The sequence below is a fragment of the Pteropus medius genome, unplaced genomic scaffold (genome assembly GCF_902729225.1).
Source record: "Pteropus medius unplaced genomic scaffold, Ma_sr-lr_union100, whole genome shotgun sequence".
NCBI classification, from domain to species: Eukaryota; Metazoa; Chordata; class Mammalia; order Chiroptera; family Pteropodidae; genus Pteropus; species Pteropus medius.
The window spans coordinates 361,420-433,508 of record NW_024354360.1 but is presented as its reverse complement, the minus strand read 5'-3'; the positions used below and the strand labels follow the sequence as shown (position 1 = coordinate 433,508).

Here is a 72,089-nt window from a genome sequence, read left to right as displayed (position 1 = left end):
TGTTTGTTTTCTGGATTACAGTCATGCTGGTGGGTGGAAAGTCCAATCTCAGTTGTAGTTTGCATTCCTCTGATAACTAAGGATGTTGAGCACCTTTTTGTGTGTTTATTGGCCATTTTGTGTATCTTCTTTAGAGAAATGTTTACTGAAATTCTTTGCTCTTGGACTATCTTCTTGTTAGAGTTCTTTATATATTCTGAATACCAATCCTTTATCGATATGATTTGCAAATATCTTCACTCATTCTGTGTCTCGTTTACTCATTTTCTTAACAGTGGCTTAACAAAAGATTTTAATTTTGATGAAGTCTAATTTATCAATTTTATCTTTTATGGATTGTAGTTTTGTGTCATACATAAGAAATCTAAATATTTGTCAAAACCAGGGTCATGAATATTCTCACCTATGATTTCTTCTAAGTTTGATAGTTTTAGGTCTAATATTTAGCTTTAAGATCCATTATGATGAAGGGTCTAAAGTCATCCTTTCGCAATTGGATATCCAGTTCTTCCAGCCTCATTTGTTGAAATGGCAATCTTTTTTCCATTGAATTACCGTGGCACCTCAAAGGAAAACCAGTTGACCATTAATGTAAGCGTTAATTTAGTGCTCTCAGATGTTTCGCTGAGACTGATCGATAGATCAATTGATAGATCTAGATATATCCTTATACCAATAACATGTTATCTTGATTATTGTAGATTTGTAGTTTTAAAATCAGAAACTATAAAGTTCTCCAAATTTGTTTTTACTTTTCAACATTCTTTTGACTATTCTGAGTTCTTTGCATTTCCATAAAAAATTTAGGATCAGCTTGTTCATTCTTCTAACAAAGCATGCTAGGATAGGGATGGTCATGTTAATGAGTCTTCTGATCCATAAATATGGAATATCACATCCTTTATTTAGATCTCCTTTAATTTGTAGATTTCAATGTGCAATCTCACTTTAGTATTAAATTGATTCCTAGTTTAACCATTTTGATGCTATGGATGGAACTTTATTTCACATAGTTCACTGCTATATTGCATATATAGAAATGCAACTGATTTTTTGCATATAGATCTTCTATCTTGCAACTTTGTTGAATTCAGTAGCTCTTATATTTTATGTGTGTATCCCTTAAGATTTTTGACATAGTCATGTCATCTGCAAATAAAGATAATTTCATTTCTTTCTCACCTGGATGCTATTTCCCCCCCTTGCTTGACTACAGGGCTAGAATCTACAGTACAATAGTGAATAGAGGAGTGAGAGTGGTTGCCTTTGACATTTCTGATCTTTGAAGGAAAATTGTTATTCTTTCACCATTAAGTATGACATTAGCTGTAGATTTTTTTTTATATAGGTGCCCTTAATCAGGCTGAGAAAATGCACTTCTATTCCTTTTCTCCATCCTTTAAGATGATTTGTGTCCTTTGAAATGTATTCACTGGTTTTCTAATATTAAATCTCTCTTGGTCATATACCTAAGACCTGTCTACATATCACTAGATTTGTATCTACATTCATGAATGACATTCGTCTGCGGCATTCTTGTGATGTTTTTGTCTGGCTTAGATATCAGGGTAATAAAAACCTCACAGTATACAGCTGGTAAGTATTCCTTCCCCTTCTATTTTCTGAATCTGTAAAAGATTGGTATTATTTCTTCTTTTAATGTCTGGTAGCCGCCTGTGAAGCTATCTGGCCCTGGGCTTTATTTTATGAAAAGATTCTATTTTCTAGTTAATTTCTTTACTTGTTATTGACCTACTGAAATTTCCCATTTCTTAAGTTTTGGTAATTTGTCCAAAACATCCTTCACTTGAGTTGTCCAATGTGTTAGCATAAAGTTGTTCAACGTATTTCTTTATAATTTCTTTAATTTTTGTAAGGTTGATAATAATGTCCCGTTTCATTTCTGATGGTGATTTGTGTCTTTCTTGGTCAGTGTAGCTATAAGTTTGCCAAACTTGTTGATCTTCTCAAAGACCCCACTATTGTTTTCATTTATTTTTCTCTATTGTTTTTGTCTTCTATTTCACTGATTTCCAAACTGATCTGTTAATTCTTTCCTTCTGTTTTCTTTGGATTAATTTGCCCTCTTTCTAGGTTTTTGTTTTGTTTTTTTTTTGAAAGTGGAAGCTTATACTATTGACTTGAGGTCTTTTTAATATATATTTAAAGCCGTAAATTTCCCTCTAAACACTGTTTAGCTGTGTCCATTAATTTTGATATACTGTGTTGTGTTCTGAATTTACTAAAAAGTGATGCTCTATTTTACTAACATGCATACTTATTACAGATTTTGTAAAAGTCAAACTCCCTTCAAGGAAGGTAACAAGGAATTTAATATAAAACCAATTCAAGCTCTCAGATTCTTAAAAGTAATATTAAGCTATTAGGATGACTCTTTCTCTCCCTATGCAGAGTTCAGTAATCAGACTAATGTGAGCTATCTAAAAAAGTGAACATGGATGCATTCAGTATTAAGCCACTGTACATACACGCCCATGTCATAATTCAGATGGTTTGTAGACCGAGTTCCAGCCTCACAACAAATATGAATTGTCAAACACACAGCTAAGGTGGTTATTCAGATACTCCAAGTGTACATGACAAATGAACTATGACAAAATATTATTATTTTGTTCCTATAATATAGTTGTTTCTTATAATAAATAACAATATTCCAAAGTTATAAGAAAGTATCAATCCACTTTCCAAAGTTAATGTGTGGGAAAAGAAAGCATCCTGCAAGAGAATATCATTCTGGTAACAAGGCATTTCATCTATAAGTTTTTTAAAATTTGTTTTGTTTTAAAACTATTACTGGGTATCCTTTCAGGAACAGAACGAAGGCAACCTAAAAATGACCTGAGTTTCATTTCTGATAGAGCTCCCAACATCATTTGAATGCTGAAGCCTGAGAGTTGTTTTCTACCAGGAAGTCATTCTCAATGGCCAACAGCAGACAAGGGCCACCTAGAACATAGCCTGGCTGTGAATGGGGAGAACACAGGAATGCCATGTGCTGTTAATCTAAACAACCCGGGAAATACATTCACAGAATTCCAAACAAAGCAACTTTAATCATTTCCAGTTTCAAAGTCTTTTAAGAATATGATTCTTATATTGATATGTTTTAAACCTGGAGGTTTAAAACAGAAGATTTAGGTCAAAGATATTACAAACATAAAAGCACATCCTTATCATCCCCCAGATATAGCCGTGCAAATATTAAAAACTCCAGGGCTTTTAACTACCCCTAAAATCCAAGACAGGATGTCTCAAACTTGAGTGTGCATACAATTACTTAGGGGTAGGGGAGGAGTGCTTCTTAGATTGCAGTTTCCTTGGTCCCAATTTCAGTTTGTGTGAAGGCTAGGAATCTGTGTTTTAATAACCTTCACCCAGACAGTCAGGCAGCTGAGTCTCACATTGTACTACTCAGAGACACTAGCCTAAGAATTTCTCATTCTTACAGATCATTCTTAAAAATCTATTTCTGATGATTAAGAAAATTAATGTACAATAAATTCTTATTTCTTGGACCTTTAACCCTGTTCTGTCCCAGAGAAGTAAATAACTTAATGGTGAGTTACTAGCACAATGTCAGACACTGAGGGAAAAGCACACAAAAAAATATACCTTTTAAAGATAACAGAGCAACTGAAAATTTTGGAAGGGCCTCTCTGGGCTCATGACAAACCATTAAGAGCATGTGAACTATCGATAGGGCAAGGGAAATAAAGGTATGAAAAGACAGGGACAAATTTTTGTAAAAGAGAATGGTCACATCAGCCAACATTTCATTACATTATACAGTGCCTGCTTAGCCACTGATGCCAATCGATAGGCCACCTGGGCTGTTCGGCTGCTCTTCCCTGCAATGCCATGTCACTAAAGTGTGCTGAAAGGTAGAAGGGGGCAATTAGACCCTCACTGACCTGTCCAGGCACCACTCAGAGAAGGGATTCTCATGCTGAATAAGGAAAGTGCTCCTGACCACTAAAGCAAAACCCCCAAACATGTGCTCTTTGGATAATGACATAAGACCTACTCCCCAAGCTGCAAATATAGCATGGCCACGTGGGATTCAGATGTGGCTCTTCTATGAAGCCACTTTCTTCATGAGCCTCCTGACCATCCACAATAGGAGCATAACTGAGATAGTAGTTACTGCAAAGAAAGCAGTTCTCTCACTGTTTCCTCTTCCAGGAAGCAGCCTAAGAGGAAGCTGGGCAGCAAGGTCCTCGGAGGCAGGTAGACATCATGACTTCTGAGGTGTGTCATCTCAGCATCCAGCTGACAGGATACAATCATCCTCACCACTGGCCATCAGGCCTGGGCTGTTCCCTGAACTTTACGGAGGTGGCGACAGGTGACAGCACCAACTCATGTGGCCTATGGCACCAATCATGATGCTTTAGAAATGCTGTGCAGGCTGTCAGAGAGCCTTGGTGGAAGTGTGTCCTGACTCCACCTGGGTGCCCACCCAAACACTCTGCTTCACACTTTGCAGGCAACAGAAGATGGCGGGTAACTGACATGGAGAGCTATTTAAAGATGGACTCTCAAGTAAATTTGAGATGAATTGGCTCAGATTGTTTTTTCTAATGCTTAAAAGTACCCTGGTGGTCTACAGCCATGCTACCCTAAACAAGCCCAATCCCGTCTGATCTCGGAAGCTAAGCAGGGTCGGGCCTGGTTAGTACTTGGATGGGAGACCACCTAGGAAGACCAGGTGTTATAGGCGTAAAGAAATAAAAATTTAAAAAAATATAAGAGATTGTAAGATGACAAGGTCCTTGCAATCTGTGGTCAACCAAGGGTTGCCTCACCTTAAAAAAAAAGTACCTTGGGCACTGTTATGAACTGACTTGTTCTTTTTCTCAATGATGTACTTTCACATATTTCCCTTTTGGGGGATAGTCTTCCCAAAGTCACTCAAATCCAGGACTTTCTCAAAAGGATATTCTAGGTAGTATCAGCAAACTAGGACTTAATCATCTAAAAAAATAACATAATACAAGATTCTTAAAATCTTGCCTTTAAAAGTCATTAAATCAAACACAAAATTATATTAATATGATCCTTAAAAAGGGTCCTTAATAAAGGTGTGGCAATTTTACCTGAATTTCTAGACATTATGACTTCACAAAGTGCAAAGGACTTTTGGTAATACGGTTATAAAAGGGACTTTGTTTTCTTAGAAAAATTAATAATTAGCCTCATGATAAATCAGTTGTTTATAAAGGCCTCTCAAATCAATTTTGAAAATTTTCTAATTTACCTTTAGTTCAGTGCTCAATCAGCATATATACTATCTAGTCAAACCTAGAATTCTTTCCACTGTATAAGGAAAACATTAAAATACCTTGATTTACAGAAGTCCTATTTTAATAGTTTCTTTCCTCAAAATACTTAAAATTTTCTGAAATTCACTTAATCCTAAACTATCCCCATCAGAGAAGTAAAGCTGATCTTTTCCCCAAAGGAGGTAGAGATAGGAATACAGAGCCTTGTTTAATTGGGTAATTCACCTAATTACTGTTAGCATGGGTGTCTACTCAAAACCACATCTAGCATTTTGCACTGTTCCAGCTTGACACTGTTAACTAGAAAGAACTGCTGTTAAACAGGAAAATGTGACAAATAATTTTAGGATATTTTAAATTATGAAGACATAGAAACTAAGAAAAGGGTTTTGGATTTTTTTCTAATAGTAATGGGAAATGACTTAAAACTTCACCTTGCAATTCATGATAAACTAGCATGCACATAAAACTCGAGAAGCAGAAGGTATAATTTCCAACTAGGCAAGGCCCTGACCACAGCCAAGTGGAAGTGGTCTCGACCGCCGCTCCCCACCACAAAAAGCACATGTGCTGCTGCCTTACTGGAGGAGGCTGGGCAGAACCAAGCCCTGGTGGATCCTGAGTACTAACATTCCGTCTGTTAATGGTCAGCTGGGAGAATCAGGGCTGTAAATTGAGAATATGCTGCAACTTATATTTTACTTTGTGTTCTCTTTCTAAAAGCCACACCACATCACTCTAGTTTCAGATCATTAAAATGCCTAAGTGGCAGCTGTGAGATGTGAGCTTTCCTTCCACGGAGCACAGCGCAGCAGGGAAAACAATGGTTTGTCATGAACGCCTTCATCAGCTCTGTGCTCTTCGGCCAAGGCCCAGACATAATTGTTGGTACCAGACACCTCACTGAGTCAGTGAGGTGTCTGGTACCAAGAACACACATGAGCTTGTTGACTATCTAAATTACCTTGCTAGTTTTATATGCAATATGGACTGTCAATATTGAGGCATTTTTGTAAAAATGAGTTAACTTTTCCTAAATGCTTTAAAGAGATAGGAAATCATATTATTCTGGATAAACAAATTAGAACTTCAGAGATGTTAAAAAAAATTATGTAAGGAAATAAACTGAGGCACAGAGACACTTTTAAATAAGAGAACAGACCCCAGATCCCCAAATCCCTGTCCAGGGCTAATTCTATCAGGCCTGGTGAATTTATCCTGCAAAAAGTACAGCTGCCACACAGCACAGTACCTCCTAAGCCCTGCAACTCATAACCACCATATAACTTCATGTACTGGCAAATTTTAATCATGTAACAGTGACAAGTTTTAGGAGCTTATTCAGTTAACTGACTCTGAGGTTACAGCCCTCTGAAGAGGAGATACATAATACTGTTTTATATTCATCTGGGAAGAAAGAGCAATCTTCCACAGGACAGCTTAAAAATTCACAATTAAAGATGGAGAACTTTCAAGAACAAAATACCTATTTGTGCCCACTTTGCTTCATAAAAGATTGTAGATAGCTTATCAAATTATTTGTATTTATCTACATTTACAAAATAATGTACATTTTTGCTATCTGAATAGCATTAAAGCTGAAATAAGTTAGAACTGATTTGTTTACAGATTACAACAAAGGTTTGGAAGATATCAACATTTGAAATTGCACTCTCTTAATTTAAACGCTCACCTTCCATTAAAATTTCTAAACTGGAAGTCTAGGATGTCACCTAACCTGTTATCTTTCTAGAGTAAGGCAGCCTGATATCTTTGCTTTCTTAGGACAAAAACATGCTCTTGGTGCCCATGCCCTTCACACTTTCCCAGGAGCCCTGTAGAAGAACATGGGCAGTTCAGATATGCACTTTTCCAGTCACCATCATCTGGCAATCTTGATGGTTATTTCTTTTGAGCACACATTAAAATAGAATGAGATTCGTCTGCAATTTAAATAAGCAATTGGCTTTACTTAGAAGAGCATGGGGATCAATGTTAACTATCCATACCAGAAATTTAATGATGGGATGTCCAAACACTAAGGAGAATTTTAACGCCTGCAAACTTTTTCCCCCTAGAGACACTCAGTAAGACAGAAGAGAAGGCAGTGATTAAAAACAGAGTACCAAGGTCCAACTGGGAGTGGAATGTGGATAGTGATCACTACTCTCCCACTGCACACAAAGCTACATCTCCTTGGGCATTAATTGTCCTTTTTTAAAGAAGATACCTTCCCCCTTCGGAAGCAACACGTTCTGATAGTAACCCTTCTATTTAAAATTACTGCCGATTGGGCTACCAGCTGACACTGCAAGGTCTTAGCACCACGTTTCACAAACGCATAAGGAGGCGGTTTAGTGCTCATGACCACTGTGACAATGTGAAAATTTAAATGAAACATAAAACCTTTATTCATAAAGGTTAGATTTCAACAGTGTTTATCATTACAATTTTTATGTATATGAAAGATGCTAGTGTTCTGAAAAAAATGGAAATCTTCCCATTTTATAATAAATGAAGCTATATCAAACTAAAAATAAAATCTGAAAAATCAAAAAATCAAAGCAAAACATGGCAAAGACTTAAATAACAAAGCTGGCATCTGTGTAAGGCACTGACTCCTAATCAAATGCCAGCATGAAGGGGACATGTCCCCTCTGTGCAGGTCCAGCTTTGCATCACCCATGTTTCCAGCATCTCATTGGAAAGTCATAGGCAGGAGGCTCCCTATTTATAAAGAAAACAAGTTAGAAAAGCTAAATCATTTGCCTGAGAGCATACAGATTAGAAGTGGATGACCAGATCTAGAACTCAGCATTCTTTCAATGTTCTACTTAATACAGTTTATCCATCCCTTTTATATCAAAATAGAGCATCAGTATTGTTTCTAAAATAGTTTGTCAAAAATAATGCCCTGCTGATAAAGATTTTTTTTCATTATAAAGTTAACGATAAGAAAACCCAACTAAATTTTAATACAACGCTATTTGTGTTCCCCCAAATCTATCTGTTGGAGTCCCAACCCCCTGGTACACCTCAGAGTGTGACTGTATTGGGAGATAAGGCCTTCAAAGAGATGATTAAATTAAAATGAGGTCATAAGTGTGGGCCCTAATCCAATACGACTGGTGTCCTACTGGATTAGAGGAGGAGACACCCATACACAGAGGGAAGGACATGTAAGGACACAGGAGAAAACAGTTATCTGTAAGCCCAGGACAAAGGTCTCAGGAGAAACCGACCCTTATGTGACACCTGGACCTTGGATTTTTAGCCTCTAGAACTGAAAATAAATGTCCGTTGTTTAAAATGCGTTGCCTGTGGTGTCTGTTACAGCAGCCAGAGCTGACTGATACGTGGTATGCCTATTATTACAAAGCACTCTTTCAGTGGTCTGCCTCACACGTTTGATTAAACAGAACAAGACCCTTTTTACAACTACCAAACAAAAAAGGGCCAGTGGCAATGACTGAGACATTTCCGTATTTTTTAAGAATGTGTATGAATTAAACAAATGGACACCTGGTAACAGGTGTTAAGTTTCCTGTGCACTAATATGATCTCTCCCCTTTTGAACTGCTCAAAAGCAGTTATTCCATTTGTTAGATGAGGCAGACTGTAAACTCCATTTGCTCAGACATGTTTTTCAGACTTAAACATACTGCTTTCCCCTGCAAGACTGTTCTGAAAAAGACCACAATCTTGTTCCTCCTAGCATGACAAATCAGATTTGTGATAGTAAGACAAACCCAGTGGTTATAAGAACTACTTAACCATAGTATTACAGGACAACTCAAAGCAACCTTTTAGTAAAGTAACATTCCTAGTAAATGACAGACATACACACAGTAAACAGTACACAATAAAGAACAATTTTCAGGAAAAAAAAAGCCGTAGTCACCAGGGACCACTCTCCTTTTTCTAGTGGGAATGCCCACAGCCTATCACACATATTCGTGGCACTGAGCATGGATAGTAACTACCAGATTTCTTGTAAATCCTTTGAGACAAATTCAAGGCAAAAGCTTTAAAGCTATTTTTGCGATCTATATTTGAAGATAATTCAGAATGCTGAATTTCACCTCGAGTTGTTTATAACTCTTCATGTTAACATCAAGGTTTTAAAGACCTTCCTTCTTCCTTTTCACATCATAACCTGCTTCAGTGGTCCCAACATGAAGACAGAATTATAAAGTTGTATATTATGTACCAATCCTATAAAGGACTTTAGGTAGTTCACATGGTACTTCAAGCTTACATTCCCCCAGAGCATGAATTTTCAAGCATAAACTAAAGAAATGGAGAATGAAGATAAAAGTGGAGGCAGGAACATGCCTACAATGCAGCTGGCAGCCTACTCACTGTTAATGGCCAATGTAAAGAAATGCATGGAAAGGGCTCGCCCGTACTTCAGTGTCACCACTGCCACCTGGTCCAGTGCCCTCACATAAAAATTAAGCAGAAAGAATGCAATGTCATATTTAGGCAAAATGAGGTATCAAGGCAATACCCCCAAACCATTTCCCATTGAGTTACCAAAACTTAAGAGTTTTAAGGCCAACATAAGGATAAACAGGGACTATCTCAGAAAGTCTGGATAAATAAAGATTCACCGAATTCCCTGAAAATCAGCAGCCTAAAAACTTACAAATACATGACAAACTGATTACTGGAAATATTGTGCATAAGACTGTGGTTTTATAAGAATATTAATTTAATGACATGTTTAAAGTATCTTTGAAATAGAAAATAGTATCTGCATTTTTATAATGAAAATTATTTAAATTTCTTCAGCATAATTTCTCTCCAAAATAAGAGACTTATTTTTTCCAGGAAAAAAATAACTTTGGGTTCTAATTCTTATGATAGAGAGACACAAATTCCTATATTCTAGTGACTAATGTAACTTTTTAAAGGAAATTTGGAAATAACACTTTCTGCTATCAACTCATAATTAAGGTTACAAAAAATTATCAAATCATTCCAGTAGGTAATTTAATTCTGAAGCATTAACAGCAGCTTGGAGGCTGCGCACAGTGTTGAATATCCAAGTCCTGATGACCTCTGTAATCCTGGACAAGATACTCAAGCCCCACCCCACCTTCCTTAAATGTACGACATGGAGAAAAATCATGCCTTCCTCATAGGATAAAGAATTAAATGAATTAATGGGTGGAAGGTGCTTGGCACGGTACTTACTAATCATTTGCAAGTGCTTTTATTACCACAGAGCTGTGACTGTACTGACAAGAAACAATGGAAAGGTAGGCCCATCCCTACAGTTCTCCAATAGTGGTAACTACTTTAAATAGACCAATTCATCAGTTTTCAAACAGCAGTCAGCAACCGCCAACTTTTAGACTAAATTTGCTTTGTTATTTCTTTGGGGAAATATTTCCTGAGTTGTACCTTCAATACCATAAGATGACTGTAAGATCTAGCCCAGTGGAAGCACCTGTGCTTCCAGGGTTATCTCCTCCTGGCACCTGTCTGGAGCTCCTCCCACCCCAGCCTGAAAGGCAGCCCTGAATCCCCTTGGCCAATGCAGGGGATGTACAAGATAAACCTCCTTCAGCCACTCCTGCAAGAACGAAAGGCGACCTATCCTGGCCTTACACAGAATCCTTCAGCAAAACTCAAAAAGGGAACATAAAAAAAAAAATCTAATTAAAGGCACATTACAAACTCTACTTTTTACTTGATGAAAATTACCCAGGAAGATAAAATATAGAGTATACACAGGTCACAGTATTACCTACATTTCTTTGTCCTTACCACTGAGAAATGGAGATTTTTTTATTACAGAATCTCATGGATTGGTGTTTAAGAATTAATAAAGCATCATAGGCAGTATACAAAGCAAGAATAGATGTGAAAGTATAAAATACACATTTAATTCTATTTAAAACAATTCATTAAGTTAAAAATTTTATGATAAATTAAAATTTCTCATTAATGGCAAGTCACAAACTTTAATATTTTGAACTATATAATATATTTGGGATATTGATTATTGCCTCCTCTCCTTTCAGGTATTATTAAATATTATCATCCAAATAAAAATTCTATTTGTTTCTATGTATCTCTGACATTTACATGTGGTGACAAGGGGTAAAAAGGTTACTTAAAATCTTAAAGTAAAACTTTAAAAACTTTTCAGAAGCAGGTTTAACACATCACATTTTGCTCATGAGCACAAAATTTACAGTCAAAAGTTGCACATAAAGGGTTTATTTTAAATGTTTTAAGGATAGGATAGAGTTACATCATAATTATAAAAATTACTTACAGAATTAACAGATTTATATTGTTTATACTTCTAAATGCAGAGAACAGGGAACTGTCTACACATTGTATAAAATAAAATTAAAATTAAAAATGAATTCAAGCTTGAAAGATGAGGTCATTTACCTAATTTTAAGATGCGAACACAAAGACCTCTGAACTATACACATTCGTTCAAACTGCACTACAATGATGGAAAATACAAAAAGCGCAGCATTTCCAAGGAACCACAAACATTTCGACCATAATTATTTTGTTATTAATAATTGTTCCTATTTTGTCTTTGGAGAACTTTTTTTTTTTTATTTTAAGACAATCAGCTTAATGTTTTCAGGCACTACAATTTGTGACAATCAAAACAGTCTTCTAATGGGTCTACGACGTTCAGAGATTCAAGCCCAATGCACTTCGGGGTTTGGCACATAAAACAATAGAAATAAAATCCGGTTTAGAAGTAACTGTGATTGTTTTAAGATGCACAGTCCCTTCAAATGCTGCATGACACGTACGACTGGAAAATCACCTTCTGTTGGCACTACATTTGCTTCACCAGTGCATTTTATCCTACAACCACTACAACAGCACAGTAAGCAAATATACAGAAAACTGAAAACAAATAAAAACAAAGAGAAAACAAAAAACCTAAATATCTACAACATGCATTTTTTGTTAGTTACATTGAACATTCTACTTAGAATAGAGCATGCAAAAAAGGATGGTCTGCTTTTAAGGTTTTCCTTTGAAGCTTTACGTGGCAGCCAGACATCACCCACACGCACACACGACACAATAATACTATAGCAGGTCAATGAGGAAGGCCAATACATTTTATACAGAGATTCATGTCTTGTGTTGTCACAAGTCCCATGATAATTTTGGAAATTAATGTTGGATTCCTAAAACAAGGAACCAACATTCAGATACCAGGAAAACGCAAGCAGTGCATGCAGATCTGAAACATGAGCCTAAAACGAAGCCTGAAATACTTGGCTAGGGAGAATTAGTCACAGCATCAGTAAGTGTGGTTTAAGCCACTGAAAGGAAAAATATTAGAAAAAAAATTGGAAAACAAAACACCCCTTTCCCCTTCCTCCAGCCTTAAAGGCAACAAATAGAATAATTAAAATAATGATAATCACTTGTCACATTCATCTAGAGTGGCAGATTATGTGGTACTGAAGTTGCTATCAAGATACTTGCAGAAAAACCACAATGCAAGTCATTAAGTAATGCTAGAAATGTTTCAACTGATCCAACCCTCAGGATACTTTCAAAGGGCTTTGTTTTTCAGCCCAAAGTCACTGTGCTTGTTTGCCCAGTGCGCACACTGGACACAGTCTGGGCCACACAGGTCCACCCGGGATTGGAGGCCTGGGCTTGGCCTTGAGATTCACATGCAGGGGCTCTGACAAGAGCCACCAGGAAAACGGATGATAGACAGCTTGACACTTGTTCAAGCACGGGAGGAGCATCTAAAACCTGGGTATTCACTGCATGGAGAAGCTTGCCCTTGCCTGCCTACTATGAGGCATTGGGCATGCTACAGAGAAATGGGGTGTGTTATGTACACGGTACGTGGGGTTACCATCCAACAGCACAAGGCACGGCCTTCCTGGAGGCGAAAATGGGCATCAATCATGTGGACCATGCGTAGCAAGACCTTGAAACTACAGAATCTCTAACATCAAAGATGTCCACAATGGAGGTGGCAAGGAAGCTCTGGTGTTTCAATGACAGCACAAGTGGTTAGCCTTCTGCCCGAATCTCAGGTAAGATTTCCAATCTCCACAAAAGACTGGTTTCACATATGGCATTTCTCCTGGCTTTCAAATCGCCAGGACTTATCCAAACCAAGTGACAGAGAAGCATTTTGCTGCTAAACCAACCACTTTTTTGGTTAAAACCACCTTGCAAGAATAAGCCACGAAGGGATTCTGTGGCTAAGGGCAGCTATCAGTCACATCTACGAGATAGCGCAGGCGACTGACCCTGGTGTGGCAGGGTCCAACTGCATGAAATGAATCCATGTCAGCAGCACACTGTGAGCAAGAACATACAGCACCTCAAAAGGTGTCATATTTCAGCTGGTATTTGTCTAGACGTTCTTTGTGAGGAAAAGCTGGGAAGGGGTGGGGGAGCCTTTGGACCATAATCATTTATCAGTAATAACAGTAATAAAAATAAAAATGTCCCAGAGAACTTGTTAGAGGACAATACTGCTATTCTTAAACCTACATTCTAATATAAAAGCACTATGTTCTTCCAGGAACTTACCAAATACACTTACTCAAATGACTGATGTACTATTGCCCTTTAAATCCATGTACTAAAATCCAGATTACTGATTTGTACGAATAATGGACCGAATGTGCTGTCCAAAATTCACCGGCATTATACTGTGTGGAAAAAGTACCTGGGCTTTGCTAAAAAAAAAAAAAAAAAGTATTTATGATAAAAAATATAAACAAAAAATTTTATAAAGCTTAGACTTAAAGGCAGCCTTTACAGATTTCTAACTATTCTATAAAATTCTATTGTGGGTCATTAACTGTTGAGAAGTGATTCATATTTGGACTTATGGTTTAAAGCCTCCAGACTGAAAAGGTGCTCTGAACTTCTGACATTCAAAAGAAGCTGAACATCCCCTCTGTGCTTCCTGTGCCCAAATTTAATTTTAAATAAACAGCAATAATATATTAGATATAAGTGACTTGGGTCATGCACTCCTGTTAAACTGGAGAAAATTATTTAACCCCCATCCCAATCCACAAAGAAAGGACTGCCAATGAAGTGTGTGTGTATATGTGTATGTGTGTACATAGATCTATGTGTGTATATATATATTATATATGTATACACACAGACATAGATAGGTAGATATAAGATACATATATATCTCAAAAAAAGCAGTAACAAAAATACCAAACTATGCTTGCATTGTGGCAGAATAAGAGAATGTTAAGAGTGAAGGGGAAATGGATAAGATCTATTACAGTTTCAACTATGATACTAGCTTAACTTTCACCAAACTTGCCTGTAACTCCCCTCCAAACAGACTTCTTTTTAAGAGGAAGGAGTTCCTTACACAAAATGCTTTGTGTTCACATAAATCTGTACTATTCAGAACAAAACCAGTTCTGCTGGCAGAGATTGTGGGTTCGCAGGGACATTTAAGCTTTCATTAAACTGGAAAGCAATCAAGTCTTTTATGTCTACAAATTATACATTTAATAGTTCCACAAATTTGGCAAAGTTCATGATGACATCTAGGATGTTTTCACCAAATCGTAGACATAAATATGGAAATCATCATCAAACTTGATGAAATAGACAGATGGTTTGGCTTCTACTTGATGAATGACCATGCCAGTCCTTTTAGAGCCATCTTCTTTGGCATATTCCACTTGTTTGCCTACCAGGCTGTCCACAACCTCTCCTGGTTCCCTTTCTGCTGGAGGTGAATCATCTATATGTAAAGAGGGGGGGAAAAAAAATTAAAGTCAAATTTTAGTTACATACCAACTTATATATCTATTTCAATAATAATTAAAAAATTTTTTAAATATTCTGAAGTCATCTTATCTAGACCATGAGCAGCAAACTTTTTCTTCGAAGGCCAGACAATACGTTAGGCTTGAGGCTACATGGTCTCTGTATCAACTACTAGGCCTTTGTGGTGTGAGAGCAGCCATAGATGACATTATAAACGAACGGGGTGGCCGTGTGCCAGTAAAACTTCATTTACAAAAACAGCATGCCAACCCGAGATCTAGACATGTAAACAATTTTGAAAATCATAACCAAATTCCTTTGGCTCATGTTTAACTATGGCTATAACTACCTGAGGAGATAAGGACTAAAAGAAGGGCCAAGAAAAAAATCTAAATAAGGATATATCTTCTTAAAAACAAGTTTGAGTTACTCTAAAATAGGATTTTAAAGCAGATAATACCTACTGGGATTACTGAGAATATGCCACGTACTTAAAATATCCAAGTATTTCTTGTCTTATCCTGTGAACAAGGCTTCTTTCTCCTCAACTTCATTTCATTACACATCTTCCTAAAGCCAATTTCAAAATAGAGATTTCCCATGCTTTAAAAATATGTGCTAAGTGAACTCCACCCCCAGACAACTTAAAACTGAATCTCTGAGAATGGCTGAAGCACCTGTATTTTTTAAAAGGTCCCCAGGGAAATATGTGTTGGAAAAAGCCGCTTTATGACCTAACAGGAATTCTGTTCTAGGAATATACATGAAATGAGAGCAAACTATCACTACCAATAACAACAAAGAAAAGTAAAAGAGAAAAAAAAGGGGGATGGAGCTAGGCAGTTAACAATTCTATTTTAAGAAACCCCATGTAGGCCCTGTTGTAGCAGAAGGCCTTCAGGTAGAGAGACCAGATATCCTGGTTTGCCCAGGACAGTCCAGGCTTATGCCACTTGTCCCAGCACAATGATTAGCAGTGTACCATTAATTCTCACAGGTATCCTGGTTTGAATCATCATCATTTATTTATGTTAATGGTAGTTTGCCTCTATATGATTACAATAAATTCTCACTGAATGACACAATCCAAACCCTATTCTTATCTCTGATTCTAAGAGTCACACACAATACAACTAAAATGCTGAGGATGATGTTACCAGCAATTCTTTTAAACAGCGAAGTGATGAGGAAACCTAAGCTGAAATCTCTTCAAAGATGCCCTTCCCGCAAGCAGCAGCAGCAGCAGCAGCAGAATTCCACACGGCATAATCCCTTCATGTTCACAAAGGAATACCGAAAGCATGATCCCCATACATTTTGCAGTAACATGAGCAAAGAAGAGGCCACTGTAGAGCTCTTGGATTGAGTCACTAGTATAACTAATGATAAATAAGCTTCCATACTACTATCCATAAAAATATTTAGCAGTTTCATGAAAGATAGGGGAGAGGATAAAGACATGGTTGGGAGAGGAGAGGAAGCATGTGCAAATGACCTCACACTTTCTATTACCAAGTTCACAGTATTTACTTTGACTGGATATAGCTCTACCAAAAAAAAAATAAAAAACCAACTTTATGTAGGTTGGAAAAATGCTTTTAAGGAACATTCTCATGATAATTCCTGTCTATATGAACACTTTCCATTTTGCATTTATAATAAATGTACACAAATGTAATGGAAAAAATTTCAGAAGGTAGAACAGTCAGGGCCTAATGAAGACCTGAGTAGGTAGGGCACTACTTGACTAGTTTAAAACCAAGAGGAAGAATACATACATAAAAAAAAAAAAAAAAAAGAGAGAGAGAGAGAGAGATTCTGTCACATTGCTGATATTACAATTGTCTGTTCCAGGGCTCCATGTGTTTGAGGAAAGGCTATGGAGTAGTTTAAAAAAGAATAGGCTTACTCAATAATTCCATTCACAATAGCATCAAAAAGAATAAAATACGTGCAAATGAATTTAACAACAGAAGTGCAAAGTGTGTACTATGAAAACAAGACACTGTTAATAAAAAATTTGTTTTAAATCTCAATAAACAAACAGAAAAACGTCCCATGCTCACGGGCCAGAGGCTTAACATTGTCAAGAGGGCAATACTTCCCAAACTGATCTAAAGATTCAATACAATCTCCATTAGAATCCCAGCTACTTCTTTGCAAAAACTGACAGGCTGATTCCAAAATTCACATGGAATTGCAAGAGACCCAGAAAAGCCAAAACAATTCAAGGGGTGAGGGAGGGTGGATAGGAACATTCGCACTTTCAGATTTCAAAACTTATTACAAAGCAATACAATCAAGTGTGGCACTGGCATAACCAGACATACGGATGAATGGGATAGAAAGTCCAGAAGTACACCCATACATCTACAGTCAACTGATTTTCAATAAGGGTGCCAAAACCATTCAATAGAGGAAAGAATAGTTTTTCCAAAAAATGGTGCTCATATGCAAAGGAATGAAGTTGGATCCTTAAGCCACATCATAAACAAAAATTAACACAAAACATAAAGATCTAAGAAGAGCTAAAGACCTATATGTAAGAGCTAAAACTTAAGACTTGTGGAAGAAAACAAAGGAGTAAAATCTTTATAGCCTTGGATTTGGCAAGGGATTATAAGATATAACACCAAAAGCATGAACAAAATAAAAATTAGATAAAATGGACTTTAGAATGCAATCAAGACAGTGAAGAGAAACCACAGAATTAAAGTATCTGCAAATCATACACCTGACAAGAGACTTATATCTAGAATATTGACTCTTACAACTCAATAATATAAACACAACCCAACTGAAAAAAAAGGGCAAAGGACATGAACAGACATTTCTCTAAAGATGACATACGAATGGCCAGTAACAATGAAAAAATACTTGACATCTTTAGTTATCAGGGAAATGCAAAGCAAATCACAATGAGATATCACTTCGCAACCACTAGAATCAAAAAGTCAGATAACAATAAGTGTTGAAAAGACATGGAGAAATACACTGTTGACAAGAATGTATAATGGTGCAACAGTGTTGAAATTAGTCTGGTAGTTCCCTAAACAATTCAACATAGAATGACCACTACGATCCATCAATTCCACTCCTAGGTATACACCCAAGAGAAGTGAAAACGTGTCCACTCAGGCACTTGCACAATGTTTATAGCAACAGTCTTTATAATAACCAAAGGGTAGAGAACAATCCAAATGTCTATCAACAGATGAACAAATACACAAAATACAGCATCCATACAATGGAGTTATTTCTGGCTATAAATAAAATGAAGTACCAACATATACTACGACACGGAGCCTTGAAAACATAATGCTGAGTGAAAGAAGCCAGTCACAAAGGACTCTGTATTATATACTCCATTCATAAGAAAGTCCAATGTCCGAACAGGTAAATCTATACAGAAAATAAATTGCTCTTGGCAAAGAAAAAAAAAAATCACATTTGGTGTATTACTGAATCATTTATTCTTAATAATTAAAATAAAAAATATATCTGCAAAATAATCAGATAACTTGTTCTAAAATTCAAATTACTTTTGAATCATCAAAAATAAAAGTTGTCAATCCATACTTACTAGAATCAGGCATAATGCGAAGGTCTCCTTCTTTATAATCATCTAATAGCTGATACATGTACAAGACGGGGTCTTTCTCATAGGTGATGTAAAACCATGTGTTCATTATAGGGGCACGTGCTAAGACCATTCCCCTCCACTCGTCTTTAGAGCCATCCTCGGTCTCAAACATGTGCTCTACTGCTTTGCCAATCATTGTGTCGGCTAGGTGCGCATCACTGATTCGAGATGTTGCTGGGGACAAAAAAAGCAAACAATGGTTTACAAAACGTTTTACTAAATATGTACTGTGAAAACTGAACATATGCAAGGAGACTATCTGGAATGTTGTCCACATGATACACTAGCCAACATCAGAGTCATCTGGCAGATTTTCAGGACAACAAAACTCATATTGCTGAGCCAACCCAGATTTGATTCCATAGGAACTATTCTACTGTCCCAGGTCAGTTACTTTGAGACTGTTTTTCCTTTTTATTTTTTTGAATTCATCTGCCCTTGGTATTTTATCTAAATTAGAACTTTTGATTGTTTCATCAAGGTATAAAACATTTTTTGTTCTTAATAGTTATTTTAAATTTTGAGATAAGACTTAAAGAAGTTATAAAACTACTAGTGTTACCCATATATCCTTTGACCCATCTTCCCTTTATATTAATATATAATCTTACATAAATAGCCACAGTTCATTTATTGAAACTAAGAAATTAACCTATACAAGGCACAGGTTTTTACTCTTGCTCCTACAATCTATTTCTACAGCAACCAGAGTGATATTTGTGGCAGATATACCAGATTGTGTTGTTTACTTGCTTAAAATGCTCCAGTGCTTTCTTTTCATAATTTGAAAAACAAACTGCTTCTCATGGGCCATCTTCCCCTGTTGGCCCTCTTCCCTCCTGTTCTGTCACCTTCTTCATGACTGACTACACCTTAGTGACACGGGCATCCTTCCTAGGACAACCTCTGTTTCTCCCCATCCCAGCCATGCACTACCTTCATACCTTCAGGAGCCTGCTCTCAAAGGCTCTTCAGAACCACCTGGTGGAAGCATCCCCACCAGTCACAGTCGCCTCATCCAGTTTTATTTCTTAATGGCATTTACTATTATCTGTAGTTATTTTGTTTTACATGTTTATTTGCTTTTAGCCTGAACACCATGAGGCAAGTAGAGGTCTTTGCTGTCCTATTTCCAATATGGAACTCACAGCGGTTCAAAATTTGGTGTACAAATTATTTCAGAGGGCAGTGGGCTGTTCTAGACAACCTGTGTGGTCAGGAGTGGGCCTCCATACTGGTTTATCAACAGCCCTCTGCAGGCCTGCTCTACATTCTTTTAAGAAGTAGGTAAAAATAACAAGCTCCATTTCTTTTATTTTAATACTAGGAAATTACATAGATTCCTACTGATTATAAGGTTTCTCCAGTCCTCATATTTTAAGACAAATGTCTTTTTTAAAAAATTAGCACTTCTACTTCACTCATGAGTGCTTCTGTTTCTGTTAAATAAAATTCAAAGGAACAAAAGAAATAACTATGTTAAAATTGTAAACATTTGGGGGAACAATTTTATACATTTATATCTCCCACAGTTCCTTGAATTATAGTTTTAAAGTATCTACTGATCAATTTGTGTGGTATTAAATGATTGATTTAAATATGGAGTGTTTGTGCTCCGATAAAAATTAAAATATCAATAATGCAAAAGAATAATCAGAAAGCATCCATTTCAACAATCATTTTTAAAGCATATAACGTGCAAATAGTAAAGAGAACTTACCAACTCTATCAGGGAGAACTTCAAGTGCAGAAACTCTTTCATCTTTATTAAGTTCTAGTCCATAAACACAGTCAAATCCATCGTATTTTATAAGATACAAAGAAGGGTTTACAGGCACCTGGTCCAGAACGGTTCCTTTCCACTGGGTGACAGGGCCACTCCCCTCCTTCCACCCATGCTGAATCCTGCAGCCTACGATGTTCCGCCGAGGCTGGGACACAGGCTTGCTCGGCCCCACACTGCTCCGGTGTTTTCTATATTCACACATATACACATGTAAGGTATCAGCTCAAAGGTATGCATTCCTAGATCTAACACAACTGCTGCTAGCTAGCATGCTCTCACTAGATGACCCCTGCTGTGCTGGCTAATATTGCCACTCGGGCAGGTGGCTCCAGGTGGCCACTGCCCAGTCCCACAGCCATGCAGTGTGGCTCACAGGTGGTGCCTTTTTCTACCACCATGTGTATACATAATATGTTGGCAGGAGGAGTTTCCTGTGCACCCTAACTTTGGATAGGAAGAAAAACTTGACTGGTCTGTGGCAACTTAAGCCCCAATAATAAGCATCAGTTTTTCAGCTGAGTTTCCTAATTCAATCAACTCACAATTAGCCATGCATACATATGGCTTTATACTATATAAATCCTTTTCTAGTCAGAAATTACAATTATTCAATTTCATCCATTTGAATGCTCACATAATTTTGCCCCCAGTGGCTTAAATGGTAAGAATAAGCTAGACATTTAACTTTTTTCTTAAACTGGAGTCCAGACTGGCTTATATCCATGTATTATACCATCATTACTTCTTTTGAAAACATATATTTAAACATTTAAATTTGTGACAAATAATATTAAAAATTATTGGACCAACACCAAACTACATTCCTTCTAAATTATTAACAACTGAAAAATCTATATGTTTACAGATAATACACCTGGTTCTTGTTATCAGGAAAAAAATAATTTTTACCTAGATATCCACTGATATCCAAAGGGGACAAGATTTGGCCTGAATACAAGCTGAATGCCTAAGCCATTATGGCAACCTGGATGCTATTATATGCCAAGAATGAGAAATTTTAAAGAACAAGAAAGGATTCCCTTCCCACACTTTATGAGCATAAAGCTCTCATTTGGTACACCATGAATAAAAGTGATAAACAGCTAGCATAAACACAAACTTAAAAAAAAAAAGTTTTATAGGCTGGAATATTTAGAATTACAATTATATACATTTTAAATAGACTCATTTGGTAAATTTATTGAGTTTGTGAAAGAGAACAAGCTGTAGCAAATCATTTGGGCTACCTTGATAAAGCCTGGAATTAGATGATCTGGGCCTTTACCTAAGCAAGATGGGGAACACCATTTGAAGAACACCCCAGAAAGAAAATTCTAGTTAGACTGGAAAAGGGTTCACGAGGTTCCGTGCAGGACTGTGAGAAGACCAGAAAAAGCTGAGGCTGCCCCAGCCTTTAAGGCTCTGCAAACACCCAACCGAGCCTGCACTGAGGATAGATACACTGCTGGGGACAACATCTTAAATGAACAGGCCAGGGCCACAACCCAAAGGAAAAAGGTTCAGAGGCTAAAAGGCAAGGTTCAAAGGAGGCAGACCGCAAAAGGTATGATCGAGGAGACCATATAGAGACTTTAAGTATGCCGTAAGAAAACAGAGAGCTGAGAGCTCTGCAGAGAGGACAGTTGACCTGGAATGGAATAGTCTTACCCTTCTCATTTACAAGAAAGGATAATAGTGGAACCAACATAGGACAATACTGTAACAATTAGAATGATGCACCAACTGGCAATGGAGGCAGACCCAAAACGCATGTCCATGAGGTAGAGTTAACTACCACTTAACGTTAGGCAAACAAGAGAGACCATGAAAAAGGACCTTATATCAGAAATGAGACTGCTATATAAGGCATGAGGAAAATTAGGCACAGTTTAGCAAACAAGTAATGCTTTGAACACTTTTCAGAAATGAACACTAAACAGAGGAACATGAGAAGAAACAGACACCATGGGGCACATAAGGGAAATAGATGATGAAAAGGAGACAGATGGGGCAAAAAATAAAGAATTAAAAGATGGTGACAGATATGAAATCCCAAGGTCTATCAGAATTACCCAAAAACTAAAATCAAAGAAATAAAAAATAATAAATTCAAGAAAAAATTCCTGAAATAAAAAAATTTAAATACACAAAATCACTCCTGTGAAAACTGACTCTGAACTAGTGACACTAAGACATTCTAGTAAAACAAATGGACTTTAAAATAAATAACATCTCTTGAGCATCCAGGACAAGAACTATATTATATATAAGGAAAACAGAATGTGACAACATTGTGTGCCACAAGACAACGGTGTGACAAAATTAAGGTTGTCAGGTAAGAAATCGTAAGCCAAAGGTTTTGTAATCAGCCAAGAATTCTGACCTCAAAGTAAAAGGTCACACACAAAACGGTGTCAATGTGTAAGAATTTGGGGAACACTGTTCTCACAGATGCTTCCTGCAGAAGTTACAGGACAAGAATTTCAGATAATCAAAGAACACTTAGAAAAGTTTCACAATAGGGCCAATAGTAAACCATGAATATATCTAACTGCAGAACAAACATGGAGACAAGAAATAAAATAGTATGTAAATATTATCTGCTCTAAAAGGGTTAAAATACTACTCTGAAAACGGAAGGAAAGAATATGTAAAGTAGAACATGTAAAGTAGCTTGTTGAACAAAAGAATATTACAAGAAACAAATTACCTTACATTCAATGGAGAGAGGAAAGGACAGAGCCAAGAGCTAAATTCAATACTGTTCTACGGAAGGAACCGATCTATATCACTGGAAAAAATGAACAGTAAAGAGAAAAAAGCTTAGAGAGGCACTATCAAGTCTGTAACTTGCAACTATACTACTACTCAAACCCTGAAAGATAGTGAAATTCAAGACCTTTTCATATTCCCTGAGAATGTGCCACCACATCCAATTGATCATCTGCGGGAAAGAGATGGTGACAGTAATTACATTTTCGCTTTAGAATACGGGAATCATTTTTAGCATATTTTTCTTCAGAGACAATCAAATCACCTATCTTCTTTTGATCTTTAAGCAAAAGTCCTAGTGATTCATGTTGTATACAGGATCAGGCTTTCTTCACAGCAAAGGCAGAGCTTGGTCCCTAAACCTCATCAAGGAAGAAATTCAGTCATATGCACCCTTTTTGTAATTCACAGACATTCTACTATCACAAGCAAATACGGCATCATCACCAGTGACAGTTAATTTTAATATGTTGACTTTTAATATGTTGGCTGAGCCACAGTACTCAGCTATTTGGTCATTACTCTAGATTTCCTGTAAAGAGCTTTTTTTTTTGGGTAGAAAAACATGTAAATCAGACCACCCTCCACAATGTACGTAGGCCTCTATCACTTAAAGGATTAAGAAAAAGTGTTGTCTACCCAAGGGAAGAGGCAATTCTACCTTTGGACTCCAGCTGCAACCCTGGCTCTTCCCTGGGTCTCTAATCTCTATATAAACACACACACACACACTTGCACATGCATGCACACCACTGGTTCAGTCTCTCTGGAGAAAACTGACTACAATCAAGAAAAGATCCCATCCTAGATTCAGAGACATGAAATTTCTACTACCGTGGTTTCTCAACAAGACCAATACAGACTTAGCCAGTGACAGCAGAAAAGGGTAACTGGCAGACTCAGAGCACCGATTTTCCAGTTCAGTCACTCATCCTTTCTTCATCCATTAGCTGCATTCTTCTGTACTGTTTGGCTCTGGAAGAGGGAGATGTTTGATGCTTCTCTAATCACATTTCAGAACAAGTAGTTTTCATCCCGGCTGCCTCCAATGGTGGTTACAAGGCTTGCCTCTCTCTCCTGAGCTTTACAAGGGACTCAAATATGGCCAGTGGGCAACTCCTTTCACGTGGCTCCCATATCCTTTAATTGTGAAGACACCCTACTTTTTCCTTTTGCATGAATTTTAATTCCTCACTTTACGGGAATTTTAATCAACTTTTGCTGTGATGATAATGCCTGGGTCTATTCTAACATTGTTTTGTTTGCAATACTTTCATTTCCTCACAGCTTTCTTCCTTTATCTGTATATTCAGAGTGAGGTTTTCTTTGCACCAAATAAAGCATCTAATGAAAGCTACAGCTCTTATTTCTAGTCTTCCAGCAATTATTCCTAACTTTTGAAATATCACATTTTAACTTACATTTTCCCTTCCCCAGACCAAGCAAGACTAAAACTAAACAAAAATTTCTTTGTAAAATAAAAATTTTAAAAGCAAACATGTTAGCGCATAAGTAAATCCACCTGGCCAATTTTTATCACTGCTGAAATTTAGGCTTCTGTTCTAAATCATTTTTCATTTCGCTATCTTAAGAATACAAACGATGCTTTATTTAGAAATAAACAAAGAAGGATTTTTGTTGCTTTCTCCCTAATGTTTTCATATATTTTGTTCTCATGTCTATTTTGTCTTTCTATATACATGCACTGTTCAGAGAGGGTTGATAAATGTAAACTCTAAAACTCTTGCAAGCATCAAAATATTATTTTGCCCTCATCCCCGAATAACCTAGGTATTACAAATCAGGTTCCAAAACCCTTTCCCCTTAGCACTTTTACTGGGAAAAAAGTATTTTCATTTTCTTCTATCTCCCAGTTAGGTAACAGATGCCAATCCAATCCTTTTTTTTTGAGGGTAACCTGTTTTTCTCTTTGAGCTTTTAAAATTTTCTTTGTTCCTGGATTCTGAAATGCTACCAGAACTTACATGTTTTTAATGATCCCTCACTACCACTTGATCAATCTAAAGAGAGCTGTGCAAAATCATCTTCCACATTTATTGTTCTCCACCTCCATCCCCCTTTTTGAAATTCTTATTAGATGAACGCTAACACTTTCAGATCTATCCTCTGTGACTCAACTTCCCTCTCATACTATTCAAGAACTCCTTGGCTCAAATTTTCTTGAATTTCTTTAGGTAAAACAGGCTTCAATTTCTGCCTATCGATTATCTTATATAATAGGATTTTTTATTTCTACAAACTGATCGTTTCCTTAACTTTTTTTTTTTTTTAATTAACATGCCTCTGATCCTTGAGGATTTTTACTTCCTTTCCTGATCCCTTATGAACTTTTTGTGTTCGGCTCTACCTATGCTGGGTCTGTTGTCATCTAAGTGGTGGTTTTCTCCACATTTGCTGATTTCTGGTTAGGTCTCCTGTTCCACATGACTTCTTTTCGAGCTGTAAGTGCTCCTCGGGTAACTGATGATTTCTGATGTTCGTATTTAAAATGCAAGGCAAGACAGAGTGAAATCTGCAGCTGTGGTGTATTTCTTTAGGCCATGTCAGGGTCCTGGCATCTGAGCAGTTAAGTGGAGATTCTGATGAAGCAACCATGACCCAGGCAGTTGCAGAGCAGCTGGGAGTGAGCAGAGACCTTAAGTCAGGGGAGGTAAGGCAAGCAACTGCTGCCTCACTAACACTGCTGGTTTCTCACCCATAACAACTTTGGCAACCGTGGCCAGCCTTTGCTGCCTCTGACCTAAACAGTAAGGGTCTAGTGTGAATATTCACTTTTTGAGGTCGTCTTTTTCAGCTCAAAGGGGCTGAGCATTCCTCAGCTCACCTTAGTTTTTATATAAATCTGTCCCCATTTGCTCTATGCCTTCTAGAAATTTCTCAGTGTTGTGGTAATGGTATGTTGGTAAAATTACCCTTCTATGCCAATAAAAGAAACTGCAAAGTCTGAAGAGCTATTTAAGATAAAGTACAGTGAGGTACTATTTTCTATGTGCCTAGAGAACAGACACAACCCTCCTAGTAAAAATTTGGCACTCCATTGTCCCAGTGGTTCCACATCTAGGAATTTATTGAAAGAAAATAATGGACAGGCACAAAGATATAGATAGCTACAGCGATGTTCTCAGCAAGAAACCAGAAATAAAAAATGTTCAACAACAGGTCCCATTGATTCAATAATAGTGTAAATAGATGATGAAATAACTACATAGCTATTAAAATCAAGGAAAAGAATTTAAAGACATTTTAAAAACCCACAAATGAAGAAAACATGACATGGAAAATTTCTACACACAATTATCCATACAGATTTGTAGAAAACTTTCAAAATATATATTAAATTATTAATGGCTATAATCTCTCGATGATGGCATCAGAAATAATTAGGTTATCTTCCTCTGTATTTACGTGTGTTTTCAAAATTTTCTACAATAACACGTATCTCACTTTTACATGCGGATAAAACACAATTTTAATTACTGCTAAATTAATGCCATGAATGTTTCAAATCTAGAAGGAATTATATATAAAAACAAATTATTATACATTTTAATGTTATCAATTCCAAATTCTATTTCTACTGCCTTTCTTTAGTCAAGGGTAATTCTAATTTTAGAATGTCATTTCACTAGTTCTAAAAGAAGATCTAGTATAAACACTGTTTTTATCCAATTTGTTTAATAAATAAGTTACGTAAACTGAAAAGGCAGAGGTAACCAAGACAGATTTCTTCCCAATGAACACTGATGGTAAAAACGGGTAATTAGAACAATACACTACTTTTTTAAATCATTAGTCAAGCTTTCCAATTACTGGGCCTTGAATCCTCTTGCAGCCAAAGTGTACAAAGAATAATATTTTAAAAATATTTTAAAATATATATTCAAATAGTAAATATTGTTTAATATTAAGTGTAGAAATACATAAGTTGTTAATTTTCTTCCAGCTAGCATCTACCTGAAGACAAGGTTCCCTAAACAACAATATAGTAAGACTATCTAATACTGAGCAAATATTGATAATTACTGAAGCTGGGTGATAGGGATTCAGGATAATACTGTTTACTATTCTAAAAATTATATATTAAACAAGTTTTTACATTTTATTTTAATTTCTAATTGCTAATTTAGATTTAAAAAGCAACAAAAAAAACTTTAATAAAAACTAAAGCTTACTTAGTTCAAACACTGTACTACATACATAAGCAAACAAACAATAGAAAGAAGGTATGAAAAGAACATAAACATATTTTAGTCATCTCTAGACCGTGCAATCTAAAAACAGCACAGAAACATGAGATTAACAATTTAAAGTAACTATTTTAAAATGGGGCTCCTTGAATATGGTGATTTATGTTCTCTCTAGATATATGTATTTTTAACAGCCCTTAATCTCTTGTACTTTCTTGGGAAAGACTACAATGTTAACTATTATCTACCAGGTAGTCAATAAACAAACAGCAATATTGTATACAAACACCAAGATACTTCATTCAACCGAGATCATCTGTAATTATAGCCAAGTGCAAATAACAGGCTATAATTGCAAATAATTGTCTTTTTGCAAGATACACACCAGCAAGTATCATGACCCAAACAATTCAAAGATAAAAGCAGAGAAACCAGAATTATACACTGATCATTGGTTTCCTTGTTTCTTATCTCCAGAAGCTATTTCTTGAAATAAATGTTCCAAGGAAACTATAACAATATAAAGTGACTGGAAGGTATATGGCTTGATCAGGGATTAACTGATGGTTAAGAATAGCTTTTCTGCATGTTGCACCTGGAGTAAGAGGTGACTGAGTATACAGCATCAAACTCCTTTCATTGCTGTAACTGTGTGTACTAATTTTCACACCACCTGACTTCTCTGATGTGCCTCAGCTATCAGCCATGATGATGGTTTAGGCTAGAGCTTCTCACTCTGGTATACATTCCATCACTTGGAGAGCTGGTGAAAGTGTCTGATTCCACCTCTAGGTGTAGAGAAGGACCAAAAGGCTCTCTAACAAGCTTCAAAGGCCACTGCTCCTGCTGATCCAGGCACCACACCTTGGGTAGCACTGACTTAGAACTCTAATTCCTACACATCCATGTTCCCCAAAGGGTAAACTGAGAGTGCAGGAGACATTTACCTACTTCTCTCAATACTTTAAATAAGTTTTGAAAGTACTGTTCTATTTATTTTGTCATCAAGAAATCTTGTTTTGAAAGACCTTTAGTCTTTTATCTAGACTCCCTTAATGACGTAAATTGACCACTATTCCTCATCACTAGTTAAAAATCTTATTTGGTAGCCATACTTGTTAAAATTTTCAACTACACAATTCTACTATGAGCCATACCTGTCATACATGACATATCTTCCTTATTCTATTTCCTTATTCTATTTAGTACTGTGATATAAAGGCTGTTCTTCTGTGTTCTAGCTAATTTCAGAAGAAAATATTGATTAAATCGAAATAATTGTCTTTTTGCAAGATATACACCAGCAAGTAGAGAGGGGGAAAAATGCTTTTCTGGTACTTGTTGCTTGATAAAACTTCTATAGCTGATACTGTTATTCCAACTTCAAGTGACATTATAAAAATAGGATAGAGAAAAAAGTCATGTTTTCTACCCTGATCACTATGGTTTCTTTCATTACTCTGTCTGTACACTGTGCACTCTGAGAATACCCGAGATGTCCAAAGGAGGTGTCCAAGTGCCCGGAGAGTCTCCCATAGCACTATTCACTTTCACTGGTGTGAATAACAGTCACTACAAGGTGATTAAAGAGTTTTGACAAATTTAAGACTGTCAACATTAGGCTTCATTCAGACTCTCGCTCTAATAGTTATCTATTATATGTGTTTATGACTGAAATATTGCATTTTTTCAGATATGAAACAACAAAACATGCAGTTCAAGAAATATGGTGTGGTAATGAATAAGGGTTCTAGAATGAGACTGCCCTGTTTCTGAATCCTAGCTCAGTCACTTCTTCGTTGTACAACCTCATACAGTAATTTAATCTCTCTGTGCATAGTGCATAGAGGGCTCATGGTTCCTATTTGACAGAGATGCCGTGAAAAGTCCATGAAATCATAACAGGTATATGAGGAAGAGGGAGAGGAAGGGCACAATGACGGTCTTTGTCAGTGACAAGGATTTGTGTCTTATAAAATGGAAGGAAAACATTCCCTGGAAATACCTGTTAGTGTGTAAAAGTAACAGCTCCTGTCTATTTTCTAAATGCATGTTAGCAGGAAATAGACCAAAGCCAAGTCGCACCCTCCATCAGTACCCTGAAATGGAAACCTATCGACTATTCACATTAGGGAAGAAAAAAACAGATTTACTTGAAAACAGAAACAAACCTTTTTAGCTAAATTCACCTTAAGACTCTCCCTACAACTATACTTTCCTTTTGAGATGTACTTTCCACGCAGACTCATTTCTCAATCTCCTTGTCCTCAAAACACAGCAAGGGGCCTGGTCATAAGAGGCACATAAGTTTGTTTCTATTTACTTTAAAAACAAAACAAGACACAGCTATGTAACGTTTCTGGGTGCAGAGGCACTGCTCCAAGCACCTCAGACTCCATTCCCTGATCTCTCCTGAAACTCACGAGGGCAGGAGCTGCCATTCTTGGAATAATGGCTCTGCTGCAATCATTTCCTAGGCATTCCTGCTGATTCTCAAGCAAGCAAGCAGAGGCATCTGATTGTGGAATTACTGCTCAGTCCCTCTGTGCTAACATGGGCAGCGAGAGACTACCACAGGTACAGCCACAGTATGGCAGCAAGGGAAGAGTGAGGCTCTATCTCTGCTTTTCTATGACTGTTATTTGTAGAAAGAATTCTATGTTGAAGGCTGAAAACTCCATGGTTCTATGTCCAACACCAACGATCTGAACCATGAGTAAACTGAGCTCCAGGCAAATGAAGGAATCTGCTGAGCCCACCACTAAGCCCATCTGGCTCCCACTATAAAGTCAGCTCTTGGACAGGGTCTTCTCCAGCAGCACTACTCTGACTAACCCTCTGAAGGCAAGTATTCAAGAGCCGCCATTGGTGAAATGCAGAAACCTTTGTTTCAGTCTTTTTTCCTGCTCTACCCATCTTCATATTTGTAATGAGATTAGAAAAAAATAGAAAAATGACTGGTACTTTTACTTTCATTTCAACTTCTCCCTTTTGCTATGTAGTAACATGCTCAAGGGTTCTTTGTCTGTATGTGAGACAAGCACACCTCCTGTTAAAGCAATGGATTGAGTTCCTCACATCATAGAATGGACAATCCTTGTAGCTGGTACACATATGAACTGCAAAAACTTAACAGGCATGTATTTATTCCTTGCGTTTTAGGGGAAAAAAGTAACTAGTACCTCAAAGCCATCAGTTAAAGAACAATATAGCTTAGAATGAAGCACATGAACTCTCTCTCACACGAAATGTATTAAACAGGCCCAAGAGCTCAGAACAATGAATGCATAAAATCCTATCTGGAAATTTGTAAAAATAGATAAAACAAAATGTACGTTACATCCTCAAAGCCATTTATTTTAACCTAAGTGGCAAAATCTATTTTGCATGAACTGTTCTGGTCTTGCAAAGTTAATGTGTAATTTGTTTTTATCATCTCCTATTTGTGCCAAGAAATGGTTATCACATCACTGGATATGGCAGAGTCATGAGGGTGATGGGAAATGAAATGAAATTTGAGAAGTACTTTATCAAACCTCAGGGACACAAGAGCATACTTACCTTCACATTTTTACTTTCCAGGTCATTTCTTGAACTGAATATCATAGACATTTACATTACATATTCATGTATTCATTTAAATGGACACAGGTTTGCTTTAATCATCAACAATTACTGAAAGGCGCTATTTTTCATGCAGACCTTCTTCAATAGCCCAGAGCCTTCTCACATTCTTCAGCCACTACCGTGCAGTGACCAAGGGGCATAAGCCTTTCAATAAAAATAATTTGGAAATAACTGCTATAATGAGGGGCTCAAAAGGAGCTAGGGTCAAGAAGGGTCTCTTCCATATTTAACAATCCATGATTAAGACTCATAATATCAGAACTAATTTGCTAAAACAGCTTCCATGGCGTAGTAGCAGTCACCAGTACTAGTGGATACTTGTGAATGCTATTAAATTTAATACAATACAGGTAGATATTATTTAAGACAGTATTTCAATTTTCTCCTTGGACATAATTATATTATATGCAAAAAAAAATTTCGAGGAGAAAAAAAATGGCTTCTATAGTCTGGAACCTACAGAATTCTGTACTTATAACACATTTGTCACCTAAAATACATGGATATTTTATTATCTTTCAACATACATATGCTTTCTCTAAATTACAAGCTCCTCATTCATTTGAAATGTTGTAAAGCAATGAGTGCGACAGGCAGTATGCTAACCAGGCCCTCAAGCATAAGCTATGGTCTCTGTCTGCAAGGAGCTCCTTTCTTATCCAGCAGCAGATCCAAGACCCAGAGAGGAACCTGCAGACCAAGAGCATGCAGCCCTTCCAAAAGTGAAGTGGGACAGGTTCACCATGAGCCTACCACAACTGCTACTTCTATTAGTCCAGCCTCCATCAAACTGGAGAGAAAATCATGGCCTGGAGGCTTTCAAAGGCTGAACGATCTAGGCACACTTAGGCTAGGCAAAGGACAGGGAACATACAGGAATATGATCTACACCACGACTCAGCTTGCAGTGAGGCCGACTGCTGTGAGCCAAGACCTCCTACATGGGTGACCTCATATCCCGCCCATATAACCAAAGTCCACAACTTGCTATCTAAAAGCAAGTTTCAGAATTGCTTACTTGTGGGACGTCCTTTTCTTCATCATGCTTGCAGATACACCAGCATGGCCTAAAAGAGAAGTGAGCATAAGTCAATGAAAACTAGATTTAAAAAATCAAACTCAAGAAAAAATTAACTGCTATATAAAGCATGAGATAAAAATAAACTGTAAACGGCCAACATGTAAGAAAGTGATTTGTTTACTGAACTTTCAAAAGGGAGATATAAGGGGTACTGGTAAGATAAAATGACAAAGACAACAGTTCACCTTCCCAAATTGGCCACAGAATACAAAACCAAAATTATGTGAACAAAAACTGCAACTAAAAAAGTGACAATCCTAACCCTAAAGTACTAAAAGTTACAGAACTTGTCTTCCTGCCAGAAACAATTAAAAATCAGGACAAATGATATTAAACATCTGGATCCAGATATCAAGAGAACAAGCAGCAGAGGACTATGAGCAGAAAGCCACACAGTAGTCCTACATCGACCCAAATTGCATTCCAAACAATTGTGGAGGATCCAACATGAAACCAAGAACGCTGTGGTTTGCCACATTGAGAGTCAAACTGGAGCTGGGGAACACAAGGTAAAGGACATCAACAAAAGCCCAACTCTTCACATTTCAAGTGTCCAACTCCTCAACAAAAATTACTAGATATGCAGCACAGCAGCAGACTGTAACCCTATAATCAAGTGGGTTATGACCAAAACAATGTAATTAGCATGCAAAAAGGTGGAAAAAAACTAAAATAAATATGTTCAAATATGTAAAATACAAACACTTAAAATAGAAACATGAGGGAAGAAACAAATTAAACAAGAAAATACATGATCTGAATAAAAAAAATAAATGTGATTAATAACAGATTAAACCCTACAGATAAAATGATCAGTGAACCTGAGATGTTGCAATACAAAGTACCCGAAATGAAACAAAAAAGAAAAAATTGGGAAAAATGAAACTGGACGCCACAAATAGGGGGAAAGAGCAGAGAGGTGAAAGAAAAAAAATCTGAAAAACCAACGACAGAAAGTTTTCCAGATGTGATAAATACAACCACACAGCCAAAAAGATCAATATTGCCAAAGTAAGGTTAAAACAAGGAAAGCCATGCCAAGGCACATCCTAATCAAATTTCTGAAAACCACCGACAAAGTATTTTTAAAACAGCCAAAGAATAAGAGACACATTAAATATAGGGAAACAGAAAATACCAGTTGCAGATTTGCTGTTAGAAATAATGTAAGCCAGAAGACAGGGCACTAAATCTTTAAGGTGTTGCTAAAATAATCAAGGAAACCTATTTGTGAACTGAGAATGCCATATCCAGCAAAAATACCTTCCAACCCCAACAACGATAACACATTTAATGTAAATAGTCTAAATGCTCCGATTAAGAGACCATATAAAAAAGGAAGAGACAATATCAGACAAATTAACTTCAGGACAAAGTTATTGAGGATCTCGAGATATTTCAAAAATGATAAAAGGGTCAATTAAGCAAGAAGCCATAACAATCTTAAATGTATATGAACCTAATTACAGAATACTGAAATACATAAAGCAAAAACTGGTAGATCTGACAAGAAAAATTGACATATCCATAATTATACTTAGAAATCTGAATTCTTCTCTCTCAGTAATTAATATAACAAGTAGATAGAAAATCAGAAAGGACACAGAAAACGTAACCACCACAAACAGCAAACTTGAATTAGTTGACATTTATAGAGCACTAATCCAATAATGCCAAAAACACATATATTTTCCAAGTTCACTTGGGACATTAACCCAGATGCACCATATGCTACTCAAAATGCAAACTCTTATACACTTAAAACAGCTTGAAATCATATAAAGTATATTCTCTGACCACATCAGAGTTAAACTAGAAATAAATAATAAAATATTTGGAAAGACCCCAGTATTGGAAATTAAACAACAATCTTCTAAAAAATCCATGATTCAAATACGAAATCACAATGAAAATTCAACTATTTCTAATTTAAAAAAATGAAAATCTATCAAAATCTGCAGAATACAGCAAAAACAGCACTTACTACATTGATTAAAACTCACATTAAGTAGCAATATAAAGAAAACAAAGGACTTTTTACCATAAACTCAGAACACAGGTTCCTCTGGGTGGAGGAGAAAGGCTTCTTTCTGGGTTATCTGCAAAATTCTCTCTCGTTGGCCTTATAATTAAGGTGTCCATTTTTTAAACACAAATTTCTGTACTTAACAATTTTAAAAAGTTACAATTTTAAAAGTTATAATTAACAATTTGAAAAAGTTAACTGAAAAAGATATATGCCCAACTGGTCTGTTTAAGACTGTCTGTTCTAGTTCACAGATAAAGATGGCAAGACACGGCCCTGATGCTGAGAACTATGCTTGCCCACTTTCACCTAGCGTATCTGTATGCATTCAAAGAAGTGAGCAGCTCATGGATGACAGTAAGATACAGACTGAACGGAGAGCAAATCTACCCGAAGCATCCCTGGAACATCTCTAGGTTTCAAGTAGACGAGAATGAGGGATCAGAAATGCAAAAGCAGACATGGAAATACAAAATTTGATCAAGTTCTACTGGTACTGCACCAGGCCAGGAATCCCCTCCCTCCCCCTCCCTTTCCATGCTGAACATACAAGGAAAGGGCAGCTGATTTAACAGCTACATCTCAGGCCCTGCATCCTCGGCAAAGCTTATCAGGCCCCACACATCACCACACATCCCCACAAAGTCGACTTTCTCATTTAGAAGAGTACCATAGCAGAAACAATCCTCTACTAACCACTCCAGAAAAAGTAAGCCATTTATAATTCATCCTTAATTCTTAAGTATGAACGGATAATGATCAATAGTTACATAACAAAATCTCATGGTACAACTGAGAAAGACAAAGGAATAGCACCACTGTTTATAAAATGGTCCAAAAACTACAACGATCAAATAAAAGAATTGGTATCTTCAAGGCAACTGAAGATTCTATAATCATAAAATGAGAACAAGAGGTTATGAAAAGGAAAAACACATTCTTGACAATTCAACAACTCTTCTTAGGTTGGTCAGGGAAGTGATATCACAGAGCAAACTGCTGCCCCCAAAGCTAGAAAAACAGACATGCAGATACACAGAATCACAATTCATCCAGCAGACAGACACCTCCAGAGAAGGAAAGCCAGATCCGTAATTGACCAACTGCTGAAGGCTCAGTATAGACAAGTCTGAGATAAAAACTCCAGGGAGCCCAGTCATGGGTGGGTCAGGGGGCTCCACATTTTTATGAATTTTACCTCCAGGAACTCTACCAAGTTATGGAGAGAATGACAGAAAAATCCCTACCTGCTTCCAGCAGAGGTAGAGAAAAAGTGCCCCTTTTGAAATATACCATAGCATTCAGTTCTTAACAAGGTCTGCCCTCAATAGAAACTATTGTATCAGAGCCTAACTGGTCTGAGGGCAGGGAAACAGGCATTCTCTAGCAGTTCCCTTTAGTGAGGAGAAATTCAAAGTGAGCCCCCCCTTGCACTCCTGTCCCACAAGAGGGAAGACACAGACAATCACTTGTGGCGGTCACAGCCCAGGGGCACAGACTCACTGAATGACAGAGACCTAATCACAGCACCACAGAATGCTATCACAATCCTCCTCCAACCCTGCCACATGCACACATGCATACATACACCTCACCACCATCTCACTAAAGGTTTATTCACTGAAGTTCCTCTACCCAGTACATCACATCTGGCTTTCATCCAATAATTATAAGGCATATTAAAAGGCAAAGACAACACAGTTTGAAAAGACAGAGCAGGCATCAGAACTAGTCTCAGATATGGCAAGAAGGTTGGAATTATCAGACTGGTAATTTAAAATAACGATGAATACGCTAAAGGCTGTAAGGAAAAAAGTAGACAGCAAGAACAAATGGGTAACATAAGCAAAGAGATAAAAATTAGATAAAAAATAAAAAAGATATGGTACTGATCAAAAACATATAACAGAAATGAAGAAAAGCTTTGATGGACTCATTGTTAGACTGAACACGACTAAGGGAAGACTCTCCAAGCTTTGACTAACTTATGCTTAAAACTGACTCTTAAGTAAACTAGGAAAAAAAAAAACTTCTGGGCCTGGGGGAGGGGGGAAGGCAGGGGGGGGAGCAGGCGAGGGGAACAGAATATCCAAAAACTGTTGGACAATAACAAAAGGTGCAACATATGTATAATGAGAATGTCAGAAAAACAAGAATGCCAGAAAAACAAGAAACAGAAGAAATATCTGAAGCAACAATGACTGATGATTTCCCCAAATTATAATGTGAGATACCAAAACACAGATCCAGGAAGCTCAAAGAACACAAAACAGGATTAATGACATTTTAAAAAAAAGGACATATAAGTTTATCATTCAAACTACAGAAAATCAGGCTCCCAATCAAGATGGCAGAGTAGGTCAACTGCCTACCTCCTTCTACAATCATGTCAACTTACAACTAAATTGTAGAACCATCACTGAGAATCACTTGAACACCAGCTGAACAGAGCTGAATAGAAGTCCTATAACAAACTAAGGATATAAAAAGCCACATAAAGACTGGTAGGAAAGCTGGAGAGGCGGACAGGCACATTCCGCACCCATAGTGTAGTGATGTGACAATTAATAACTAGAAGAGATATCTGGGGCTGGGGAGGTCCCTGCTTTGAAAAGCAAGGAGTCACAGCCCTATACCAGGAGCCCAGGATACCTGTGCTGGAAAGAAGAGTCCCTATAACATTTAGCTGTGAAAACCAGCAGGGGACTGCATGAGTGAAAGACAAAAGGGCTGTGGGAGACTGAGACATGTTACTCTTAAAGGGCCAGTGCATAGACTAACTTGTTTATAAACTCACTCATTTGCTCTAAGCTCCAGCACAAGGGCAGCAGCTCAGAAAGTGCCAGGGACACATGAGGAAAAGCTGAATTGACTAACTTTAGGGTGAGGACTGAAGGGGAAGGGGGCAGGGTAACTCTGTACCCAGGGATGGAAATGCTATTAGGAGCCAAATCTGTGCTCTCCATTAACCTGGTTAACACCACTCATCCCACCTTGGTGTTTCCCCAAGTCTCCACTCCACGCACCTCACTCCTCTGACCCAAGCCCCTTCCAGTGGCTCCTCTAAACAAGTAGCCTACCTGAACTTGTGCTGTGGACTTTCCAAAAGTCTCTCAAAGGTCAACAAAGCACAAAAAAGCAGTGGCTGCCTCGATGTGCCTTGTAGCTCTTGCTAAGTGGACAGAAGCTCAACATAAACAAAACTGGTCTCAAATTGCACTGTAACTCCCACCAAGATTGTGACCCCAAGATTGGCATAAGTAGTGGCTAGTCTTGCCCTGGAACACAGCTTCAACTAAGTTGCCCCAAGCCCAATGCAAGTGGCAGCTGGCCTCGGCTTGCATCATGGTGCCCACCAAAGAGTCCCAAGTCTAGCACTAGTGGTGACCAGCCTCAATTCATAGTGTAGCCACTCCTAAGCACCTCCAAGTGCAGCACAGGTGGCAATCAACCTCAGATCACTTTGTAGCTCCTACTAAGTAGCCCCAAGCCCGGCATAAACAGCAGTGGACTCTGTGTTTTATCAAAGCCCCTCCCAAGAGACTCCAGTCCCAAAACACCTGGTGGCCACAGCTTCAGACCACACAAGAGTACCACCCAACCAGCTCCTAAAAAGACACACTCAGCTGGCACCACAGCCGCACTATAATAAGTCCCACTCCATGGAGTAACTGCCCTCACGATAGCTATAGTCACAACCAGTCCTCATAGCCAGTCTTCATAGCCAGCCAGGCTAGGGTCAATCCCACCCACTGATGTGCCAAGAGAGATCGAGGCCCGACCCACATGACTGACAATGTGAAGCACGAGGCTCGGGTGACCGAGGCTCGGGTGCCATTAGGCCTCAAAAGACACTTAAATACGGTCACTCTACCAAAATTGGGAAACATAGCAGATCTACCTACTATACAGAAACAAAAGAGTCAGCCGAAATGAGAAAGCAAAATAGAAACATATCTCAGATAAAAGAACAGAACAAAACTCCCGAAAAAGAACTAAACAAAATGTAGACAAGCAATCTACCAGATACAGACTTTAAAACAGTGGTTATAAGAATGCAAATGAACTTAGATGAAGAATAGATAAACGTGAACTTCGACAGATAAGAATTGTAAAAATCGAGACAGAAAAACATAAAGAATCAGTCAGAAATGATGAATACAATAACTAAAAGAATATATTAAAGGGAATCAATAACAGATCAGATGGAGAGGATCAATCAGCAACATGGAAGACAAGGTAGCAGAAAACACCCAATCAAAACAGCAAAAAGAAACAAAAATTTTAAAAATAAGGACAGTTTAAGGAACCTCTGGAACAACATCATATGTACCAACATTTGCATCATATGGATCCCAGAAGGAAAAGCGAGAAGGGATGAAAAACTATTTGAAGAAATAATGAAAGAAAACTTCCTTACACTGGTGAAGGAACTAAGACATATAAGACTTGAAAGTGCAGAGTCTCAAACAATATTAACCCAGAGGCCCACACCACACCACATGATAACCAAAACGCCAAAGGTTAAGACAAAGAGAGAATCTTAAAAAGCAGCAGGAGAAAAGCAGTTAGTTACATACAAGGGAGCTCCCATTAAACTATAAGGTAATTTTTCAACAGAACCTTTGCAGGCCTTAGAAAATGGCACAAAATATTCAAAATGATATAAGGCAAAGACCTACACGCACTATTATCTAGCAAGGCTATCATTTAGAATGAAAGGAGAGAGAGTTCCCCAGACAAGACAAAACAAGAAACTAAAGGAGTTCATGACAAATAAACTGGTATTACAAAAAACATTAAAGAGACTTAATTTAGAAAAGATCAAAAATTGGAATAAGAAAATATGGAAAAGAAAAAATTTCTAAGGCAAACATTTAGTGAAAACAGTACATCAACCAACTATAAAACAAGTGCAAAGGTTGAAAGACAAAAGAACAAAGATCATGGGTAATTACGACAATAAATTACAAGATAAACACACACCTATGAAATAAGTAAAAATTAATGATGAAACGAATGTTCACAGGGTGAAAAAAACTGTAGCGATTTTTAGAATGTGTTTGAACTTACAGTGACCATCAACTTTAAAGAAACTGCTATAAACATAGCCTGGTATATCTGAAGCACATGGTAACCATAAACCAAATATATACAAGAGTTAAAAAGAAATAAAGAAAAAAGAATCTAAACACAACACTATATAAAGTCATGTACATACAAGAGAGCAAAAGAACAAGGAACAGAGACCTACGAAAACAATAAGAAAACAATACAATAGTAATAACTACATAACTTTCAATAATTACTTGAAATGTAAATAAACTAAATGCTCCAATCAAAAGAGAGGGTAGCTGAACGGATAAAAAAACAAAACCAGTACATATACTACCTAAAAGAGGCTCACTTCGGATCAAAAGACAGACATAGACTAAAAGTAAATGGATGGAGAAAGATATATCATGCAAAAAGAAGTTGGGAAAGAAAAAAAAGCTGGGGTAGCAATATTTATAGTAAACAAAACAGACTGCAAAACAAAGGTTTACATGATCCAAAGAAGAAAATTTCATGATAAAGCGATCAATCCAACAAGATATAATTCTTGTAAACATCAACACACCCAACACAGGAGCACCTAAATATGAACATTCCACCCCAAAGCAGCAGAATATACTTTCTTCTCAAATACACATGAAACATTTTCCAAGACAGACCACATGTTAGGGCACAAAACAAGTCTCAATAAATTTAATTAGATTGAAATCATCATCAAGCTTCATTTCCAACCACAATAATATGACACTTGCAATAAATACAAGAAAGAAACTGAAAAACTCACAAACACGTGCTAAATAACATGCTACTAAGCAATGAATGGGTTAACAATGAGATCAAGGAAGAAATCAAAAGATACCTTGAGACAAATGAAAATGAAAACACAATGACCTAAAACTCTACAGGACACAGCCAAAGCAGTTCTAAGGAAATTCATAACAGTAAAGGCCTACCTCAACAAGAAAAATCTCAAATAAACAATCTAACCTTAAAAAGGAACTATAAAAAGAGCAGCGGGGGGCAGGGGGAAGAACAGCAAACAAAGCCCAAAGTAGAAGAAAAGAAATAATAAAGATCGGACGGGACATAAAAGAAATAGTCTTAAAAAACAATACAAAAGATTAATAAAACCAAGAACTGGTTCTTTGAAAAGATAAACAAAATTGATAAACTTGTAATGACACATCAATGAAAAAAAGAGAGGACCCAAACAAAATCAGATATAAAAAAGTGACAAGTGACACCACAGAAATAAAAGGATTATTTTAAAAAAATGCTATGAACAATTATAAGCCAACAAATTAGACAATGTGGAAGAAATGGATAAATTCCTAGAAACGTATAATCTTCCAAGACTGAATGAACGAAATCTGAACAGACCGATGACTACCAATAAAAGCGAATCAGTAATAAAAAAAAAAACTCCCAACAAACAAAAGTCTTGGACCAGCTGTCTTCACAGGCGAGTTTTACCAAACATTCAGAGAATACCTAACCTTCTCAAACTATGAAAAAAAATTAAAGATGAGGGAAGCCTCCCAAACTCACTTCATGAGACCAACATTACCCTAATATCAAAACCAAAGATGCCACAAAAAAAAAAAAAAAAAAAAATTTACAGACCAATCCCTCAACAAAGTATTAGCAAACCGAATTCAGCAATACATTAAAAATACTGTACACCATGATCATGCCCAGGCTGGTTCAATATCCACGAATCAATTAATATGATAGACCACATAAACGAAATGAAGGATTAATCATATGATCATGCCAATATATACAGAAAATACATCTGACAAAAATCCAACATCCATTTATGATAACAACGCTCAGCAAAGTGGGAATAGAGGGAACAAAGCTCAATATAATAAAGACCATATATGAGAAACCCACAGCTAACATCACAGTTAACAGTAGAAAGCTGAAAGCTTTTCAGTTAAGATCAAGGACAAGACAAGATATCTACTTTCACCACTTTTATTCAACATAGTATCGGAAGTCCTAGCCACGGCAATTAGATTAAGAAAATAAAATGCATCTAAATTGGAAAGAAAGAAGTAAAACTGTCATGATTTGCAGATGACATGATACTATATATATAGCAAAACCTAAAGAATCCACTAAAAAAAACTATTAGAATAAGTTCAGTAAAGTAGCAGGATATAAAATTAATATTCAGGATATAAAATTAATATTCAAAAATCGGTTGCCTTTTTATATACCAATAACGAACTCTTAGAAGGAGAAATTAAGAAAACAATCCCATTTACAAATGAATCAAAAAGAAAAATGAATAAATTTAAACAAGGAGGTAAAAGACATTCAGAAAACTGTAAGACATCAAAGAAAGAAAATTAAGATGATACAAATAAATGGAAATATACCATACTCATATATAGGAAGAATTAACATCATTAAAATGTCTATACTACCCAAAGCAATCTAACAGATTCAGTGAAATCCCTATCAAAATACCACTGGCATATTTCACAGAACTAGAACAAATAATCTTAATATTTATATGGAACCACAAAAGACCCTGAATAGCCAAAACGATCTGGAGAAAGAAGAAAAATGTTGTAAGTATCACACTCCTGACATCAAACTATATATACTAGAAGGCTATAATATCACAACAGGATGGTACTGGCATAAAAAGACACACAGATCAATGGAACAGAATGGAAGGGCCAGAAATAAACCAACACCTATATGGTCATTAATCTATGACAAAGGAGGCAAGAATATGCAATGGGGTAAAAAAGACAGTTTCTTAAATATATGGTGTTGGAAAAACTGGACAGATACATCAAAGAAACAATTGACAAGTGGGACTTCATTGAAATGAATAACTTCTGCCTTGTGAAAGACACTGTCAACGTGAATAAGACAAGCCACAGACTAAGAGAACATTTGCAAAAGAAATCTAAAAAAGGACTTATCTAAAATACACAAAGAACTCTAAATTCAGCAGTAAGAAAACAACCTGATTAAAAATGAACCAAATACTTTAACAGACACCTCACTAAAGAAGATATAAAGATTGCAAATAAGCATGTGAAAGGATGCTTCACGTGATACGTCATCAAGGAAGTGCAAACTCAAAACAATGAAACACCACTGCACAACTATTAGAACGGTGAAAATCCAAAATACTGACAATACCAAATGCTAGAAAAGATGTAGAGCAACTGGAACTCTCACTCACTGCCGAGAGAATGCAAATTTGGCAATTTCTTATAAAACTACTCTTACAAAAAGACTTATTATATGATCCAACAATTATGCCCCTTAGCATTTACCCAAAGGACTTAAAAATATGTCCACACAAACATGTTTACAGTGGCTTTATGCATAATCACCAAAACTTAGAAGCAACAAAGACATCCTTCAGTATGTAACTGGGTAATAAATAAACTGCACTAGGTGCAGACAGTAAAATATCATTCAATACTAAAAAGAAATGAGCTATCAAGCCACAAAAAGACATTGAGAAACCTCACATATCAAAAGAGATGCAAATCTGATAAGGCTACTTACCGTATGAGTCTAAATATGATACTTTGGAAAAGGCAAAACTACGAACACAATAAAAAGTCAGTGGTTGAAGGGATTAAGAAGTACAAATTGGCAGTTACAGAACAGTCCCAAGGATGTTAAGTATAATATAGAAAATACAATCAATAATAAACTCTGTTGCTAACCGCATACTAGATTTATAAGGGGGAATCACTTTGTAAGTTATATAAATGTCTAACTACTATGCTGTACACATGAGACTAATATAATATTGAATGTCAACTGTAATTGAAAAATAAAAAAAAAAAAGTCAGTGGTTGTCAGGGGTTAAGGGGAAGGTAGGGATGAATAAATGGGAACACAGGGATTTTTAGGACAGTGAAACTACTCTGTATGATACTGTAATGGTGGATACATGTCATTATGCATTTGTCAAAACCCAGAGAATGTATAACACAAAGAATAAACCCTAAAGTAAACTATGGTGATGATGATGTGTTAGTGTAGGTTCATCAATTCTAACAAATGTACAATCTGATATGGAACTCTGCTAGTGGGGAGGGTAAGGAGAGGAAGGGGGTGTATGAGAAATTGTTATACCCTCTACTCAATTGCTCTGAACTTAAAACTGCTCTGAAAAAAATAAAATGTGTCTACGGCCATGCTACCCTGAACAAGCCCGAGCCCATCTGATCTCAGAAGCTAAGCAGGGTTGGGCCTGGTTAGTACTTGGATGGGAGACCACCTAAGAAGACCAGGTGTTGTGGGCGTAAAAAAAATTTTTTTAAATAAATAAATAAGAGATTGTAAACTGACAAGGTCCTTACAATCTGTGAGGTCAACCAATGGTTGCCTCACCTCAAAATAATAAATAAATAAATAATAAAACGTATTTTTAAAGATCCTTTAGAAAAATGAAGAGGTTCAAGATTTATTCTTCCACCATCAACACTGGGCTAGACGAGATAAGCAATGCCTTCAAAGTTGAGTTAAAATTATTCTGAAGCCTATATCCAGCTAAATTACCAGCTGACATTTACACTGACTTATGGGCATAGAATTTACATACCCCAAAATCTTCTCTAAAAGTTACTGAAGGATATTCTTCAGAAAACAAGAGAGAAAAGCTTCATAAACACACAGGAGCCAAGAAACCAGATATAACCCAGGAGTACAGAAGTCCGACAAATTTCTGTGAAGTCAGATGCAAACTCATACAGATGGATCAAGAAACCAGTAACTCAAGGAGGACTGTCTCCAAGAAGCTGATGCCACACAGTAGGGAGATAAATTACTCATACCACAAAGGTTAATACCCTGACATTTTTAAAAAGAGCTTCTGAAAGTAAAGAAAAAAATGGGTGAGATAAGGACAGAAAAAGGAAGGCCAAAGAAGCCCTTACAAGTAAGACAGGACATTCAACCTCACACTTAAAACTACTACAGACACACCATTTCTCACCCATCAGTTGGACAAAAATCCACGCAGCTGACAACATACTACTGTGGCAAGACTATGGAAAAAAACAAACACTCACATAGTACTTGCTAGCAGAAATGAAAAATGGCGCACAGCCCATGGAAGGGAATCTAGTGGTATGTCACACAATTACACAGGCATTTAAAATATGACTCAGTTCTACTGCTAGAAATCTATCCCAATGACACACTGGCAAGACATACAGACTAACCAACTAATTGTAGCTATTATTTCTAATAGCAGAAAAGTCAAAAAAATCCAAATGTCCAAATAATTGACTACTGAACTAATATGGTATATCCACACAATGGCATCCTATGCAGCTGTAAAGAGCCATGAGAAAGATCTCTGTATACTACTAAGGAGTGGTCACCAATACACACCATTAAGTTGAAAACGCAAGTAACAGAAGAGTAGGTACATGTGTGTATATTCACTGGGCACTGATGTCAGTCTGTCATCAAAAGTGGGTTATATCACTCATCTGAACATCACAGATTTTCCAGTGGAAAAGAGAACAAGATTCTTTACTAGGTAGCTACATCTATTTGTTGATTGAAGTGAAAAAAGAAATAGAGCGTATTTACAAAATAAACTGTTCTATGACTCACAAAAATTATTTAAGCTAACCTAAACCATGATGGGCAAGAAAAACTACATAGTCTTAACTGTTCTAACAGAAGCTCATTTAGACATGTTCCAAAATAACCAACTTTTAACTTGGTGTGTATTCAGATGTTCCAAAGATAAAGACAAAGGTCTGTTCCAACAACTCATCTGGATTAGAAATACTCACCAATGCCCCTCCACACCACACTAACTGCCTCCAACTCTATCAATTCACTCATTCCTCCCTTATGAGCACCTTTTCCTGTTGTGAAATTTCCCTGAAAAACTTGTCCAGGTGACACTCAGCAAATTTAATAAGCCCAGCTTTAAATGAACAGCAGTGGTCTCTGGGGATGCCACTTTAACAGAAGGTAAAGGAGTGTGACTTTATAAATTTAAGGGAGAAATCAAGAAATCTGAAAGATGATGCATATTCTCACCAAATCTGAAATCTGATCTCTAGAAAAAACAGCCAAATACTGACACCTAGAGGTCCCAATAATATAAATGAAGTCCACCAGACAACAAGGCCCACTTTCACACACAGAGCTTCCAATCAAATTTTCTGTGCCTTGCTAGGTAGGAGATCTACCTCAGATCACAAGAAATTTAACGAAAACCTCCAGATGAAACACAGAGACTAAAAGCAAAGAGAAAAAAAGACACACATAAGACCAGCTAATTCAAGAAAGAGTTTTTGAAAATACAGCTTATAGCCTCAAAAGCATAGGCTACTTGCATCCATGAAATAAACAACAAAAAAAGTTCCTAGAAATTTAAAATGTTTGTTAAAATTTTTTTTAAAAGATTGGAAAATAAAGTCAGTAAACTCCCTCAGTGACTAGAAAAATGGAAATGAATTGAAGTTAAAAAAAACAATTGACCTAAGAGGCATAACAATCCAAGCAGCATGTATTCCAGAGAGAAGAGAGCAAATGAAAGACAATCAAAGGAGTAACAAAGAATTTCATATAAATGATAAATCTAAGGACTGAAAAGCCCAAAACAATAAATGAAAAAGATCTACACTAACATATGCTGTCATAAAGTTTCAGAACACTTAAAAACACTATTCCAAGTTTCTAAAGAGGGAAAAACCACTGGACAAACGTTCAAAAATGAAAATGGCATCCAACTTCCCCAAATAGCAACAGTGGGATCTGAAAGACAATAAATGGAGCCTGGAAAATTCTAAATGAAAAGTAATTTCCAACCTAGAATCTTTTATCTCACCAAGACTGAGCATGAAAGTAATATAAAGACAATGTGAACACAAAGTCTCAATAAAAACCTCACCTTTTATGTGCATTTCTGAAAAACTATTAGAGACAATTTTCAACATGCAGAAAAGTAAACAATATGAATGAACTGGCATGTGTTCTACTCGCAGCTTTAACAATCAACTCATTCACTGCCTACTCTTGAAGATTTTGAAGATGTACAAGAGTCCATACCAAAAAAGGAAAGGCCTAGCATTCAAGAAACAAGGAGAATTCAATATGCAAGAAAAAAGAATTCCAGGTTGATGATGTTGCAGCAGGTGGAGAAAGCAATCCACACAGATCAGAAAAGGACAGAAGGCACTAGAAAAACTCTTAAGAAATCAGACAGATGGATTTTCTATCACATTTGATGTGCAGGAAATTACACTGAAAGGAGTTTTATAAAGCTGTTGGAGGATTTAAGAGACTTCAAGTTGCAAAGAAATTTAAGTAAGTATAAAAAAAACAAAGCAATCGCTAAATAAAGTGCACGAAAAAAAGCAATTATATTGTATTACTTGGTTCAAAAGTATTTAGTATTTGTATAGTAATTATAATAGAAACAATAAATATAATTTTAGCCAAAATCTTTATTGGGAAGCTAATGGAGAGAGGGAGAAGTTATGTAAAAAAAGCCAAAATCCTCAACATATATCAACACATAATATCTAAAAATTGTCCAAAAGAGAAAGCTATGTACTAACACTATTTATAAATTTTGAAGGTTAAAAAAAAACAAACAAAAAAATCAATGAATGGAGTGCCCACGACTTTTACCATAAGTCTTTGGCACTACTTGACATTTTCAGCTGTGAGTTTTTATTAATTTGATAAAAATAAAATCAAGGCTTTAAAATATTTGAATTAAATAGTTGTTATATCTTAGTGTTAGGTTCATGGTTATCTATTATTACCATTCCCCGTACCTATCAGTCTGATTAAAGTATTTATAAAAGGAAGAAAAAAAAACTGAAGGCTTTGGTAATGTAGTAAAAATGGAAGCTAACTCTAGGGAAAAAATAGAAGTTATACTATAATAATAGAACTTGCTGACCAATGTCATTAAGTACATACAAACTATTACTTTAGTAACCAATTAAATTCTAACAAATTATATAAACACATTTTTAAAATAGAAATCCCTAATATGTTGAACTAGACACATCAAAAGGATGTAAAAATCAATTTTTAAATTTTTATTAATCACTCGCACAACATCTCAAACAGTGTCAGATACTAGGACCTGCCTACCCAATCTATTACCAAGGTGGCAGTTTTAAATTCTTTGACACTCCTTCCATTCAGCATGGCATACTCTCCCTTCCTTAAACCTGGGCGGGCACTGTGACTGCCTCAAAGAGCAGAATATAGCAGAAGTGAACCTGTAAGACTTCTAAGGCTCTGACAGAAGAGAACATACAGCTGTGCCTGGTTCTCTTGGGAAACTCCCTCTGGAAGCCTCTGTGTAAGAAGCTCAGTCACCCACAAGGCCCACCTAGAAAGAAATGCGTAGGAGATGGACCAGTTGAATCTCCAGCTTTAACCTTTAAGATGACACTAGCCTAATGGCAGAGCTGAGCCACCATACCAACTTTGGAATGCCTACCTGGGCTTCTTGTTTCATAAGAAAAAAAATACCCCTTTTGGTGATTTTTTTTTTTTTTTTTTTTTTGGAAATAGGCACATTCATTACTGACATAGGGATTTAAAAGCAACAGAGCCTTTGTCTATGTCAACAGGATGAAGAATTAAGACAATTTTATAAACAATACTGATGAAGAGTCGATCTTTCTAAATAGGATCTATCACATAACCACGAAAAAGGATTATGACCTCACGGTCTAACAACAGGCCCACTAGAATTTAAAGAGTACCTACTTTGTCTTTAGCCCTATGCCACATGCTCTAAGAAATAACAAAGAGTAAGAAAATACAAAATCAAAGTACTGGATAGAATTAATAATCTCTCTCTCTCTTAAAAATAGTAATATCTCTTGATTTAGCTCATTCAGTTACTTATACCATACTACACTTTAATCAGCTGACTCTCCTCCTAAGAGGATGACTTCAAAATCAATGAAGAAAACAGGAGTGTTGAAATTGGAGTGGTGTGCATAAAAAGAACTTTGGAAAATGAATTACTATTTCAAGAGACAGAAACATGGGAGGTTTCAGTGATCAACAAAAACGACAGCGATTTTTCAACCAGTAACATGGAATAAAAAATATCATGAGTAGTACAATGTGCCAGGCACCTAGCTATGCACCTGACACACACAGCTCATTTATTCCTCATAATAATCCAACAAGTACATATCTTATCAGTCCCATTTAGATGAGAAAAACCAAGGCTCGCGAAGATACAAAACGCACTGTTTATACAGCCAATGAGAGTAGTTAGAGCTGATGAGAGCTGGGATTTGAACAACAAACTCTCAGATGACTTACGCTTCAGTCTGTCACCATTATTGCAAGTTAATCTTATCAACAAATACTCAATAGTTACATCAATATTATTAAAAAAGAGGAACTAAAATCAAAATATGGGGTAAAGATTTGATATGGGGTAAGATTTGAATTCCGGTAGCTCTTCTACAAAGGAATTCCAAATGCCATAGTTAATAAACATAAGAAATGGTTCTAAATCACATAGCAACCATTTCTATAAGATTAATAATAATTCTGCATTTATCAAAGAATCTTAAAATGTGACAAAACTTTTTCAACACTGAAATGTACTTCTTAAATGGAGAAGAACCTAAGTCCTAAAGAAAATATCACTTACCTACTTTTTTACAGTGTAGCCTGTAAGATTTATCTTTGTTTTGGGGGTAGATAAAAATCATATAAAGTCTAAACTTCTAGTTATATTAGCTGTGTGCCACGAAAATAATTTCTATTAAATATTCATTTCCATACATTTCATTCCAATAAAATTCTTTCAAATCAATACAAAAAAAAAATCCAAGTTTATCTTTTTTCCTTAGAATTGCTATTAATATCCTAACTTACTAAATTTAATATCCGTCTAGGTACCTTTCACTTTTTCTTTCAAAAAAAAATAAATAAATGCTTTATTTACTATAATCCTATTAGCTAGGTATTTACAATTCACTTGCTAAATTTACTGGGCACCTATAACTTGGTAGAAGGTGAGAGACCAGAGTAAAAAAAATTAATATGGCCCCAGACCCTCAAAAAGCTAAACCTGCATTTTCACATGTATGTATGTGTATGAAATACTGGAAATCACAAAGCTTTAAGAGCAAACCACTAGGAATTTCCATGAAAGTATCCTCAATTTTACAACTGTTTTCAGTTTATTGCACTAAGGTACGCAGAGAACTGCACTGCCTACCTGCATCAGCTCTGGACCGCTGGCCAGGTGTCTTCCCGAATGGGGTCTTCATTCATCTGTATTTAAGTGAGCAGCAGAGCTGCTGAACTAGGGTGAAAATTCAATATGCTCCAATTTGAAACTGTGCACAGAATTTCAATGTTCTTGTTAATCCATCATCCAAGTGCCTCTTTTAAAAGTTCAGCAAAAATACGTGAAATCATAAGCACTCTGTAAAATAGTGAAACAATAGTTCATTACTACAGTATCATGAGAGCAAAATTATCCGAGTAAGCCATCAAATGTGACATCAAATTTTAAACAGAACATTAACCAAAATGCACCCTGCCCAAAAGCAATTAACTTTCTTTCCTCAGACCTGGGTGCCTAGGATGGCTCAGAGGCAGGGAAAAAAGGAGGTGCTAGATCTAGTCCTTTCAATGAGTAAGTCTGGGGCATTTGCAAGACCCCAAAGTTCCTCAAAGGTCAACTGGAACACAATATAGAGTACAGCTTCCCCCACTGTATCTCGACCCATTTTACTGCCAGAAGTCAGAAAAGGGTGGACATTGGGGAGTCAGAGAAGTTTTAGACTAATATGGCCCATCTCCTTAATGGGACACAAAGACCCCATTGCACAGGGGTGGCGATATGTGAGGTCGAGGGGAGGAAGGGTGGAACAAAAGCTGGAGAGGGGACAGCACAGGAATCAAGTTCAACATAGAACAGCAGAAGGTCAGTAGGCCAGCGACCTTGGGCAAGAGAAACAATTATAGCCAACAAGACTTTACGGTTCCCCTGCTCCCAAGTTTCCAGAAACCAGAGGAAAAGATCTAATAACTTTGGACATGCCTCAAAGAAACTTCAAACTCAAGCAAAAGTTAAGACATTTTATAGAAGCAGTTTATCATTTAAGCCAAATTTGGTTCCAGTTTCGGTCTGCAGAGTAAAACATTACATGAAGACATTCTCATAAAACACTAGCAACATCCACTAAGAAATTTCACTTAACCACATGACTACATTCTTATGTATTGATCTTCCTATCCTATCTACAATTTATGACCATGTGTTCACAGGTTTAAGAATTAAAGGCAATAATGAATCAATTTTCTAGAGACTAAAATATAACAAAACAGTTAAAATAAATTCAAAATATAATTAATGAGGGAGAGTGGAATCAATTTAACTGGTAAAAATTCTTGACCATATAAAACTTTTATTATTCAAATAAGATAGATTTAAAAATGGATGTATTGCCTAATTCATTCAATGACTATTCACCGAGTGCCTACTGTTTGGAGCATAGGTAGGAGAGAGAGTGTACACAGATAAATAAGGAAAATAGATACTGTCTCAAGTGGTAATAATACTGACAGAAACATATAAGCAGCATCTTTTCTGAAGATAACTCTTCCCCATGCAAGGTCCCAAGTGTTCTTCCTAAGAGCTGCACCAGCCTGCCTCATGGCCCCAAAGATCTAAGGAGACAGTCTAAGGCAATGTTGTCAGGACAACTGGCTGGTCACCCATCTTTCCCTAAGAGTCCAACCAACAGCCAAGCAAGATTCACATTCTTGTACCTTGTTCAACACCAGTCATCTCAGCTTCCCTCATTCAACTCTCCCCTACACTAATCTATCCTTACCTAACCTCTCCTCCCTGTATGCCCAAACCTCTCCATTGCCTGCTGGAAGGCAGTCTGCCTTTAGCAAAGTCTAGTGTCCCCACCGCCTAGCAGCTCTCTGCAATGCTGCTGTGTGTAATCCCCACTGTCTATACTTACACAATCTCTCCTACCCGAACGCCCCCCACATGGAGGCATGTGCGACAGCACTAGAAACAGCAGCTGCCCTTTTTTGCTGCAATCATCTTTCTGTTAATCCTCTTGTCATCTGCATACACTTAGAGGACTTTGGTGCCTGCTGTACCTCTTTTTTTTTTCTACCACGATCATCGCATTCTTGGCAACATGAGATACTTTCAAACGACCTGCTTCCTCAGTTCTTCGACATCCTCACTTCAAATTATCAACCCCCTCCAGTCAACTATCTCTACGGTCACAACCTCAACCTTTCATCACCAATGACTGCAATATCTCTGGAATTTTTGTTACAAGCATCTCACACTCAAAACCACCTCTGACAGTTCCACCAACAATAAAGCCCTCACTCCAACAATTCTTTGATGTAACCATTACCTCCATCATGATCAATCTGTCATTGTCCCATTGTTTTCCCTGGACAACCACTACAGTGACTCCCTTGCTTTTTTCCATTTTCTCCCTTCTCTTCCTGTCACTTTTGTGACAAAAACGCTAACCCAACTCCCTGCCTCCTATGCCCACAACTTAAGCTGCAAATTTATAATCTCATGTCTCAAATAAGCATTCAAGAACACTACCCCAATTTTAGCAAATACATTTGTTATCTGCTAGGAAAATAGAGGCAAAAAAAAGAATACTCACCTTCCCACCACCAAATTCACCACTGACATACAATAAATAATGTAGTATATCCCAACTTTAAAAATATCCCATGACTCTGCTCCTTTTCTCTGCTTCCCTTCACTAGGCTCCTTCACAGATTGAGGACTATTTTAACCTATACAGATTTCAATGTAGCCTACCTTAATAAATTGCATTGGTTCCATTACGAGAAAAACTTAGCCTACCAATGTTTTAAAGGGTGTGTGTGCATCCTTCTCATTAGGAGATTTAAGCTTATTTTGGTAATACTTTCTATTGCTTACCACTTTATTAAAATTTTCACGTTGAACTTTTATAAAGTGTAAGATATAAATTGAAGGAAGAGTTGTAGTGGGGGAAGGACACAAGGGGTTTTTTTGAACAACGTAAGAATGCAAAATTTCAAATGAAAGTGCTTCCTCATTTCCAAATTGCAATTAATATTCCAACTGCCTAATCTTTTAATTTTTTTATTTTTTAGGCGAGGCAACCTTTGGTTGACCTCACAGATTGCAAGGACCTTGTCAGCTTACAATTCCTTTTTTTAAAAAAAAATTTTTTACGCCTAGCATCTGGTCTTCCTAGGTGGTCTCCCATCCAAGTACTAACCAGGTCCAACCCTGCTTAGCTTCTAAGATCAGACGGGATCGGGCTTGTTCAGGGCAGTATGGCTATAGACTTCCAACTGCCTAATCTTATCTCAACTCCTAAAAGATGAGAAAAAAATGTACAGAGACTGAATGAAAGGAAAACACTGAAGAGTGCTAACTAATGAAACCTTGGCTTTGTTTTGCTTCCATGGTTGCTATATAATGTTTGAAAATTGAGATGAATTGGAGCTTTCCTAAAAACAAATCTTACTCTCTTTTGACTAGAAAGAATAAAACTTAATTGTTCATTTTTTTAAAAAACATACAATTTTTACCTTAAGTTGTTCTACTAAAGTGGTTAATTTAGTAATAAGACAAACTGAAGGGTAAAAAAAAAAAAAATTTAACTTAAAAGCTGATAGCAAAATCTCATTTCTAGGAGAATAGAAATTATAAAACTTTTTTCAGATGTTACAGAAAATGTTGTCAATAAAGCTTAATTTCAAGGCCATAAAAAAAAGAGAATCTTGGATTCAAAGAGACTCAATAGTTGCCAAAACCATTAGGCTGATGGAGAACAATACTGCACAGCACCACAAGACCACCCACAGATTACCTAATTATAAATGCTGCCTTATGAAAGAGGGACCTAACAATTCAGCACCAATAGTGAACAACCACACTTTACAGGCTTCATGATGTGATGTGGCACTAAGTACACATCACTTTCAACATGTTCTTGTCTAAAATGCTCTTTCTACATCTGCTAGGCTCTCTAAACCTATTTTCCAATTTATAGGAAATACGGGTAACACTGGAGCAAGTGAGAATTTTCTACAAGATCAATGGGCCATAATACTCTTCAAAAAGTATCATTAGAAAAAAGGTAGACACAACTGCTCTAGATTAAAAGTAACTAAATGGAGACAACCAATTAAAACGCAATGAGTAAACTCTGAATGGGTGGTTTGGAAGAAAAAAGGCTACAGATGATATTTAAGACAAATGGGAAATTTAAATAGGGGTTAAACAGTATATGAAATTATGGAGTTATAATTAATCTTTAAAAGCACAATAATTACATTGTGATTATGCATGAGAACATACTTATTCTTAGGAAATGTATGCTGAAATTTCTAGAGGTAGACTGTCATAACGTCTGCAGTGAATTTCAAATGGTTCCTAGAAAGAAAATGATACACAAAGAATAAAGTGAAAATCGCAAAATATTAATTTTTGAATCTAGATGAAGAGCATACTGTTTTTCTTTTATTATAACTTGAAATTCTTCATAATAAAGAGGGGGGGATCCTAATTTCCCTTTGCTAAGTCCTTCTTTATTAAATATAGCTAACTATCCAGCCTTGCAATTTTGCTAAATCATCTTTAAAATACATCACTGTGGAAGAGAGACTGTTCCATGACATGACTGCTGCTGGACCCTCAAGCTAGATCCAGGGCAGAACAGAGATCATTTCTTGTAAATCCCCTCAGAGACTGTCTGGTAAATCCCTCAACTATGATACATGGTATGCTGGTTCCTGGAACAGGCCACTGCCCTGCATTGGGCAAGCTCGTAAGGCATTTTCCCCTTATCTTGGGTGGGTTATACACCAGTGCCCCTACCCATCCTGTCCTGTCCTACATAATTCTTTAGCAACTGCCATGCAGCAAGGATATCCATGCTGTCTTGTCTGGGTCCCAAGACACGCCTCCTATGTAAGTTCCCTTAATAAATTCTTGATGAAATGCTGGAATTGTCAGCGTCTTTCTTTGGTTTCTCGCCCCCACCCCCCAAATTTCCCCAACAGTCATGAATTTAGTTTCAAAACTCAATGCTCTTTCTGTAATGATCTGAAAGAGGATCACAGAGTCTCACAAACTATTTCACACAAATGTCCCAAAGCACACACTGCATATCACACACTGTGATACATGCATCAACTCACAGGCTCCTCACAACCACCAGGGGACACATACTCTAACTGTTCTATTTTGGAAATTTAAAAACCGCTGCACAGAAGTTAAAATAGCTCATGTACAGTCACAAAGACTGAAAGTAGCATTGCTGAGATAAATTTCCAGTTTTAAAAATAAACACACAGATTGCTCCCATAAAGAGAGTACCACAAAATCAATGCCACTTCATTCTACTCCCGAAAAGGTTAAGAAATGGTGTTTCGACATTTCAGATATAAAAGTAGCAGTAAACAAAATAGAAATTACATATCAAAATATTTGCTGCCAGGGACTATCGCCTAATAGTCTATTTATAGAAAGAAAACAACTTTCTAAAACCATTAAGGCAAAAATGCTAAAATCCCAGAGGTCTTGACACCTGGATCACCAATGGAAAAGTACACAAGAACACTAATGGTTAAACAGAGCAAATGTAAGTTGAAGCTGGGCTGCCAAGAAGTTGTATTAAAGTTGTCATCACAGAGGGTTCAACATGGTGAGAGGAATGTCTTATCGCAAATAGCTATGTGAAAAAGGACATTTAGATAAAATCTGAATAGTACCTAAATATTAAATAAGAAATAACTGTATTAATTGTGACATTAGTTAAAAGAAAAATATCCGTATTTTAACGCAAATTACTGCATCTTTCAAAGAGCTTAACAAAAAATGTTAGTACAGCAAAATGTTAGCAAATGAATGTCAATGGTAGGTATATGGGTACAACAGCTATAGTTTCAACTTTTCTATGTATAGAAAATTTCGCTTTAAAAGTTTTTGGGAAAACAGCAGGAGGAGAGTAGCCACATTTAGCCACCTTTAAAACTAGTGGCAACAACATGGGTTTACAGTAAGTGCTCAAAAGTCTGCAACCTATCTTCAAAGTTATGATTTTTAAAAACAGATCAAGAAAAGATGGCAAAATATTTGTAATTCCTGATCTAGGTGGTGAACATGCAGATGTTCAAATGCTTATTTCAGTGGTTTTAGATTTTGTAAATCTGTAAAGAAAAAGCACTGGAATACAACTCAATCTTCCAAAGTATCTAAAAGAATTTACTAGAAAGTCCGAGCACAAATGCTTCAATGGATGGCACCTGAAGACAACATCCTAGAGGCCTCCAGTGTAGGCTGTCCCTTTGGCTAAAACCTCAAGATTAAAATAAAGGACTCAATCTAAATAAAACATTTTTAATTACCCAGTGTTTAGCTTTAATACCTACCAAGTGAATATATGAAGGCTTTCAGAGCACAACTCTCTCATATAAACATAAAAAAAAATTATTAAACAGCCTAAATCACTAAACATCTAAACATCAAGTGTAATACAGGAGCTCTTAAACATGAGCAAAATTCATAGGTACTATGAATTTGGATGGGGGAAAAATTCTACCTTCATTTTCCTAAACTTCATCAGAAATACAGCACTTCTTTCCATCGTAAATACATGCAACTGTGAACGAAAAGGGAGCTATATAAAAAACCTAACAAACTCAGGGGACTACCTGGCAGGCCAGATAAACTCAGTGACAGAAAGTACCCACATAGGATATTCTGATCGTAAGTTCCTACCTGAGCAGGTCATTTAGTCACGCCCCAGGCCTATAGCTTCCTTAGTAAATGGTCAATCTTTACCTTAGGCAAGCCTGTTTGTTGTTTCCTATGCATCTAGGATAAAATACCTTTAAAATGGCAGAGAAAGAAAATAATAAATAAAAATAAATAAAATAAAATAGCAGAGTAATTTTCTTTTCCAGACCCCTCAGCACAACCTTCAGCACCAACTCATAAGACCACCTAAGACTTGAGACCACCTGAGAATCCTTGTTATCTTGTTGCTCACATGCCATCTCTATTTACTATAAAAGTTAAATGTTAACTATCCTGCACCCACCAATATAAAAGTATAGGTGTCTCCATTTTGTTTTATCCAATCCTAGAGACCTCCCCGCCTGTCTTTCTCCTGCCTTTTTAATCTACCGCCATTGGATTTCATGTAACCTTCCTTATGTCCTTTCCTTTGATTTTGATGTATGAAATGAGCTGCAAAACTGCCATTCTATTAAGTATTTTCTCAACCAGTAAGATCTCGCTTCCCGGCATGTCCTCAGACTTGGCTTGACTAAACACTTAAAAATGTATTCTATAGGTTTGGACATTCTTTTGTCAACACAACAAACCACAATATTATTACTAGTACCTCTTACTTTCTCAACAATAGAAATCACAGATCTTTTACATCCCAATGCATTTTTTTTTTTTTTTTTGCAGTTCTCAAAATAGCTTTTAAGCTCATCAACTACTTCTGAGTTACCAGGCCCATAACAGAGCAGACATTGCCAGAGTGGACCAGCCATCAAATCATTAGTAAAGAAACTGAAAACAGAACTAATGACTATTGTAAAACAAAAAGTTTGGCTGGCCCTTGTTCCAACTCCTGGGAAGCACCCTTAAATCCTTGGGATTTCATCAGTAACAGGTGTCCTTCTGAATCATGATGGGGATCCCTAGTTTATGCTAACAAGATGACTCTGGATGGAGGCTGGCCACACCAGAAAGACTAATCACAGGATACAGGATTAGGGCTTTGAACTCCAGGGAGGGAAACTAGAGATTGAGTTCAACTTCATGGCCAATGAATCATGCTTACATAATGTAACCTCAAAAAAAAACTCTGGATATTCGAGCTGGAGTTGAGCATCCCTGGTCAACAACGCTCCGATTCCACACACAGTTACACATCTACATGTGGGAGGAGACGGTCCCAACTCCCGGGAGAGAACTAGAAGCTGCTCTCTGGCCCTCCCAGACCTTGCCCTACATGTTTCTTCTTTTGGCTGGTCCTGATTTGGATCCTTTTCTGCTATAATAAAACTGCAATTCATAAGTATAGCACTTTCTGGAGTTCTGTGAGTTCTAATAAATTGTTGAACCTGAGGGTTATAGGAACCCCAAATTTGTAGCCAGTTTGTCAGAAATGTGAGTTGCTTGGGAACCCCCAAGCTTGTAGCTGGTGTCTGCAGTGAGGGCAGTTGTGTTGGCAGACAGTGCCTCAGCCTGTGAAGTCTGACCTCACTCTGAGTCGCTAGTGTGTCAGGACTGCACTGCAATAACACAGATCTACAATACTCTCTAGTATTCCTTATCATCAATTATTTATTGATCAATATGTGAAGAGATAAATCAGAGTCTACCTCAATATATTTTCAATAAACATCAAACACTGTCATTTTATTATCTTAATACATATTTTTACCTGCATGTTAACAATAGCCTTGTCACTTAACATTAATAAAGTCATGTTACTACATTAAAATTATTTTCATATTTTTACAGCTACCTAAATATAATTGATTTCTTTTGTGATCTCGTTTTATTTATTTTATTTACAAACACTGAGAAAGCATCCACGGTTTCACCAGACTTCCAAAAGATCCATGGCACAATCCCCACCTAAACCCACTAGTAACAAGCAACTATGAATCCCTGATGAGTCTTGAAATGCCACTTGCAGGCATCAATGTAAAGAACAACTGGAATAGATGAACTTATAATTCAGACCACTCTCCTGAAAGCTAAAAAGTCAAATGAAATCTAAAAGAAAACCCCCAGCAGAAACTATGAGGAACCAGGGTTTCTTACTGGAATGGCTAATTCCAAGTCAGAGGCAGGAAATAAAAAAGGAGCCTAGTAATACACCTTGTAAGATCAGAAGCCAGGAAGACATCGCTGTGGTTGTGTCAAAGAACACTTCCAACAACAAAAACTTGACACTGACACTTACACTAAAACTACGCTTGAAGGCATCAAAGAACTTGAAAATAGTAGTGCTGACAAAGGCATAATCTAGTGGTTCCAACCTACAGTTGGAACCACTTTTACCCCTGAGAGCAACTTCCAAGTGTTAAGGGACAACTGAAAGATTCACAGCTTTGCAAGGTGAGAGGCCAAAGACCAGAACCCAAGACCCTCCAAACGAAGGAGAGGGCTGGTGAACCCACGTCACATGAGGTGGAATCCTAAATTGCTCTTACGAGGCTGGAGGAATTCTAGCCAAGCTAAGAACTGCGGCCCAGCTACAACTCATCTGTATCCTAAAACGGAATTGAGATGATCATAGACTGTCCAATCCCTCAGATGCCTGGCTGAAGCTAGCTAGCACAAATCCTCTCTAGGGATATCATCCTAAACCCCAATTATTTCAAATAATTTAAAAAATGTAACCTACTGCATGTGCACACATGCAATTTAACCCACGAGGAAAACAAAATAAAAACTAGCAAAAACAATAAAAAAAAACCAAAGGCAGACCCATAGGACTGCCTGGTTTTAAAGTTGTGAAATCGTAATTTAAAGCTGGGGAAAAAAGATACAGATATAAATAAAATTATTAAATGAAAAATAAAATAGTTCTAAGTATTATGGTCAAAGAGAGAAGACATAAAATATAAAACTCTGGTAGAAAACTATTAAAGAATCTGATTCCCCAGAAGTAAAAAATACATAATAAACTCAAGAGATGAGATTAACAGTAGAGTAATCCAGTTAAAAATGAGCAAACAAAGAGATGAGAAGAAAAGTATCCAGAATGAAGCATGGAGAGGGTAAGAGACTGGGAAGGTCTAACATACATTTAAATAGACTCTCAAGAGGGAGTGGGAGTAGACAGCAGCAGAAATATGTTAAAAAATAATGTCTATCAACTTCCCAAAAAGAATGAAAGACATTACCACAGATTCGGTTGGACCTATAAACACAAAATATAAAGATATACCTAGACGTATCATAGTAAAACTGTTGAAAACCAAAGACAAAAAAAAAAAAAAATCATAAAAGCCTGAAGTAAAAAAGATTCCACTCATGGGAGCAAATATTAAACTGACTAAAAGTTTACTTCCTACAGAAATAATGGAAGCTGAAGATGTAATTCAATAACTTCTCTCAACTTCTTAAAAGAAAACTGACAAGTTAGGATTCTATAAACATCAAAAAAATCCTTCAAAAAGGAAGATCAATTTGAGACATATTTAAACTAACACACACTCAGAGAATTCACTATTAGCAGTCGCTCAACAGGTAGGAAACGAAATGTTCTTCAGGCAGAAGGAAAATGTTCAAAGATGGAGGGTTGGAATTATGGCAAGGAATGAAGTGGGTAAATCTAAAAAGCTATTGGCTGCACAAATTAATATTGTATCAAGATAAAATATACACAGAATTATAACAGCACTAAAGTAGTATATAAGTGAAAATGAGATAAATGAAGTTTAAGTGCCCAGGAAGACAGGGAAATAACCAAATATTAGATATTCATAAGTCAAAGATGCATATTTTAAGTAACTTTCAAGTTAGGAGGGGAAAAAAATAATAAAAATTAAACACAAGAAAGGCAAAAAAGGAGAGGAAAAGGCACATAAAATAGGTATGATAAACAGAAATCACTTACTAAAGTAACAGATTTAATCCAACTTATGTCCCTTATTTTGTTAAATGTCAACAGACCAAATGTTCCAATTTTAATACTGTCAGACTACAGTTTAAAAATTCCAACTATATATTGTTGAAAATAGAATTATTCAAAACATAAGCACACAGAAAGACTGATAATAAAGGGTACAAAAATATATATATTGCACATACCAACAAATGAAGATAGTCTAGCTACATTGCTATTAAGCTAAGAAAACTCTGTCTAAAAATACTTTTGCCTTAAGAAATATGATTTTAAAAGATTGAATTGATGACAAAGATATACAATTCTAAACACATATGTACCTAATAACACAACCTCAAAATACACAAAGCAAAAATCACTAGAACTAAGGTGAAACAAATGTAAAATCAGAGTATTACTCACTATTAATACATTTCTCTTGGTAACCAATACAACCAGCAGACTGAAAGGGAAAAAGATTAAGGATGTACAATTTAACATGGTTAACCAAGGTGAACAAATATAAAAACTGCAACCAACAAATACAGAACCACATTCTTTCCAAGCACACACAAGACATTTACAAAAATCAATCACCTCTTGGGCCATAAAGCTTCAAAAAATTTCATAAGCTTTTAATTATATAGCGTTCTGACTACAATGGAATTTAGAAATCAGTAAAAACCAAATGCAGAGAACAGAGGACTTTTAGTTCAGTGAAACTATTCTGTATGATACTATAATTTGGAGTACATTATTTATTTGTAATTATTTATTGTACCCATTGAATATACACCAAAAGTGAACCCTAATGTAAACCAGGGGCTCTGGATGATAATGATGTGTCACTGCTTGTAACAAATGTATATAATCTAGTACAGGACATTGATAATGGGGAAGCTCTGTATGTGTGGGTAAGAGTACAGAGGAACTCGTACTTTCTGCTCAATTTTGCTGTGAACCTAAAACTAACTGCTGGTAACAATAAAGTCTATTAAAAAAAGGTTTATCTGTCAAGATAGGTTAATAAATATGCTATGGTTACAAACAACCCCAGAAATCTTGGTTGCTTAATCTCACCATTGTTCGTAGAAGTTTGTGTGACAAGTCTCCTCTGCTCGTAAGTCACTGGCTAAGACAAATCACATGGCAATACCTAACTTAGGAGGCAAGAAGTAGAATGACTAAAACTAAAAAGACCAACAATGACAAATACTGGTGAGGATGTGGAGCCACAAGAATGTATTTGCTGTAGAAGGAATAAAAATTGGTATGTCTACTTTGGAAAAGTCTGGCACTCTCTATGAGTACTAAACACAAGCATAATATGTGACCCAATTCAATTCCTAACTCTACTCAACAGAAAAGCATGCTGAAAAAAATGCCTGAACGTTCACAGCAAGTCCACTCACACGAGGCTCACACCAGCTGTAAACATGGAAATGAAGTGAGCCCCCGGACCACCTACCGTGGGGATCTTAAATGAATGACTCAACTGCTCCACTGAATCCATCACTGTCCTCCCCTCAGCCCCATGCTTCCCATACACAGGCTGTTTCTAGTAGGCACGATGATAAAGTAGGCCCACTCCTGCAAGAAAAGGGATGCCTCTGACTCAACTTTGGCTGGAGCACTACTTGCTGGCCTTGCTTAAACTTTCTCAAAACTGCACTGTAATCATAAGACATTTCCCACCAAACATTCTTGCCATCCCTTCCTCCTCCAAGTACATCAGACCTGCAGGGGGTTGATGGCTCCCTCATTCTTATATCCCAGAATACATGTCAATCAAATCCTAACTTTCTATCTTCTTGTTCTTGGGTGACCTGAACTAATGGTCAGAAAACAACTGGGAACAACCTAATACTTAACAAGAGAATGAATAGTCAATAATACATGAATAAATCATACATGAATAGACAAACTACAACTATATGTGACCACATGAATGAAATGATGATGAAATGAATGATAGTTCCACAGTTGGTGTGTCACAAACCACTGATCTATAACAACTTCTGTATTTTCAGTATATTTCATAATTTAAAAAAAAATTAAAATACAAGACTGAGAAGTCAACAGTCCTCAAACCAAATGTGAATTTGCTATTAACTCAGATTAAGAAGCTATTTGGAGCTAAACTGTTACTTTCTTACACAGAGCCCCCTTCCTCCACCAGTCTCATCCCCCACAGGTAACCACTGGCAAGACTTCTGTGAATTTAAAAATATACTATTGTGCAAATACTTAAAGCATAATATACACATACATAGGAAAATGTAGTTCTATGACTTGCTTCCTTTATTAAATTTATGTTTTCATGCAGTACCATGTATTTAATGCTTATAAAAATCAATTACTTTATCCTGTTAACCCCAATACTTACACATAGAGATTTGTATACCTGTGCAAATGCATCTTTACAATTCCTAGCAGTGAACTAGGCCAAGGTATGTGCATTTTAAATTTAGTGAAATCACCTTCCAAAAATGTTCTACCAAGTTATAGTCCCACCAATAACATGAATTATTTAATGACCATGTATTTTAGATGAACTGTACTTTATGGACTAATATTTCAAAAACTGTAAAAGTAATTAAAAATGAAAAGTACATGTGACTGCTTTTATCTTTTACTGAGTGGATTAAAGGGAAAACTTTATAGGATCAAACAATACCGGATTAAACCAAAAAATTACCAATAGTTGTAAACCAGAGATTAATTCTAAATTAAAAAGACCATTCGACAGACCTGCCACCATAGAATCCAAGTATCCCCACTGCATTTATGAACACCAGTTCGGTACCAGCAAGTCCCACTGTGATTTTTGACCTACAAAGAATAGTCACCAGCACTCTCAAGATTATTGGACTCTTCACCAACGTCTTATGGCTGTGGGTTAAGGCATGAGCTCTGAATTCTCTCAGGGTAGGTGAGCAGGTCCTCCATGACAAATACAGTCTCCATAAGTTTTTGAATTCTTCCTCTATGATACACAAAGGCAGTTCTATCCTTGGTGTTCATTTAACACAGGCTACCTTTTGGGTTGTTTCAAGCAATCAACCAGAGACCTTTCTAACCCCTCAAGCTACAATATTGAATTTAGAATCTTTGCTTATGGGCCCTTATCAATAAATTCAGCCTAATCCAACTTTATGTTCCTTCTGCCATTATCCCACACCCTTAAGACCCATTCCCTAGATATATAATGACAAACCACACAACCTTTTGGAGGGTAATGCACCTCCCAATGCATCACATTTTGCATCTCACCCTTTGGGGTCTGTAGGGACTATCCTAGGAGAAGCCAAGTACGGATTTTTCAGGCAAATGGAAATTAAGTACCTCAGGCACAAAATGGAAAGGCTGCTTCTATTGGCAAAGGTAAAAAGCCCATCAGAATTTAAGGATTCAAGGTTTTCATCTCAATCAGAATCTGACCATATGTCCCTAATCCAATTTTCAGGATCTCATTCCTTACCAATCAATGCTCTCACTTATGAATTGGGAATTCAATTTGTATTTTTAGGGGAGATACAAAAACTCCCTTATGTAGAACTTGAGTTGGAAATTTAAAACCCTGAGCTCATAATTTCTCTTTGTAATGTTTTAACTTGGCTAGGCTGAACCACAGAATTTCCTTTCCCATTTGTTTCTGGTTTGGGCGGGCCACACGAGATTCCTGTGCAGCAGGCGGAGGCACAAGCAAAGGGGCATCTCTGTAACCTGCACCTATTGATCTTCCCATGTACCTCACTGATGCGAGGCATGGTTGGGCCTGCACCAGCTACAGCAACAACCGTACCTCCTCGCAGGCTCCCTAAGCTCCTCTGCCTCCTGGGCCAAGTGTGTGTGATTAGCTCCAAAACAAAGGCCCAGCTCTTGCAGGTCACCCACATGACCAAGGTCGCAGACACCAGAACTGACAGTTTTCAATCCATCCTGCTGTGGCCTCCAGCCGGTTGATGTTCTTCCCCAATGCACATCCAACATCCTTTCTCAAATGCCTGCCCTGTGAACTTCAAACTTAAAAATGAAAATGGTAATTTTTGACACTAACAATTATAATCATATTTACCCATTTTATTCCAAAATCTCACTATCTTAAAGCTATTTCTGCACAAAAACAAAACAACATATCCACAAGATTATTCACTGCAGCAAAATATATAAGAACAGAATATAGACAACCCAAGCATTCACCATTAGGAGATGAACTGCAAGCACAAAAGATTGAAAAAGAACTTACATGAAGTGATCTCTAGAATACAGGAAGTAAAAAAGAAACAAAACAATGTATATGGAGTTCTACATTTTAAGAAAGAGAAATAAAAATACATGTTTGAGCTTGCATTTGCAAAAATGAAACACTAGAAGATAAAACCGGAACCTAATAAAAATGGGGCAGTAGGGGAACAGGTATAAGAATGGAAGGGGGGCTGTAAACACACCTTTGTAAATCAGCTTTAACTTTCTGAACGACATAAATGTTTTACATACTGAAAAAATACTTTAAATTAAAGCAATCCTTACAAGTTAAAAATTTCATGCAAATAAACCAAATTAATAGTCAAATTGGTAACATAATCAGAGGAAAAACATTTTCAAATGACTTTATAATTCAGAATGTCAACATTTTAAGAACAAAACAAACTAATGAAATATAAATCTGTTCTTTACTATTAGTGTTTTCAAACTACTATATTTATATTGTAGGATAAAAGAAAGTGATTAATGTTGCTAAGAATGCAAATTTTCAATGGTATGAATTAGAAATAACTCAAAAATCAAAATTTATATATTTCCCAAGTCTGTCCAGTAAAAGCAGGGGCATCACAGTAGCAATCAAGACACAGAGCATCAGATTTTGGTACCTAAATTCCACTCCCAGACAAAAGGGGCTAAAAGAATCAGCTTATAGGTACTGGGCAGGAAACACACAAAATGTGTCTCAGACATCTTGTGTCAGGAGCAAAAAAACAGTTCAAGGATTAATGGGGAACAGAACTAGCTTGAAAGGTCAACACCACACCCAAGTAAAGACAAGGTAAAGAAAAAAAATGATGACTACTTGATTAAAACACACTGAATTGACAAAAATCCATGAGCCACAGTGAGGTTCAAGAGAGAAAACAAAATAGGAAAAAAACAACACACCAACCCCTTACCCAATAAAAAGGACATTCTTAACACTTGTGACAGGAACCAAAACTCAAGCTAGGAATATTAATTCAGATATATAAGTTAATACACTGACAGATATATAGTTTGTATACATATGTATACAATGTATAGATCATTTATATATAGATCATCTGCAGACAAATAAAAAAGTTAAATCTGTTATAAGGACATAACTATAAGCAAACTGAACAATCGTTAACTTTTAAAAGTTGTTTTGCCTTTTAAAGACATTACTACAATCTGAAAACGTCTAAAATTGTATGAAACTGCATTACCAGTCTTTCCATTTGCTCTCTCAACATTTGGATAAAATAATACCCATGTTGAATGGATCCTTCCTCCCTCCACCACTATCCCTACAAGTCAACACATTTAACATTTTAGTGACTTCAGACTGATTCCTCCTGCCTCAAATGACTTCCTTCTCCTTCTCCACCCGCCAATCGACTCTGGAGACTATAGAGATCCTACACTGGCAGATTCCTTCAAACCACCTCTGCTGTTTACCACCAGTCAATGGCTTCCCCGCCTACAAGATGAACACCAATTCCCTTAATGTGATATGCAGATTTAAAATCTACACCAAATTCATCCCTATACAAACTAAACTGGCCATGCCAAAACTACAGGTGGTATCAGCCATGGTGAACATCCTCATGATCAATACCCACAGGACACTTATTACACCCAGGAGCCACTGTACTGAAACATAGACCTGTTAAGGTAAGTGTCCTCATCTCATTCTACAAATAAACATACACAGAAGTAAAAGACAAGAAGGGCAATCTCTTGGGTGAGATTCAAATCCAGGATGGTCTCAAACACTCTCTTCATGCCTCTGCTCCTGCTGTCCCTCCATCTAGACTTCCAACCTCTCCTACTCTATATATATTCTGCAAGGAGCTTCGCCTTTTCTTCCCAGATACCCTCAACATAGAATTTCCTCATCATATATATTCGTGTCTTCCTTACCAGACTGTAAGGACTCTAAGGGCACATCTTTATGTATTATGCTCATACACGACTTGTTCCAGAAAGGACTTACAGCAATTTTAGGACCATAAAGTAGAACCCAATAAAGATTATATAAATTTAAAATTAAATACTGGGGCAAAACTAAGCAACCTGTTTCCTTCAACATGAAAAATGTTAATCATTACAGCAAAGATCAAAAGCAGAAAGGAGAAGGAAATCAACATGTTTGGCACCACCTGCTCTTTCAGGAACTGTACTGGGATCCCTACAGTCCATTTAATTTAATTTTCATAACAGCCTTATACGATAGGTTTCATCCCAGTTTACAGCTGACAAATGGAAAGTTTAAACGGGCTATGTGATGAATCAGCTATGTGGCTTTGGATCAGTGGGCCTGCATTTCAACCCACCTCTTCTGAGCTGAAAGGCCATACTATCTCCAAGTCCAACTCCAGAGCTCATCTCCTTTTCACAATACCATAACATCTTCCAAACTGAACAAAATATTTGGACAAAATAATTAATTCCCCTCTCTCAATTTCTTTTTATTCAAGAAAAAGAGAAAGAAAACACTTAAGTGTCTAATAAACATAAAAAGTATTTACGTGGATATATTAACTGCTTTCTCAGCAAATCAAGATCCTGCTAACAGCTAAGTCAAAAGAAATACCCGACAGTATTATTTTTAATATCTAAATAATCCACATGAGTAACTCTTTAGAAACAATAGTATCCTTTTCATGTATTTCTAACATACCAGGAGAAAAAATGCTAACAATTAAGGAATGCAGCCAGTGAAGTTCTAACTGTGCAATCAGCTAAGTCGTGGGGAAGTGAAAACGCTAATTTCTTCCAGTTAAGACTTCAAATTAATAACTGTCATGATAGCTCATCAATACAACAACAGCCAAATTTGAGGTACTACTTCCCATAAGGTGCAGAGGCACATACAAACCACAGCAATCTCACAGTTCACAATTAAAGGAAAGGTACCATTATCTAAGATACACTGTAAGAACACCCATGACATTACATTCCATGGGTGTTAATAGATATTACACCAAAAAAACAAAAAGGGATCTGGGGCCAAGTATGGAAAACACTACGGCACTATTTCTCACAGCCCTTAATGCGATAATATAAATTGTTATATAGGAAAGGACACAGCACTGTTTCCCGAACTTAGGTGTCCAAAGAACCCTGTATTTTTCCTGTAGCATCTCTTAAAACTACAGATGTTCCTGGACTTACAATGGTGTTAAATCCCAATAAACCATCATAAGTTAAAAATATTGTAAATCGAAAACGCACTTAATACACTTAACCTACTAGACATCATTGCTTTGCCAAGCCTAACTTAAACGTGCTCATAACACTTACACTACACTATCCTACAGTTAGGCAATTATCTTGAGTTATTACCTCACGAGTAATAACCTTCCTCTTCACACCAGAAACAGGACACACAGATGAGTGTTTTGTAGACATGAGACCCAAAAACACAATATCCAAAAAACATGGAAAATGGAAACACAGTACACTGTAGAATATTGATTGTGATCAGGAGCCTGACTGGGAGCTGTGGCTCACTGCCCAGCTTCACCAGAGTACTGTACTCCATATCACTAGCCTAGAAAAAGATCAAAATCCAAAATTTGAAGTCTGGTTTCTACTGAATGCATATTGCTTTCACATCATCATAAAGTCGAAAATCCTAAATTGAGAACCATGTGTAGTGTCACAAAGACCACCACCTCAAGCAACACTGCTTCTGGATATTCCAAAACTAAGTAAATATTGTTACTGTATTCTGAATTGGTAATTAAAGGTACCATCAGGAACAGTACTAGTGAAACTCCCGTGACCATCAAGTCTAAAAAAAAAAAAAATAGTAAGTTAAACATAAAGAAATGACTGAAGGCCCTTTTTCCTTATCCATTTCACAGCATTTTAACAGTAACCATTTCACTACTCAAAAGATTAAAAATAAATTTTACTTCTCACCAGAAACTGATTACTACTGATAATTTTGACAAACATACTGTGCAACCTTTACATATAATAAAGTCTGATAATAAACATTCTCTAAATTAGCTACAATTTTTTGGTGTTTGCCCATTAACTAAGCATGGGGGAGGGGAGTTGGGAAAAGCCCCATCACTTGAAATCCATGTGAAATTTCACCTCTGAAAGTTCACAACCTCTAAGAGTGTTCACAAACTCAGTATATACACCCCCCGCCCCGCAAGTAGGGTTTTTCACTTTCTAACAAAGGCTAAGTAGAAAGCAATTACTGTTTTTCTCTACCAATCCTTTCCAAGCGAAGAGGTGCTTCCAGAAAATTCCAACAAAATAAAGTTATAAAGGTATTCGCATTCTGGTAGGTACATCGTCTTCCGCAGAAGTCACGTTACACAGCATAAAACACTTAAATATGTCTTTTGTTGCCTTTTGATGTACAGCTGAAATAGCCAAACAATCCACATTTACCACTTCAATGTGCAGGAAAAACCCTCTCCAAAACCCAAAATTCCAACCCACAAATCAAACAAAACAAATAAATATAAAACTGCGTAAACAGGTTTGGAATGACTATTCCGTGGGAATTACTGCGGAGGCCCGTCACTATTATCCAGTCTGATAAAGTGGGGGGTTGCATACCCAGTAGAGAGGTGGGTCGAACCGAACCCAAGGCACTGCGCAGTTTCCACGTTGTGCGATTCATCTCCACAAACGCTGCGGAATACGTTCAAGGTCATCGTGAGGAAAAAAGTGTGAGTGTGTGTGTGAGTGCGCAGACCCTGCCACCCGCCGGTATCGTGCAAGGCGCCTAGGGAGAAGGGTACCGCGAAGAAAATGGGGCAGTGGGCGTAACGGGGAGCCCCGAAATGCCGCCTTCTTTGCGAAGCCCACCGCCAGAACCAGAGGGCAGAGCTGGGCCGCGCATTCCCACCCGGAGAGCCTCCTTCTCTCCCCGAGGTCCCAACCCTGCCCCTCCCCTCGCAAGGGGTCCCACACCGCCTCGCACCCGCCCCGAGAGATCCGTCCCTGCCTCTCCTCCCCACACACCTCCCTCCCTCCGTGCCCAAGGAGACTCGTAACCTCCCCCTCCCTTCGGCCCCTCCCACGCCCGGGGGTCCCGTTCTCCCTCCCCGGCCCAGCCTCGGTTACGCAACACTCACTCACCCCGCCCGCCCCTGCCGGGAGCCACCGCATCGCCCCCGCGCCGGACCGCGCCGCCCGCTCGGGACCGCGGCGTCCGGAACAAAGCGCGCGGGGCGGCCGGGCCGGGGGCGGCGGCCATGTTGGCGGGGGCGGCGAACAAAGGCGTGCGGCCTGAGGCCCCCGCCCGCGGCCCGGCCGGCAGGGGGCGCTGTGCAGGCGCCGCCCGGACAATGCGCCGCGGCCCGCCGTTCCCCGGACGCCACCGCCCCTCAGCGCGCCCAACGCGTCCCCCTCGCGGCGCCCGCTCCCCCTCGACGCACGGACCTCACCTGCGGGCCACCGAGGCTGCTGTCCGCAGCCCGCGGGCCCCACCGTCCCGCGTCGCGCTCCCGCCCCGACCCAGCCAGACAGCGCCGCCCCGCCCCCGCTCCTCCGCCGCCGCCGCCACCACCGCCGCCCGCCCGCCCCCGGTCGCACGACGCACGCGCACTGCGTCCGCCGACTGCGCTGGCCGCACCGCCCGGCCCCGGCCCGGCGGGCCGCACTGCGCAGGCGCCGCAGGCAGCGGGCGGGGCCTGGTGTTGCTCACCTGGCTGCAGGATGGGCAAGGCGAGACAGAGTAAAGCAGGGCCTGGCGGCGGTGAAACAGGGCCTGGCGGCGGCGAAGCCCGGCCTGGCGGGCGGCGGAGCGAAGTCTGGCGCTGCTCACCTGGCGGCAGGGCTAGCGGGGCGGGATTGAGAGGGGCGGGACCTGGTGGATGACGGGGCGGTCTGGCGGGCAGGTCTGGCGGCGGGCGGGACCTGGAGCCTCTCTCACCTGTAGGCGAAGCTAGGCAGTGAGGCAGGCGGGCGGGGCTGCGGGGCTCCAGGTGCGTGCCGGAAGGGGCAGGTTTTCGGTGCGCGGTTCCCGGGTATCCTGTGTGCGCACGGTTGGCGCCGGAAGTCAGACCTCAAGGGAAGTTTCGTTTTCTCGCAGTGCAAGGCCTTTAACGGAATGATTAGCCCTCCTTGTCCTTCGATTGAACCAGTAAGTCGTCCTGCGGCGCTCACGCCGCCGGGCAGAAGAGGCCGGACACGGTGGCAAAGACGTCTGCGTGCTGAGCGGTGGTCTCTACTGCTGTTCCTCTTCCCACGCGGACCCTGCCGCCGCCCCACGCACTGCAGCCCAGACTCGGGCCTCAACTGTTCACTTGCCCTACCTGGTGGTGGGGGTGGGGCGGAGACCTAAGACCTGACCTTCCTCCGGTGCCCGCCCCCACCGCAAACCGCAGAACTCGCCCGGGTCTCCTGAGATCTGGAGCCAGCATGCCCACCACCACTCATGAACTTGTTTGACTTTATTTCGCCAGGACTCCATTTGAGCGTTACGGTGGATATTTGCAGGAGGAGAGAGAAGAGGAAGAAACAGTATTGCTTCCTGCCGTGTTAAGTGTGGGACCTAGAGGCCGAATACCGAATCTGAACCGCAATCTCCCCAACCCCTGCCCGGTGCTCTCCCTTCCCCCACTCTGTCCCTTTACGCTCGCGTCCTAGGCTCTCCCTATTAGATCCCCACCGCACCACAGCCCGGCGTTCTCTCTCCCATGCCCTACTAACCGGTTCCTCAAGTGCGAAAGCAGTCACCTCGTAATAAACCACGTCCCCAAGTGTTGTTCGGTTAGATGACAAGATTCATTGGAAAGCACTCTGTACACTCTAATCTGCAGCACACTTGTTAGCAATTCTCTGAGATTTCACTGGCACCTTTTTTTCCACATAAGGTTGGTCCGTGCCTGCTCAAACTATTGAAGTGCTCATCTCAGATAACGAATTGGTAGGCGGAGGAAGTTCACAGGCCAACTAGAGAGCCAATGTAGATACAGGTGTATAAAAGTGAATCACAGTACTTAACAGGAAGTACTGTGAAATTATTTTCGTATGTATGTTTAATGTTCATGGTGCAGAGGATAGTAGAGCATTTCAGGAAGGAGGAAGAATGATGCCAAGGAGTCAGCTGGTTGAAATGGTCAGTGGCTCCCTGGGTTTACCCACCTCCCCACTATTGACATTTGGGGCCAGATAATTCTTTTTCAAGAGGGATGTTATACAGTATCACTGACCTCTTCCTACTCTCCAACAGTACCAAAAACAAAAATGTGTCCAGACAAAGCCAAATGTGTCCCCACCCCCATCCCCAAGAACTCTTTGACTTAAATGTTGCCTCTAATGATGGTCACTGGAGATATCAAGGACCAGAAGCTCAGACAGCCCTATGTCAGAAAGGGACACACTCCCCAGCAGACAACTAGCAGTCCTGCTAGAAGTATCTCAATTCTGCTCTGAAGCCTTGCTCATTAGCATGCTGAATGTCAAAAATGGGTTTTTACATCACTGTTGTGTATTTGCCAAAAATGTTTTAAATGAATCTAGTTATGGGGGGGAGGGGGATCAGACAAATACAGCTTGAGAGACAGACGTTCTGCAAAACAGCTCCATCAGACTCTTCAAAAAGTCAATATCAAGAAAAACAGGAATGCTAGGGAATCACTCCAGATGTTTGATCCTACACCAAGTTGAATGAAAGAAACTATGAAAGAGATTCAGGGGACAATTGGAGAACTTTGTATGTGGAATATACATTAGAGTATATAATTGACTCATTAAGTGCTTCAGTGTGGCGATGGCTATTTACAAGAATGCCTTGTTATTAGGAGATGTGTGCTCAATTTTGGTAAAAGTGAACTGAAACTTTAAGCAAACCATCAGTGGAGAGTGTCTGTGGGAGGAGCTAGGGTTTATGGAAGTTCCTGCACTGTGTGTAATTGCAAGACCCTACAGGAAGAACTCT

General features: G+C 37.7%; 1 protein-coding gene, 2 long non-coding RNA genes and 3 pseudogenes across 13 annotated transcripts; 3 read left to right on the top strand and 3 right to left on the bottom strand.

The window, feature by feature from the left end:
- Window positions 1–4,622: 4,622 nt before the first annotated feature.
- Window positions 4,623–4,741, top strand: LOC120594154 (uncharacterized; annotated as a pseudogene).
- A 6,763-nt stretch (window positions 4,742–11,504) lies between these two features.
- Window positions 11,505–70,199, bottom strand: SPIN1 (spindlin 1). 11 transcript variants are annotated; one of them, XM_039852155.1, is made up of 7 exons: window positions 69,592–69,631; window positions 53,653–53,727; window positions 49,510–49,719; window positions 32,135–32,183; window positions 20,444–20,697; window positions 18,664–18,897; window positions 11,505–15,054 (listed from the first exon to the last, which is right to left on the bottom strand). In XM_039852155.1, exons 3-7 carry the CDS (start codon window positions 49,559–49,561, stop codon window positions 14,855–14,857), a joined length of 789 nt encoding a protein of 262 aa, XP_039708089.1. In that variant the 5' UTR covers window positions 49,562–49,719; window positions 53,653–53,727; window positions 69,592–69,631; the 3' UTR covers window positions 11,505–14,854. The 11 variants fall into 11 exon arrangements, with proteins under 11 accessions (XP_039708089.1, XP_039708090.1, XP_039708093.1 ...); XM_039852156.1 differs by lacking the exon at window positions 69,592–69,631 and adding an exon at window positions 68,759–68,777; XM_039852159.1 differs by lacking the exons at window positions 53,653–53,727; window positions 69,592–69,631 and adding an exon at window positions 69,852–69,973.
- Window positions 43,452–43,570, top strand: LOC120594170 (uncharacterized; annotated as a pseudogene).
- On the bottom strand, window positions 52,518–52,634 carry LOC120594160 (uncharacterized; annotated as a pseudogene).
- On the bottom strand, window positions 53,734–68,752 carry LOC120594138 (uncharacterized). The gene is made up of 4 exons (XR_005650498.1): window positions 63,744–68,752; window positions 60,362–62,770; window positions 56,077–56,186; window positions 53,734–55,957 (listed from the first exon to the last, which is right to left on the bottom strand). It is a non-coding gene; the product is annotated as an uncharacterized LOC120594138 (long non-coding RNA).
- Window positions 69,783–70,927, top strand: LOC120594139 (uncharacterized). Its single transcript, XR_005650499.1, has 2 exons — window positions 69,783–69,881; window positions 70,239–70,927. It is a non-coding gene; the product is annotated as an uncharacterized LOC120594139 (long non-coding RNA).
- The last annotated feature ends 1,162 nt before the right edge of the window (window positions 70,928–72,089 follow it).

Coding starts and splice junctions, on each gene's coding strand:
- SPIN1 (XM_039852151.1), bottom strand. CDS start 69,401: ATGGCCGCCGCCCCCGGCCCGGCCGCCCCGCGCGCTTTGTTCCGGACG. Junction 68,834..69,283: donor TCCCGGCAGGGGCGGGCGGG/GTGAGTGAGTGT, acceptor CGTATTCCGCAG/CGTTTGTGGAGATGAATCGC. Junction 20,698..32,134: donor AAGAAAAGGACGTCCCACAA/GTAAGCAATTCT, acceptor GTGTGAATATAG/AAAACACCGGAGCAGTGTGG.